This window comes from Hydra vulgaris, chromosome 01 (assembly GCF_038396675.1).
Source record: "Hydra vulgaris chromosome 01, alternate assembly HydraT2T_AEP".
NCBI classification, from domain to species: Eukaryota; Metazoa; Cnidaria; class Hydrozoa; order Anthoathecata; family Hydridae; genus Hydra; species Hydra vulgaris.
In genome coordinates, this window is record NC_088920.1 from 43,567,458 (window position 1) to 43,639,546 (window position 72,089).

The following is a 72,089-nucleotide window of genomic DNA, read 5'->3' on the forward strand; positions in this document are numbered from 1 at the left end:
TTTTTTATTTTATTTTTCAGCGTTTTTTAACATATGACCTTAAATAAGAATTTTAGAAATCCTTATGAAAAAGTCTATTTTGCTTTCTACATCAGTTCAGCACAAAAACACATATTCAAGTCCTTTACAAAAACTTTTTAGGTTGGTTTCTTTGTTAAAAAATCTAATACGTTGTTTGATTAATCAAACATATACAATTAATAATATTTGGTTATTAAATCCTTTATTAAATCCAAACATAGTTTGAATTTAATTATGATATTCTTTTTATTGCTTTAAAAAATGTAACAAATCATACAAAAAATTGAAACCGAAATCGAACGTGTTTTTTTAAAAAAAGTTTATCCATTTTTAATATTGTTGATAAAGTTTAATATTATTAGCCAATAATATTAAAGTTTATCAACAATATTACAAATGGATTAGTTTTTTTATTTAAAAACACATTTGATTTCGGTTTCAATTTTTTCAATGTCAATCCATGGATTTTATTCAAGTTTCATTAAAAAAACTTAAAAAGTTATTAAAAAAGGTTTTAAAATAAATGAATTTATACTAACAAATAATATATTACATAATGGTTTTTGCTTAGATCTAATTCCTAAAGTGCCAATAAATTTTAGTCTCTCAAAATTTTTCAATTAGAATACAATTTCAAAAAATACACGTATACAAAAATTTATATTTTAAATTTATTAGCACTAACAAATTTAAAATATAAATTTTTGTATCAGTATATTTTTTGAAACTATTATATAATAGGCGGAGCAATTGTTTAATGAAAACTAAGTGTTACAACCAATTGTTATGACATCTGATAATCGCTATTTTGTGAAACTTTAAATTACGTTATTAAATATATTTAGTTATTTAGTGTCCACTACATACACACAAAATGCGGAATTTTTTGATGTTAAGAATATGCCACAATAAGACTATGTTCAAACTCCAAACTTAAGTTTATGCTTACGTCAATTATGAAGTTTCCACCGTCCCCAAAATGAGGGTTGTGTAAATTTAACGTGGTCATAACTTTTGAAAGTTAAAAGGTTATAAGACGAAATTTAAGACCTATCGATGAAATTAAATTTAGTATAATTAAGTAAAAAAAATGTTTAGATTTTTTTAAACTTATTGCTTCCATGTTAATGATAGAGGAAGAGAAATTTTCGGGTATTTTTGTTCCCAGGCTACAATCACCGCGATTTTTTTCAAAAATGTTTTCACTTGACATAAGCATAAACATACTTAAACTTAGAGTTAGTGCAATGTTTGTATTAATGCCTGAAAGTGTCAAATCTGAAGCATGAAAAGTAATGCTGCTTACGCCTACATCAAAAATATTGTTCTCATCAATCTAATTTTCTATAAGTTATTGAATTCTTATAAAGTTTTTATTCTATATAAGTATATATTCAAGCTAAGAAAAAAATATTCCATTTTAATACAGAGAAATTTCATTTAAAAAAAGAAAGTAAAGATTAATACAAACAAAGATTATTATCATCGTTATTTAAAACTCTTTTTTTGGGAAAAGTTGTTTTTTTATAAAACCATATTAGTCCTGCTCCAATAAGACCAGCTACTAAAATAATCCCAACAATAACACCAATACTTTGACCTGAAAACCATCCAGACTTTTTATGATGAAAACTTCCAACGTAATCACTGGTAAAGCTAGCATAACCTTTATTTGTTGTTGTAACATGTGTTGGGTCGAATAATGTGTGTGTGCTGTATTGTGATGGCAAAGATACGTCAGCGATTGTTGCTGCAACTAAATAAAAAAAATCACCATGAAGCGTTTAACCTTTTTTAGTATTAAAATACTTTAACACCCTCGACAATCACTTTGAAAAAAACTACCATCAATAAAACAAATGTTACAATAAAAGCAAACCAATAAAAATAGTTCACTTTAACAACAATTAAATATAAAAACTAGTTTCTTTTAATTGTTACTTTCCAAAATACAAAAATCATTATTCATTATAAATTCAATAAAACTACCAGTAACAAAAAATACCATTTTTAATAATTAAAAACTAATATTTTATATCATTTAGAATGTCAAGATAATTGTTGTTAGAATCATAGTTTAAGTAACCTTTAAACAAAAGAAAAGCTTTAGATGTCTTCTTGACGTCTAAAACTTGTGTATAATGGGTTATATATATTTGAAATTCTTTTGTAAAATGGTAGCTTATATTTGAAATTAGTCTCAGTTATCCTTGAACAATGTTTAAAAATTTTAAAGCATTCTTTAACAGCATTCTAACATTTTCAGCGTCATAAGTACATTCCTTGATTTTCAGCACTAGCATTTTCAGTGTTGTAGGCGCATTCTTAAATTTCCAAGTTTTTAATTCTCAACTAATTTTTTTTTGGTTTGAATCTAACTGGTAGTAAATTTTGCAGAGATTTCACCAACAAAATATTAGAGCATTACAGCATAATGATGTCTCTGTTAGTAGATCTGGGTTCATTGTTGGGGCAATTAAAAACCATTTTTTATAACTCCCATTTATCTCTTAGAATGAGATTACTATTTGGTATATCATTTAGAAATTCATTTATAATCCTTCATTCAACCAAGTTCTTACTGAAACTAACATGTAATGACTTAAATTTTTATACTATTAAGTAAAATACCAAATCAAAATTAAAAACCGTTATTAATCCATTGATACTTCATTAATTTATCTTAAGTAATTTTACTTCTGTAGGAACTTATTAAAATTTTTACCAAACCAGAATTTTCTTAGTGACATTTAAAATCCATGGTTTATTATTGGATCTCAATATTTACAAAGACAATAAATGTTATTTTCGTGTGATTTTTTCAAGATCCATTTATTTAATGTTACTAATTTTTTTTCATTTTTCGATTTTTGTGATTAGGTTTGAGAATTCTGTCACAACAAATGCTCTTTTTGTTTAATTTTCTATTCAGCCAGGCAGGGGGCATTAAATTTAATTTTTAGCATTATAAGCTAGAACATGTAAAAACTCATAAAAAGTACATTTTCTCATAATCTATGCAAAATTGTTATGTGTACAAAAATGCTCTGATAGCAAATAACTTTTTTTGTTTTAAATTTTTTGTTTTTGTGACTATATTTATTAATTAATAAATTAGATTAACTTATGGATTCAGATTAAGTAGTGACTTTATTAAACCATTATGTGCAGAGTTATGCAGCTTAGTGCAAAAAATTAAATACAATAACAATATAATCAACTGATAGCTAAAAAAACTGCAACAAGATTTCAATTGACATATAAATTAAATAATTTTGCAAACATATCACTTTCAATAATAATACACATTGATATAAAATATATATACCTCCTGTGGTAGTCACATTTAACAAGATAGACCACTTACTATACCCTGAAAGATTCCTTGAACGCACTCTGAAACTATAAAATGTTCCAGAATTTAAATTATCGAACAAAACATGGATAGGCGGATAGTAAGCTCTCAATTCCTGGAACAAAGTTTTCACATTGTAGTTTATGTTCTCAATTTCGTATGACAAAACTCTCTCTTGTGGTTGATCAATTGCATCAAATTGAATTGTGATAGAGTTTTCACTTTTCTCATTTATTTTTAAGCCCTTTACATCAGGGGGAAGACCTGAAAAATTAAAAAGTAAAACTACAAAAATCGTCATAAGAAAAATCAATCAAAACTTTTAACAATACTGAATATTACTGTGGATTGAAATATGTTTAGAGGGTTTAAAATACACTCAAAATAGTTTAAATTACATAAAGTAATTATCAAAATTACTTTACTCATTATTGGTAATCAACCAGGGTTCAGGCTAAATCTTGCATTTTCATATGATCTTAATTATATAGTCAATATGGTATAGGTTACTAGCAGAGGTTATGAAAACTTTTTGTTATATGGTATAGGTTACTAGCAGAGGTAATGATAACTTTTTGTTATATGGCAATGGTTACTAGCAGAGGTTATGATAACTTTTTGTTATATGGCATAGGTTACTAGCAGAGGTTATGATAACTTTTTGATTTTAACAGTATTTAACTACTTTAAAAGTACATTTATAAATTAAAAAACTTTTAAAAAAATGTTAAAAAATGTTTTAATTTATAAATAATAGGAATATTTAATAATCACAATCAAGAAAACTGTAAAAAAAATTATTAAATAATTAATTATGAAATTTTTATTTTTATTAAACAAGGGCTGACAATATCTTGTATACTTATTGTATGTTTATGATTCTTGCTATAAAAAAAAGGAATTCCTTGTTAAATACGGTTTTATGTTGAATGGATAAAAAAAAAAAGATGAAAAAAGATTATGACTTAAGATTAATTTTTGAGAACAATTAATAACAATTTATTGTTTACAAATTTCTCAAAATATGTCAGAAAATCTTTATTACAACAAATTATCTGACTTACTTTTATCAATCTTGAAATCTGAAAATCTCAATTTGCATTATTTTAAATCATGAAATTAGTAAAACCATGCGCAATTACTAGAAATATATATTACAAAATATTCTACAAAATAAATCTAATAAATTGTCAATGAAATTGTTAATGAAAGAGAAGATTGAGATGATCCTTTTAATATAATGTGTTTATAAGGAGATATGATTAGAACAGGAGGTGGAGCAGAAGCACCATTACTTTTAAAAGTATTATATACAGGGGATCAAGATCAGAGAATTATCTCTACTTATAACACAAAGAGATGCTTGCCTAAAAGTTAAAGGAACACTGTACAGAATATATGTCCATTATATGATATTTTACATCAACTAAAATTCAACTACATACTTAATAATATGAAGTGACTGGAACAAATGAACAAGATGATAACCAGGTAAATTCATGTCATTAGTTTTAAAATAAAGTAGATAATGCTGTGATCTTAGAAAGTGTTTACGAAAAGTTGATGCTAATAAGATTTACTAGGAGTTGGCACATTGTTTTTACATATAGAGCATAAAGAAAAATTTGGAAACATTGCATAGCGGATAACATGAAAGGGTATGCAGTAGATAACATAAAAGTGTATGTAGTGAATAACATGAAAGGGTAAATATTAATAAACGAATGTGCAAAATTGTTGGAGAGGAGACTAAAACTTATTCACTTCCTTTCCAGTAATCACAAAATTTACGACTAAACAACAAGTTCTTTAAAAGATAAAAGACACTACCACTGAAATCGCTGAAATGCCACACCAGACCTAATTTGTAAAAAATACTCTTTAAATTATTTCATTATTAGATTAATGCTCCCATTCAAATCGAATCAAAAATGATAATTTTAAAATTTTTTAACATAATAATACTAAAATTAAAAAAAAAAGTGATTTACTCACGGCAGTCAGCTTCAACTTGCTCGTCACTTCCGTCCACACAATCAATAATGTTGTTACAACAAAGATTTAGCAAAATACACCCAGGAGAATATCTACAAGTAAAATACTGAACAGGACAGGTGTCTAAAAATAGAATTTACCATAAAATGATAAACAAATCCTTCAAATTTTGAAAATATTTAAATCTTTGTCAAAAATACAATTTTTTTTTCAAAAATACCTTTATTAAATGTTTTGTATGCAAAGGAGGAAGATAGAGAAATGTTTGTTTCATCATTTTGGTTATACGCAAATATTGTGCACTGGTACAAGAAATTAGGTATCAATCCACTAAAGCTAATACTAGTTTTCTTTGTTTTAGAAGAAAAGTTTTCACAAGGAATGTTTAAGCTGCAAAGGAGAACACGATAAAACACTTTACTCTTTTTAGCATTTAAAGGTGCTTCCCAATATATTGTTAAATCAGTTGATTCTTTATATTGAACAGGTTTGAAGCTATATTTTTGTACAGGTCCATAAAAATCTACATCTAAAAATATAAAAGCAATATTTTGATTTCTGAGATTTAATAATTGTATTTCTACATCAGTAGTGCTCTAGATAGCACACTTATTTTCAAAAACTATTTAACTTAAATATTTTAAATACAATAGATTTACACAGTTTGTGTAGCCAAGTTACATAAATTAATTTAGTTTACAAACTGTTTTGTGTAAGTTAGTGAGGCTTCTTAGTTTTTAATTTTTTGTTGTATAACCTTACAATAAAGATAAAATATTTTCTTTGATAAACTAAATAATTCTTCTGAATTAACAACATTTTCTATCTCAAATAGATAAACAATTATATTATTTTAAGTCAAAAACTTTTTTCTGCAACTTTGCTCAACAATTAATAAAATATCGATTTATTAATAATAGTATAATTATAGTGGCAAAAATAAACAAAAAGTAAAATATTAGACTAGTTTAAACAAATCTACTGATTACTTAATTTTTTTAAAAAAGATACGGTAAAACAATAAAAGCAAATTCACAAAACAGTTATGATTATTTCTTCGTTATTTTGACAAGATTTTAATTAAATTATTCATAATTTATTCATAATATAAAAAATTCAAGACATTTTTTTTTGATAAAAAACTTTATTATACCTAAGTATATGAATTTCACAACAAATATTTGCATTTTTGAAAAATATTTAAAAGCAAACACAGTGAGCATTTTACTGTTTTTAGAACCTTACAAGAAGTTAGATTGCTTAAGTGAGATTGTAACATTTAATTTTGAAAAAAATATATATTTCTATAAACTTTTACTTTTTAAATCAATTTGATTTAAGTTAATTTTAATTAGTTTGATTTGATCTGTAGATTAGTTTGATGTTAGTTTTGAATTAATATTCTAATATTGATTAAATTAATCAATTGTAATGAATTGTATATTTCCATTAAATTAACAAAGTAACTTATTACCAAAAACAACAAAACTAACAGAGTAAAATTAACTATTTATAGACTCTTTAAAATTCTGTTAACTCAACAGAATCAAAATCTTTATGGGTAATTTTATTTTACAGTTTTCAAAATGTATTAGTTTTATTTAGCTTTTTTGTGCTTCATTATCGTGACAGATTTGTTCCTTTACAAATGCAGTTTTTCAAAGACCTTGCAAAAATAATAAAAAAATTTCCAGTTTCATTTTTATATTAAACCTTAAGTGGCATTTTTATCTAACAGTTTAGGAATAATGTTGCAAAATTTGATTAAAATGGTTCACAAACCATTTTCATTAAACTTTAAAACTACAGCAGCATATAAATTAACAAAGATTAAGGTAAAGAAATTAACAAAATTAACAAAGATTAAGGTAAAGAAATTAACAAAATTAACAAAGATTAAGGTAAAGAAATTAACAAAATTAACAAAGATTAAGGTAAAGAAATGAACAAAATTAACAAAGATTAAGGTAAAGAAATTAACAAAATTAACAAAGATTAAGGTAAAGAAATTAACAAAATTGAAGAATAGCAATAAAATATCTCTTCATTTTCAATCAGAAGAAAATTTATGAAGATCATCATAGCACTATGTATTATGTAGTGAGGAATGTTTCATTTTTGTTTCAAAATAAAATGATACAGAACAAAGTCACTATCTTGAAACTCAAGCGTCTGTTTAAGTAAAAAGCTTTTAATTGAGAACTCTGATGCAAAACAATATGACTGATTTGAATGCAAAACAATATGATTAAATTTTGGAGAAAAATTTGAGCCTTAATAAATTAATTGATTCGGTTGGTAAATTTCTTGGAGTCAAGCGTGATAACTAATAATCTGGACAAAATATTTATAACAATAAAAATATAAATGAATAATTTAATACATTCTATGAATACTTTAATACATTCCTATTTTCTTGCTAATTTAATTCTTTGTATGTATAAGAAAATTTTTTTAAATTTAGTTATAATTAATAATGAAAAAAAGGTGAAGATTTGCTTAGATATTGAAAACGCATTTTTGAATTCAGGTAGCACTGGCACAAAAAGCAGCGGCTCCTTTGAGATACCATAAATTGGTTATGATTTTTCCAAAAAAAGTAGTTATTGTTGATAATGAATTGTACTTTTATTTGAGTAACAACAATTTTTCTGGAAATGCTGACATAAACATTGCATCAAATGATGTAAGGTTGGAAAGAAAAGACAAATTTGTCAAAATTACTTGTTTGGATTTCATTCTCGACAAAAAGAATCTCACAACATTACATTGCTCCATTGGGCCTAGCAGTCAATAAAAATGTATATATTTCAAAGTTTCATGTCAGATTAGATAAACTAGTTGAAAAATATAAAAATATTTCTGGCGGGAACAAGAAGAATAGTTTGATGACTAAAGGTCAAAGGTTAAAGTTGATCAATTGAGTTTTGAGATCTTGATTGGTAATTAGCATATTTTTATTTGAGACTTTAAAATAACACTTGCGCATAAAGTTGCAATACAAAAAAAAGATTAAAAAATACTATACATGTTTGTAAAAAAAATGTTATACATGTTTGCAATACATAGGATTAACCTGTTTTTAATTTTAGTGGTTAGATCACTGTTTTTCTCAATGTGCTAAAATTTATTATTTTTTATCATTAAACACAATTTTATCATTAAAAAAACTCATTAAAAAAAAATCATACTAAAGCAAATAAAATATAATGATCTTTCTTCATCACATTCATGTAAATTTTTATTTAGCAACTGTATGAAATTTATAAGTGTTTGTTTTAGGTATTAACTTTAATCATTTTGACAATTTACTCTAAAATCAAACTTAATCAGTGATTAAGTTTGATTTTAGAGTGAATTGGCAAAACATTTTTGGCTTAGCTTTATTTAATCAATTTTTTTTTTAACATCTTCGTTTCCAAAAAGGCTGCAAACAACCACTATTAGAGTTGGAAGTTACTGGAAGAGAAATGATGAAGATAGTAGAGCAAGATAACAATTGACAGACAACTTAAAAGATTGCAAATTGTATGAATCAGGAAAGCAAGATGAAGGAAGCAAATTCCAAAGAACTGATGTTCGAGAAAAAAACTAGAGAAATAAAAGTTTTTGGAGCATTTAGGAACAGTCACAGAAAAAGAATGAGACTTTTTTTTTTTTTCAGATTATTCACCGCCCCAAGGCCCGATGGGGGCCACTACAGTCGAGGAGGCTACTTATTTTTTTGTGTTTTTTTAATTTTTTTTTTATACTTCCAGGGACGGGGTGGGAATCGAACTCCGAACCTCTCGCTTACAAAGCGAGCGCTCTTACCACTACACCACTACCGCATTTTTGAATTACGAGTAACAAGAGAATGAATTTTAGTAGATGGCACAAGAGATGCTAGCTCTTTAAAGCAGTGCCCAATATAATATTTAAAAAAAAGAGAAGCAACATTACAACGATGTGATAATGGTTAAAGGTTGGCTGCAACAGCAGGTCCAACTATGTTTACAATGCGTTTTTGCACCTTGTCTAAAAGAGAAAGGGCATCATTAGAGGATCCACCCCAGATATGGCAACAGTATTCCATACAAGACCGGATTTGAGATTTATAGAGATAGAGAATAGAATCTGGAGTAAGAAAGTGTTAAACTCGATCAAGAGATGCAACCTTAGCGGATGCTAATTTTGTAACAGATTTGATATGGCTTCCAAGTAAGAGTTAATCCTAGAAAACGAAGGGTAGATGACTCATCATCATTACCATTCATAAATATAGGAAGATTTAAATTATTGTGAAAATGATCTAAACTATTGCAATAACTACCATTGGGTTTCTGATGGATAAAATTAATTTAACTATGTTTAAGTTATTTGAATGAAAAAGTTTGATAAAGGATAATTATCAGCATGGGAATATTAATTATTATTTATTTTAAAATAACATAATAAACTTAATTAAAAAATCTCAATATTGAATTTTTAATAGCCTTAAAAATTTGTATCCATAAACAGTATTTTTGTATTAAACAAAGCATTAATTATATAATAATTTTCTAAAAATTTCGATAACAAATAAACAGTATAGTAAGTTTAAATAGTAGACTATAAAAATCTGAACATAAAAAATTGACTTTTAAGTCTTTAAAAAAACTTTAAAAAAACTAATGAATAATCATCAATAATAATAAAAAAAAACAAGTTAAAAATTAAGAAAAAAAATTTAGACCTGCTTTTTTTGTTTTTCCAAATGTTTTAGTTGACCAAGGACCTGGTCCAACTATATTCTGGGCTCGTGCCCTGAAAAAATATACTTTATTTGATAATAAATCTTTAAAAATAAACACTAATCTAGATACATTTAGTGGTGGGGTATCTCTTTCTAATAATAATAATGTATCTATACATTCAACAGCGTAGGTACTGATTCCTTGAGATGTATCATTAATCACATACAAAACTACAGCTAGAGTACTCTCATCAACAGCTGTTATGGTTGTAATAATAACAGTTGCATTAGGTGAAGCTAAAAAATACAACACAATAAAAAAGTAAAACACAAACAGAAATAAATCAAGTGTGCTACAAACTACTCTTAAGCGCTATAAACAATTGTTAAGCATCAAAATAAAAATATAAAGCATTTTAAAGCAAAGTTTTTTAAAGCAGTTATTGAGTTTTTTTGTTGTTGCCTTTAATTTTATTTATAAATATTTATTTAAAATGAAATAAAATTAAAATTTACAACTTCGTATTGGAATTGAATCCATTTGAGTTCTTTTTTTATTTTGACTTAACAGAAAATGTAATAAATAATAATTAACAAAAAATTTAATAATAATTTAGTATTTAATAAATATAATGACATAAACTTTCTGATACTTAAAAAGTGTTTAAAAAAAAATTTTTTTGTAAGAGGACAGAGAACAACTTCTAAAACTTGACTGACAACTAGATTACTAAATAATAACTAGTTCAGAAATACTATCATTACAAGAAACAACAGAGTATGAAGGAACAGTACAAGGCTTCTTTTCAGAAAGTTACTTTATATTTTTTAGGAGCCAACTTGAAAATGATAAAGAGTTTTTCAAAGAGAAATAATTTATGTGTTTTATATATTCTAAAGAAGACATAAAACACATAAATTATTTCTGGTCTCTCAAGGCTGGAATGCTATTTTTAAACCAGGATCAACTCGCTAGAAACTCAAATTTTTTTATAAAGAAAATTGTTGGTTTAGAATGTGTAGAAGTACATAGAGAAACATATATCCTCTACTATTCATAAAACTACGGAGAAACACAAGTATCGACCAGAAGTTTAACGTCTTATTGATATTGCAACCTAAGACAGCTCATCTTGAAAGACATGACTGAAAATATCAATGCCAGATGATGATTCCCTTATTAATCAGAGGGAATATAGAGTTCAGTCTACATAAAAAAAGAAATGCGATGAAAAAGAAAAAGAATAAGTTAAAACAACATAAAAAAAAAAAAGCTTTGAGAAATAAAGTAATTTCACCAAATATTAAAATTGTAAGATCTAGTACCAAACTCACATTGTAAATTGAAGAAGATCCTAATTTGATTCTAAAATCATAACTGTTAATTGTAAAAACTTTAATTTTAAAACTATGAGTGTAATGATTGTTGATTGTAATAATTTAACATGTGAAAAAAACTTAAACAAGTTGCTCTAAATGTAATTTCTTTAGATCAAACCATCTTTTTTTGAGAGTATACAAAGATATTGATATAACAACAAAAGAAAAAAGTGTACCAGATTCTAGCTTATCAATATTATGCAAAGGCTGGAGTATTAAAAGGTATGGTTATTTACGCTTACTTTATATAATTTACTCTATAAAAATTTTATAAATATAAAATATTTAAGCTAAAAAATGTGTATATTTTTTTCAATCATGAAAACAATTGTCAACTTTGTTATTACTATATCTGATCCTTTTTTGAGAAGAATTGAAACAGATTGGGTATCATTGGGGTATGCTTAAACGCTAATGCAAAACTAATATAGCACATTCAACTTTCAAATTTAACACTAGAATAGCAAAATCAACAATGTATTTAAACTCGTACTTGTAAATGTATTTAAACTCGTACCTAACACCACCTAGTAATAAAACCAATAAATTAGTGCTAATTCTACTCTACTTGTTACCTCGTAACACTCAGTACATTCTCAATACACCTCATCAAAATACTGTAATGCTAGTTTTTGTAAACTCAAATCAATATTTATTTCAATAAAAATTTTCATAATTTTTTTATTAAATTTTTAAATTTAAAAAAATTAAATTAATTTATATTACACACAATTTATATGTAAAGTAGATGTTAAAAATAAAAGAAACATATAGAAAATTGTTGTACAAGGTTTATTTAAATTTGATTTATTTCAATTTTCAAAAACTAAATATATAGTGCAACAAGTTTTTAAATAGCTGTAATGTTTCTGCTACCTATTTATTATATACCTGGTACAATACTATTAATAACTATATGCTACTATTTGCTACCTCATAGCTATGTACTTTCATTTGTAGAGATAACTAATGGTATAGTTAAAATATGTATGCTTAGAAGTTATATATAAATTTAAAAAAGTTACTTGTAAAATTATTCGACAATAATGTTGACTTGTTTGAAGTAATTTCTGAAAACTTAGTTGAAACAGTTGATACATGACTTGAAAGAGTTTCTGAGAATATACCTGGAGCAGTTGTCACATCATTCGAAGTAATATCTGAGAACTTCACTGGAGTAGTTGTTATATTAATTGAAGTGATTTCTGAGAACTTTTTTGAAAAGGTTGTCACATTTGTAGAATTGATTATGCTAATAAAGCCTAAAAAACAATTTTTTTGTAACCCTGTTGAGTAAAATATCTATCACTGAACTAGGACTAGCACATTAGCTTATACACTACACATTCCTCTATAGAGAATAGATCATTTACCTTTGCTCTAACTAATAATGCTTACAAGATTCAACCTTGAAAGAATTAAATTTGCTGCTACAAGATTAGTTCAAAGACAAAAAATATAGAAAGATGAAAGTCAAAAAAATTTTTTATGAAATATTAAATACTTGAATTAGATACTTTTTTAAATAGTGCAATTTAGAATATCAAATGAAAATGGGATTTTATAGGCCCTCTGCCTTGATAATATATCAGACGTTAATCCTATTGAAAACTGCTAGGATTATTTTAAGTCTATCAATAATCTGGAGAAAAATTAGGAGGGCTTGAGTCAAAAAACTACTCATGAACATTTAAGAATGCTTATTTACTTAATGTCTTCCTTTTTAGATTAATGTCTAGAGACTTGACAGTGTCTAGACACTATACCAAGGAAAAAATTGGCAAGCTAACATTTAAAAGTAATTCATTTGTAGGATGACCATATTTTTAAAAGACAAAACTGTGACACGAAACTAGAAATGATAAAAATAGGAAAAATATGGTAAAGGCTATCTTGAATAGTTACTGATAGTGATTGCTGAGGATCCCAAAATGATACTAAAAAGGGTATAATATAAATTTGTTTTCAAACTTTATATCCAGGTAAAACTGATGACAATTTTTTTAATCAGAAGTTAAAAAATGATTATAGGGCCCTGGTGCAGTATACAACCAAAATAATGCGAACAAGACTGTTTTAGCTTAGGAAAAAAAAATATTTCTTGTGTTAAATATGAAATATATATTTCATGACATGACATGACATCAACATGAGAAATATTTTTATGCTATATGATATATATATATATATATATATATATATATATATATATATATATATATATATATATATATATATATATTATATATATATATATATATTTATATATATATATATTATATATATATATATATATATATATATATATATGTATATATATATATATATATATATATATATATATTCTATATATATATATATATATATTGTATATATATATATATTGTATATATATATATATATATATATATATGAAACACAGTAAATAATGTATTGGTTACTAAAAATTAAAAAATCCTTCAATTTTTTTCAAAAACATAATTTGTTAAGAAACAAGGACCATTGACTGTCCCAGTAACCTTTTCCAGGACTGAGCTACTTACCTAAAGCATGCTGAGACAGCTTACTTAAAATTGGAACAATCTCGAAAAACCAGGGCTGTCTGGTCACCCTAATCATTTAGTTTGTATTGGAAAACATTGGGTTTATGTGGCATATGGGATAACTACTAAAAGTACATGCTTAAGAAAGGTTGTGGATCAAATAGCATAGAAACTAGTGGCCTTAATTTAAAAATGCATACTACCCATTTTACACTCAGATAAGTGGCCTTTCCTATATTAAATCAAACAATTTAGATTACTTACACAGGAACAACTACAAATCAGGTTGAGTAGTTTTTTGTGTCAAATGAAATGATTAAATCATGTTACCGGATCACATGGTGGTTTGAAACTAGTCTAGGTTATAGTCTAAGTTAGATGAAGTGTACAGAGAATATTATTAACTTAAAAATAAAAACATTTCTGGAAATCTTTTATTACTCTTGAGCTATATTCATCATGAGGTATCCTCTTTAACCTATGTAGAATAAGGTGATATATAAGAAAAACATTACATATCTATGATAATACACTCATAAGGTATGTAATGGAATATCTTATCTGCCTAGAAAATCATATCCTCCATAAAAAGAAGTAGAAAACGCAGGCATGATTCAATGTTTTAGCATTTGAAAGTGCACTTTAGTTGTTCAAAAAAAAGTAAATATAAACAATGTTTATACTAGGTATAATAGGTATGTTGGACAAGATCTAAGTAAGAAATTACTTTTATATTCTATATTTTATTAATTTTTGTCATATACAATTGTTATACAGTTATAGTACAAGATACAAATTGCTATTACATATTACATTCTGTCAAGTTTTATGCCAGATACAACTGTTTTAAATGGGGGATATGATTTTCTAAGACAAAAATAGATTTTATATGCTATACTTTATAAGTTTTAAATGGGATACAACTGTTATACATGGAGGATAATTATTCTAAAATATTCTAAAATAAAAATCAATTTTATATGCTAGATTTTACTAATTTTTTATATTAGATACAATTGTTATACAAAGTGAATATAACACTTTAAGTTAAAAGTCAATTTTTTATGCAGTATTATACCAACTTTAATGTTAGATAAGAATTTTCTAAACATTTAAACCTATTCCTATATAGATTTAAACATGCAGAAGAGTATATACAACATACAACAAAAGCAACTTATAAAGAAAGTTTTAATGAAAATAAAAAGTTTAATTTAGCCTATGCATACTTTTCTAAGGCAGAAGGAATAATTGTTTGATTAAGTACCATATATACATTCTATGTGCTATATATAAATTTATATATTTAGATATGTCTGCTATTTTAAGAGTTGATTTAAAAATACTTTAAAACTTTGAATTTTAAAAGATGAACTTAAATGAACATTGTTGCTTTATAAATTTCTATGAGAAAAAAAAAATTAAAAACTGGTTTCATTTACAATAAAAATTTTTTAAATACAATAAAAATCAATAATGCAAAATATCTCAATAATGAATTAACAAAGAAAGATAAATAAGAACTAAATATAAAATTAATCATATGGATGTCTTCTAAAGAGTTGCAGTCATGATTTTAACATTCATTTTCGACATAAATCTTAGTAAAATAAAGCATATTATATGTTAGAATAACATATCCCCATATATAGGAGCCTTATCCGACATAAAACTTAATAAAATATAGCATATAAAATCAATTTGTTACTTTTTGCTACAAATGGATTTATGATTCCACTTAGCTAAAATATAGCCAAAATCAGGGTAACTTTGAATATTCAATTTAGCCAAAAATGTTTTTCTTGCTGTCTGGGTAACATTGCAATAATACATAATAAATAATAGATATCTTTTTATTGTAGTAGCCTAACCAAAGTGACTATTGTTAACATACTTTGATATTTTAATTTTTAATATTTATGGCTATATGGATAAGTTTGGTCAATATGCTGTTAATAAACTAATTTTTATTAATAATAACTATTATCTTTATTATAATATTGTCTTTATATTTTTAGCATTCAAAAATATCACGAAAATATTTGAGAATTCATCCTGACACAAGAAAATATTGTATTAAATCCAACTTCTTAGATTCTACTCTTCAAGCGGCATTAGCGAAAACTAAATTAGAACAAACGTTGATTATTGAGGCCTCTAAATTTTTTGAAGCACCCAAAACAACATCATTCTATAAAAAAAAAACAATAAACACTGAAACCAGTGAGACATCATATTGCCCTTAGTATTGAAGAGGAGTATTGTTTTAAAAATCAGTTGCTTTATTTAAGTATCAAAGGAATACTTATTGTATATGATGTTAATGACTTGAAAAGTTTTTTAAAAATCTATCTGGATGATAGCTGAAAAAAAGATACATTAGTTTAAAGATTGCCAACCATGTTAAAAATGGTATAGATTATGGTTATGCTATAAGAGAGTTTATTGCGACTCAACATAATGGACTTGTGACATATGAACAAAACCAAGTTGACTTTGATTTTTCAAGTTGAAAGAGATAATGATGATGTTAAAAAACTTGTGCCTCAGAACAGAGTACTTATGACATCTACTAAAGCCAAAAACCAACTGCTTGTTGAAAATTCATTTTATCTCATCAGGTATGAGGAAACTCTGTTTCCTATCCAAGTAAACCACTGAAATTGCTGATAAATTGTTTAGAAACATTCCAAATGAGGTCTTCTCAATTGATGAGAGTGTGTATATAATAAATGATGACATGTTGGTTTCAGAGAGGGGACATTAATTTTATTCACATTCCAGATATCTGATTTTTTGTAGATCTTAAACAATGTAATTTTTTTTTTTATAGTAAATGTTTATTAGTAGAGAATTATATTATGTCTTAAAAATTTTTTCTTTCATAACCATAAAATTTGATCAACAAGTTTATTTAGTGATTTGCATTATTTTATTGAATAAGTTGTATGTTTATTGTCGAAATATTTTAATTAGATATATTTAAAAATTATATAGAGCGATACAAAGAAATCAAATATTTTTGCGTAATAATATTTACATTTTGCATAATAATATAACAAACATTTTTGCATAAGTTCCGAGAGAGTTCCGATGATCCCTTTTTTCTAGATCTTAATCTATTTTTTTAATTTGCAATTTGCAAATCTGAATGTCAATTTTAATCTTTTTATTCTAAAAAGTTTTTAATCTTTTTAGAATAAAAAGATTAAAATTGAGATTCAGTTTAATAGTATTCAAAGTTACCCTAAATGCAAGTGTAACTTTGAATTCTCGCTTGAACTTTGTTTTCTAAAAAAATAAGTAGAAACTAGAAAAATCGATAAAAATCTAGAAAAAAGGAGATCATCAGAACACTCTTTATGCAAAAATATTTGTTATCTGGTTTGTAAAAATTTTTGTTTAGAGTTAAAACTAGCGCAAAACATTTAATGTTACCCGGAATGACTGTACCTATTATAAACATTATTATTATCATATTTTCTTTTTTATACTCGATAAGAGCTAGATACAGTGCCGTTAAGTTAAGAGTTTTATTTACAATAGTTTAAATAACCTATCTTTCTTCCGCTCCTCGAGTCGTTGTTGTTGTATTTTTTTTTATATTATTATTTTTTTTATTTTTGTAGTTTTTGTTATTTTGTATTTCTCTCTCAGTTTGATCAACTATTATTCAATATCTGATGGCCAGTCTCTGACCGACTTTAATACGGGTAAAGCTACAGTTATGCGGCCTAAAATAATTTAATTTTTTCTCTTGTTACGCTCTTGTCAGAGGGGGCTTTTTAAACATTAGGAATATTAAGTGAAATAATAAAAGAAAAAAGATTGCTGCCCCATGCCAAACCCTTAGTCGATGTAGCAGCACTTCCTTGTAGCAGCAAGCTATAAGATAGTCGATGTAGCAACACCCCCTTGCAGCTACAGGCTATAAGATAGTCGATGTAGCAGCACTCTTTTGCAGCAGCAGGCTATAAGATAGTCGATGTATGTACTGAAGCCAATAAATATTCCTTATGTTTATATTAAAAAGTCACTACTTTGAGCAAGTTTTCACACTTAACTGTAGCTTTACCCAATTTCGTTGTTAGTGCATACGAGTCCATATCTTCTTCAGAGTGGGTAATATCGTCAGCAAACTGAGTTTTATGAGAATTAGAACAAGTTAGAAGATCTCTAATGTAAATATTAAAAAGTTTGGGACTAAGTCCAATTCCCTAAGGAAGTCCACATGACACTGGCTTCAACTGGGTTACCTGATTGATCTGAATGACATTGTTTATATTTACTTTTTTCGGACGGCTTTGGTACACTTTTAAATGTAAAAAACAGTTCTTTTTTAGCAAGTGTATTCAAAAGAGGTAAATGCCGTTTATTGCAGAGCACCATCCAGATAATGCCTTTGTATTTTAGCCTTACCTAACATCGGCGCATTATGCGAAATCCGTCATTTCCTATCTGGAGGCCAAAAAGGTGAACTTTTTCTAAAAAAAAGACAATCCCCCAAATGTCCTAGAATTGCACCCAATCAAAAGTTTCTGGAGCATTCTGAAAGACAAGGTCTATGCAAAGCACTGGCAGGCAAAAAATTTAAATCATCTGCGCAAAAAGATAGAGAAAAGCATCAAAGAAGTCGACATGATCTGATTGACGCAAGATGTACGCAGGTACATCTTGCGCAATAGGTTCAAGTTCTTGTTAATTTTATTCAACGAGATGGCTTAGTTGAAATTAATAAAACTTTTAAAAATAAAGAATGTGATGCTTTAATCGAACTTTTTAAGTTTTTTAAAAATTTTTGAAAAATGAGGAAATAACATCTCTTTAAAACTTGTCCCATTTCCAACTTGCCACCCGTTATTCAGTTACAGGTAAGTTAAGAAAAGTTATTATGTTAAAAACAAAATAACTTCTTTTTTTTTTAATTTTATATTAAAATATATTTTATGTATTTATTTAAGTTATTTGAGGTTATATATTTTTGGTTGGTTATTTAAAAAGATTTTTTTATTTACAATAAACTCTTTTTAACTTTTTTTTGAAGTTATAATATCAACCCGGCCCAACCTCATAGCCAACTTTACTTTGTTTTACAACAAGTCTTTATTATTGCAATTGAAATAGGTTGGTTTACCTTCTTATTGTTTAAAGATTTTGGATTTTCTGTTTATAAAATACACAAAATCATTGGATCACCCAGGAAGTACTGAAACCATTAAAAGACGGGAATTTGTGCAGAACACAACAGAGACTAAATAGAGCACACTATTTAACTATTGCGATGAATGCATCTCCGAAATGGAGATTGCTGTGTCGATGCCGCTCCTGACGCCAAAAGTCACGATGACAACAATGCAACCACTGGACACTCTCAATAACACAGTTTGAATTGCAGATTCTATCAATAGGGATAATACTTTAAAATTTAATATGTTACATGATGCCATGTCAGATACATGATGTCATGGTCATCTGTAACTAATAAACTTGGAGTATGTGATAAAATCAACTCGATAAAAACAACTCGATGGAAATAGCTATGATAGCTATATTGTTTTCAGAAGTTATTATTAACATTGTGAACACTGTATTATAGATCCGATGGGTGTAGCATTACAGCGTCGATACATTTGAGCAAGGCTCATACAATGCATGTGCGTTAACGTTGATAAGAAGATACACATGACATCCCGGTTTGTGTTAAACATATATGCAACTTCAAATATCGTATATGCTCGTGATGCTTGCTTAAATCAGTAACAATGTGTGGTGTCACACGTCACAATGCATGATGTCACATGTCACAATGCATGGTGTCATAATACCTGCATACCGAGTCAGCTTTATCAGACCAAAGTTTCATGCAATAATGCATTGAATAAATAAGTGGCTATGGTACTGCTTTATGTCGTTTAAATACTTTGTTATTTTTTTGTAAAAAAAAATTTCAAACAGCGAAAATAAATAATACTTGTATAATAGTTGTATAAATAAATAAAACTTAGTATAATAGTGGTATAAATTTGTTAAACCCAACTAAAGTAAAAATAATACAAATTTTTAAACCGGGCCGGCTTTTAAGTTTTTTGACCTGGTCGGTTTTTAGGTACAACCTTTTTTCAGAGCTTTACAAGTTTTTAAAAACTTTAGAGATATTTATGATTTAGAAGAACATAACTCTCTGAGCCTCCGTTTTAAAAAAAATTTTAAATCTTATTTTGAATCATCAAAAAGACCATTAAATAACGATTGTGAAGAGTTATAAACAAAAACTGAAAGTTGTTGTATCCGTTAGTTCACGATTAATCGTTAGAATTTTTATCGTATGAATTGGTTCTTAACAAACCGAGGTGCGCCAATTTTAGTTCTACCTTTATAAAAGCCAGTATATATCCTAAATTAGTGCCAAAAAAAAAATTTATCCGTTGGTTTATACAATTTCAAAGATGGTTATTGTTGCGCCCAGGTTTTCCAAATACTCATAAACAGATGTCACTATGATGAAAATAAAAAAATATTTGCATTAATAATTTTGACTGTAATAGCTAAAAACGTTTGCTTTGAATTGTTTGCCCTTTATAATGCTTTATTCTTTTGATTTTTGTCACGCGACTTTCCGACTGACATTTGTGAACTTTGGAAACCGCAAATCGTAGCTTTACCCGGTAAAATGCGACTATAAAAAGTAGCTGATCATGTAACTATTTACTAGCCGTTTTTTAAAGATATAACTATGAGTAGACCATGCCACAACCAATACCCTCAGTCAATATATGTACATTTAGTTTTGTCTATTGTTATAGTCGATCAACTATCTAATAACCGCTTTAGGGATTGCTATTTTATTACGCGTTAGACGAATTAGATTGAGTCATAAATAACCGATTTTTTTATAAACATTTATTTTTTATAATAGGTCTTATAATATAATTTTGGTGATATAAAAAAAAATCAATACTAATCTAAAATATATTCTTCGTTACTTATTACTACTTACTGCCATATCATTTTTAGCATGTCAATTCCCTTCTTATAAAATTTGGCTGGTTTTAACTGAACAAACTTAAAGAAAACCTCATTTAGTCCCTGTTCTATTGAACAGGGACTAAATGAGGTAAAATATTGAACTACAAATGAAATAAAATATTGAACTCTGACCATACTAAACTAAACTTTTTTGAAAAGTTTTGTGTAAATGTGAAAGTTTTGAATAATAATAGTAAATAGTTTCTGAGCTATTCATGTTCTAGTTTAAGAAGTGTTCAAAAAATGCAAAACTGAGAAAAATCAAATTTTAAAATAAAAAAAACTTATAAACTTAAACAATCTCTCATGAAAAAGCATTAAAACTGTCCAGGAACAACTAATACAAATGATCACCTCACCCTCACCCTCAACCTGATGCTTTTTGTCATAATAACCATTTTTCAGTGTTCATAAGGTCTTTCTTATTATTATTATTATTATTAGCTCTTTTACTTGATTTAAACTCAACATTTTTTATACGTTTTTTTTATCGTATTGTTATCGTATTGTGGCACTGAGTGCAGAACAATACGATAAAAAAAAAAACGGTTTTGCCGGTTTGCATTATATTTTGAAAAATTATTTCGAAAATGATTGCTTAACAGTTCTTTTTACAAAATATTCACAAAAGGTAAGAAAGTGTTTCAAAAATTTATGTTTTTTGTAATCATCTTTTTCCCTCTCTTTTTAAAAAGTCATTTGAAGATGCAGTCAAAACAAACAAAGAAAAGATTAACTAGTCCAAGGAGATGATGTTCCAAATATGAAGTCTTGGCAACCGCCTAATTTAAAATCTTAGAATAAATTAATTTCTTCTCTAATTCTTAGATACTCTGTGTGATGACCCTATAGTATATCAGAAACAGAACCGAAAGTAATTTTAAGCTCTATGTTAAAAAAATAATACATGAAAAGCTGTGCTGACCATCAGGTAAGAGAATTCTATCTCTCGTGACAGACTTCTCTCACACGTAATCAGATATTTAAAACAGATGGTTTGTACTGTTTACTGATGCAAAGAGAGTGTCATTGACGATAATGGTGGTTACATTTTTTTTGTTCAGAAATTAAAAAATAATGACCTTTTGTTACAGATAAATGACACAGTACATCGTTGAGGCTCTATACTACATAGTATGCCCAAATGTGTTCTCCTACGGAAAAACGAGGACAATCGCAATCTCTCATTCAACCTAAAAGATGATGCTGTGAAATTATATGTGGTTAAAATAAAATTAGAAGCTAACTATAGCAAAAACACTTCTGATTTACATGTCTAAGTAGTATTCTAGAAAAATTGCAATGCAATTTAATCGTTACTTTGTTATTTAATTTAGATTATAATCTAATGTTTATTAGATTATAACATGTTTCATTAGATTACTAACTGTTTAATGTCAGTAATGTTCTAATGTTTTCGTTAGATGACTTATGTTTACCGGTTGTTTGATGACTGATGCTTTATTTTTACCCATATTAGATGTTATTACATGTTTAACTTAATGTCGCACAACCTCAACACAAATTAAAGTACAAATATTTAAGCGAAAAAAATAAATAAACTGTTTTACTTTTACTATATTGATTGCAAGTTGTAAAACAAATAAAATAAAATTAATAGTTAAAGTTTTACAATATTCAAACTTACGAAAAGGTTTAACCATTAAACATAAGTATGTTTAAATTTCTTCTACATAATTTACACAGCATGTTTTCACTTGGATAAACATTTATCACACACACGCGCGCGCGCACTCACACACATACATTTATGAGCATATATATACATATATATATATATATATATATATATATATATATATATATATATATATATATATATATATATATATATATATATATATATATATATATATATATATATTATATACCAGAGTTGTTAGTCCTTTCCCTCCAAAAATTGAAGCCTTGGGATTTAAATTGTTGGCCTTGACCTTGAAAATTTTGGCCTTGGTCTTAATTGTTTTGGCCTTGTCCTTAAAAAAAAACATATTTTCTTACTGACTTCGTTGAATTCCGCGCATAACCTTGGTCTATTTTTGCAAAATGTGGTTTTATTGTCACAGCACTTGCTACTTACAGTTTTGTTAATAATTGGCCTTAACGTAAAGCAAAAATTGAAGTCTTTGAAAATGTTTGCGTAGGCTTTGGCCTTGAAAGTCCTAATCTTGGCCTTGACCTTAAAACTCTTGGCCTTATCCTTAGCCTTGTAACATTTTGCCATGGTCTTGGGCTTGGCCTTGCAACGTGTGGCCTTGGCCTTGCTACTTTTGGTCTTGTTAACAAATCTGATATATACATACATATATATATATATATATATATATATATATATATATATATATATATATATATATATATATATATATATATATATATATATATATATATATATATATATATATACATTAAATATTTAAATAAAAAAAATACGACTTTTTAATGGGACCATAAATTTCATGTCATTCGGCAATCATTCAGTCATATATTTAAAATCATTAAAATAAAAACCGTTATAAAAAGATACAAAATTGCGTTACAATTTTGTATTTTTTTTAAGTTTGATTTTGGGCTGAATAGAGATGATGGTTGGCCGTGATCAAAAACGCTAGCGGTCCACAAGTGGAAAAAATTAAAATATGTATAACTCAAATATTCAAAAGTAATAGCCTTAATATTTCTATTCAATGCAACATAATAATAGTGAATTATGTTAATATTACATTAAATCTTTGAAATTGCAACTTCAAACTTTACCATAAACATGAAAATTTGTTAAAGTATATCCATTCCAGCTCTAATCACCCATCAAGTATTTTAAAACAGCTGCTTACCTATTGAACCTATTGAACAAAAATTGTCATCAAGTTCTTCCAGCAAAATAATTTTCGAAAACTCTGCTCTTATTTACAAAGAAGCCCTTATAAAGTCTGAACATCGCAACAATACCCAATATCATCCTAATTTAAATTTACAAAAAACTAATCGTAATACAAACAGACGCAAACGAAACATCATATGGTTTAATCCTCCTTTCAGTAAGAGCGTTGTCACCAAATTAGGAAACCTTTTCTTGAATTTAATTGACTTACATTTTCCAGCACACCACAAGCTACAAGAGATTTTTAACAAAAACACCGTCAAAATAAGTTACAGCTGCATGCCAAATATCAGTACTATTATTAAGTCCCACAACCAACACATTTTTCGACACCGGTTAAATAAATTCCCGTTTGGCGTGATAAATGTATTACGCCAAAAATATATATGTATAATGAAATATGTATAATGCGTAATAATTGTTTACATATGAATAAAGAAAATAACTTTATATTATCATGTATAATATTGTATGCTTAAAAAAGTGCTCAAGTACTAGGAATTAGCTAAATGCTAATATTTATAATATAGTTGAAAAAATATTCTCTTGAAGATGAACTGGAGATAAGAAGATATGCGTGGTCAATTCTTTGACGGAGCTGTTAATATGCCTGGTCCTAAATTTGGAGTAGCAACTAAGATAAATTTATTTAACAAAAGGTGTTTATACACGCATTGCTACGACCACGCTTTAAACCTTGACATTGGTGATGTCATCAAAAATATTCCAAGTTTATCATATGCTGTTGGAATATTCCAATATTCTAACAGCAAATGATTTGTAGTATATATATTTGCAAACTTATCAAAAAATTACCAAAAAGAAATTTCAAACTTGATGTAATTAAAGAACAAACGGAAAACAGTTCAAAGTCTATCAAATTTTGTCCAACGAGGTGGACAGTGCGTAGCGATGTTATTGAATCGTTTCTAGAAAACTATCGCAAGATAATGGAACTTTGGAGATGGTCTTTGCAAGAATTGAATGATATCAAAATGAAAGCAAGAATTCGGGCAGTGAGTTTATAGTGTCGACATCTGACTTTATATTTTATTGCTATTTAGGGAAATGCCTCCTGAAACAAACAGACAAGCTAAGTAAGGCACTTCAAGGTCAATGTATTTCGGCTGCGAAATGACAGAATTTACCATGACAAGTTGTTAATGTTCTGGAAAAATCACAAATCAGCGAAATTTACGAACTGTTTTGAGAACGTGTTATAAAATGGAAAACCCAGCTTGGTGTCTCTGACCCTCTCGAGAAAAAGTAAAAAGTTATTTAAAAACAACTCTTAACTGACAAAAAACTTATCATCTCCATGGTTACATATTATCTCCATGGTTCTCCAAAAGAACATTATCAACATTTGTATTTCGAAGTTTTCCATCTTATTATCTGTTAAACAGAGGTTTGATCAAACTGATTATAAAGTATATATTGATCTTCAAGTTGTTCTTCAATAAAAAGGGAAAGTTGGGAAAATCATCTGCAATCAGTTTGTCACTTTATTAGTCAAGACATTACCAAATCTTTAGTTAAAAAAACAAATTGCTCTTCTCCCAAACATTGCAACATCATTAGGTTACGACATCATAAAATTCATTATCACAGATTACGTCTTGTTTTTTAAGAGTTTGGATCACTCTAAAAGAGCTGAGTAAAGCTCTTTTAGAGTGATCCAAACTCTTGAAAAACACAATGAAATCTGTAAAGATTCCAAGTAAATTCTGGTCATGTCAGCTACTAATGCTCTCTTAGTGAAAGATCTTTCTCCGCTTTAAAAAAAGTTAAAATCTACCTTCAATTGACAGCATCAGATTCCTGCCTAAACAAATTGCTAGATCTTCATACTCACGTGGAAGCAGTGGACAAAATTGATTTTGTTGAGATCGCACATGAGTTTATTAATAAATGTCAAACAGGAATGTCGTTACGCTCGCTGAGTTAGAACAATTTTACAAAGCGTTTGTAAATGTTTGTTTTGTTTGTTTGTTTTAAGTATTTATTTTTATTAGATATAAAAAACTTTTAGATATAATAAACAATTTTTTATTAAAAACTTTGAAACCAAGTGGCGAAAATAAATAAAAACATACCAAGTATGAACCATTTAACTGTAAGTGATGCTAGCGTACATTTATACTTCATGTTTTCCTTTTAAAAAAAGTTAAAAACTTAAAATAAAACATTTTCATAAAGTAACAGTCATATTAAACATTTATCATTATAAGTTAGGTTTTTATTTTTTAGTTCAATAATTTATTTTTTCTAAAATGGTATATATTTTTTTTACTTTCACTTACTACAAATAGTTTTAAACAATGCATTGAATTATTTGTTTGTGCAAATAATTTTTAGGGATTCATTTGTTTGGATTAATTAAAAATAATGTTAACATATTTTATACGTTTTAATAAATTCTTACCTAATAATTTAAATAACATTAAATAACTTTAAACACCATAAAGCTAATAAATTATAAACAAAATGCGACAACTTTTATTTCAAAATGCAGCAAACTTGTTATATCTAAGTCACAAAAGAAATTTAATGCAAAACTTAAAAAAACAAAATTTATTCCTTAAAATGATGAAAAAAATATGTATTGCAATTCAAAGTAAATCAAAAATCTCTTGTTATGCAACACTAATTAAGTAACATTTAACTGGCGTAGCTTAAAATACTGCGTAAATATAATTACATGTCATTAAAGACTTTTTAAGAAGACAATAGTTTACGCTAGTTTAGAGTTTTTTAAATAATTGGCAAAGCAATTTGACATTATTTGTTAAAACAAAAACAATTATTGTAGAGGGAGGGATGAATTGAAGGTTTGGTAATTTCGTATCCATAAAATAAATCATTTTATGCTTAAATTCAATCAAATAATTTATGATATAAACAACAGTTCCAGCTTCAATTAAAATATTTACTACCAAATTAATAGTTACTGAAAAAATATGTTCAATCAAAAACTTCTTTTATCACTATGATCAGTTGAAACTTGGACAATTTTATTGTATTTTCTCAAAATTTACATCATTTATTATAACAATTTTTTTTTGACGATGTTTAACTATTTAGCTTTTTTTCCACAAAAAACGCTTCAATTATAAAACATGCTAACAGTTTAATTTTTCGTTAAAGAAACTCCGATCAAACCCAAAATTTTACTTTTACTTCGTCACTTTTTTTGTATCTTTAATCAACAAACTTCGGAAATTTTTTAACATTATTTGCATATTTGACTTTTTTCCTCGATATTCTCTTCACCATTGCCCATGAGCAATAGTAAAGACCATACTGGGCCCAGTAAGATTCGATGACTCGCCGCTCAGGACAGTTTAGTGGATTAGCATCCTTTGGAACAACATTGGCTAATGTATGTTTTTTTAAATATCATTACTTTTTTGGAGTTAAAGATTGATGCGAGATCTGGCCAAAATAAAGTTGGTCATTTATGTTTTTTAATAATATATTGAAATCATTTTTCCAAGCATTCATTCTTATGTAGATCTGATGCCACTGCTGCAAATAGCCAGCCATAAAGGAACTTGGGAGAAAATCTTTTATAGCTCTAATGTATTTAAATTTGTCAGAAACTTCGAAACGTTTTGACTGATAATAATATTTATAACCTTGAAGCGTCAAGTGATGTTTTTTACAAAATGTTTCATTGTCTTCTAAAATGCACAACATTTTTCCCATCATTAATTTAAGCAAATTTTTAGTTTTATGACAACTCAGTTAATTTTAGAACTTTACTAGCTTTTGAAATTATTGAATACGAGGGGGCACGAGGGATATTCTATATAAAATTTCAAATATATTTTCGAATTTCAGGTTCCAAAAATTAGTCAAATGTAAACAACACTACATCGACGCACGAAAAACTATTTATGCTTTATTTGAAGAAAAAGTCATGCGAATTTATTAAGTGGTTCTTGGGAAAACTCAATTTAAATGGTCCAAATTTTAACCGATTATAGTGATATAGTGAACAAAACTGCTGCAAATAGAACTTTTTGTGGATATTTACACACAACAACGTGCATTGTGGGGTGTAAGAGGGAGTCATGTGGCGGAGTAAACCTCCAAAAAATGAATTTTACTCATTGAAAATCATTGAATTGGCCGATCGAACTAATGAGGTTATTATTAGTCTACATTTAGGAACTTGTCCACAAGGTCTCTGCACTCTATCCAGGTATTATCAAATAGCTAGTGTTTGCTTAGACTATAATCATTTTACCAGTTTCTTTATGAAAAAGGAATTTATACTCTTTTTAACAATTACTTTTTCAAAAAACTTTTGAACAAAAAAAAAGCCAGCTACCTTAACTTACAACATGGAATTCTATTGCTAACCAATCAAAAAATGGTTTCTGGTTTGTCAACCGTTACAGCAACTGAAAAATAATTTCCCTGGCCAATGAGTACAAATGTACGCAAAATCTTCCAAAGAAAGAAATTCGAGCAGCATTTTGTTTTTAGCAAAGTCTAGCCAACGAAAAAAATAAATTGAAAAATACTTTTTGTCTACATTAACAGCAAACGTATTGTCAACTATCATATAATCACATTGTCCGGTCAAATCTATTGCGGTAGAGTTTTGATAAAAAATTAAATTAAATATTTAAATCCAAGTTGCATAACAATTTTCAAAATATTAGAAGTAACTGAGTATGTTATCACGTGGATGAATAGATTTTTTAGGTTGAATTTGAAAAGACAAAAGAAAGTTAGTAGATTAAAATTTCGCAAATTATTATTTTAAAAATTATTATATAAAATTTATTATATAAAATTATTATATAAAAATTATTATTAACAATATTACTCCATAGGTGAAATAGTTTTGTAGCGATAAAGTAGTCTTCTCGACTATGGTCGCACTTTTGGTATTGAGAGGTAAATAAAATAAAAATAGATGAGGTCCAAAATAAGCAATGCAAAATTAATTAAGTTTTGTGTGACAAAATGGCTCATTTAAATTAAGTTTTAAATTTCGTATTTGTTGTTAGATTTAGTTTGAATGCTTGTTAAAAACGGTACTGGATAACGGGTGTTTAATAAAAATCCGTAAAAATTTTTAAGATAGGTTAAAAATAGTTACACCCATAAATTTGCAAAGTTTTTGGCAAACTCATAGGTGAAAAGAACTAGCAGGCAAAAAACCTGAAACAAATTTGTATTAGGATAAATTCCTTCATCAAGAAGTTTGTCAAAAACCTCGTAAAAGATCTAACGAAGTAAACTCGTCCTCGAATCGAAAAAATTTGAAATAATTGACTGATAGAAGACGTTTAATATTGAAACTATTAAAGGAATAAATACTCTAAATAAACTTTTGTTTAATTTCTTAAAAACTTATAGAATAGTAGTAATTTATAATTTTCATGGACTTTTATTGAACAATCGTTAGATTATAGTTTTAGACTGATGTTGTTACTCTGGCCCAAAACTAATACCTTTACGATAAAGTTAGTATCTTTATAAATAACTTTTATTCTATGAGCTATAATTTTAACTTTTATGACGGGATTGAATGTTTAATCATATTAGATATTGAGTTGGGTTTATAATTCCAAATTGCGATCTGGTATTTCAAATTTTCATTTTTCTTAATCATTTGTATAGTTTTTCAGAAAATTCATTGCTCGTAAGTTTCATTCTTTCGTATTCATCTTATAAATATAATGAAAAAAATAATAGTTTTTACGTGATATGTCATTAAAGGTATATATATATATATATATATATATATATATATATATATATATATATATATATATATATATATATATATATATATATATATATATATATATATATATATATATATATATATATATTATATATATATATATATATATATATATATATATATATATATATATATATATATATATATACAGTGGGCGGCCAAATTATTAGTTACATTTGCAAAAATCATAATGTTAATCATTATAAGCTCTTTTACATATTCTTATGTTAAACTTTTATATAAATATTAGTGCTACTAGATTAAATATTAGTGCTACTAGATTAAATATTAGTGCTACTAGCTTAAATGTTTTTCTTTAAAAAGTAAAACACTTATTTAAACACTATTACTTTAAGCATTTATTTAAGAAAAATCGTAATATAAAATGTTTTTTAGTATTTGTTTGGGGCCCTTTTTGCAACAATTACTGCGTGTATCCTTCTTGGATAAACTTTGGATGCAATTCTTTACATTTTTTTTTTAATTCTTGATCATAATACCAGGCATTATTTAGTGCCTCTTTGAGATTCTTTTTCTTGGTTATAGTTTCATGCCCAATTTTATGCTTTAAAAGTTCCCAGGCGTTCTCTATTGGATTTAAGTCGGTAGAATTGCCAGGCCATGGTAAAACAGTAACATCTTTTAACTTTAAATATCTTGACACTGATTTAGCTTTATGGCATGGAGCAGAATCATGCATAAAAGAGACATTTAGATGGATCAGGAAACCAATTATGTAACTGAGGAATTAATTAGGTAGCTAATACTTTTTTACATTTATCCTGGTTCATCATCCCTTCAACTATATAAGGAAGGCCACTGCCCTTACCACTTACAACTGATCACACCATACTTTTAGAGGGTGTTTTACCGTCTCCATAACACAGTCCGGGTTATATATTTTTTCTTTCCTTTGTCTAACAAAAGAAGACTTATCTATTAATACTTTAAATTAGGACTCATCTAAGAAACGCACCTGAAAACAAATAAAAATAATAATATAAATACTGATATAAATGTTTTAATCAGTGATCCTGTTGCAATAAATAACTAAATAAATATTTCTTTACATTTTCCCAATCTTCAGCAGACATATGTAGATGTTGTTTTGCCCAAGTGAGACGTTTTAATTTCATAGCTGGCGTAAGTTTAGGTTTTCTCGCAGGTCTGTAGCTTTTAAACCGCAGTTCTGCTATTCGACGCCTTGTAGTTCTGTAAGAAATCTTGATACCGGCTTCTTGGATGATTTTAGTAACTGTTTTTGTACTTTTTCTTCGGATTTTAACACAAATGTTACGAATTGCCCGTTCATCTGTCGGGGTAGTGATGCGTGGTCTATCACATTTTCCACTTCTGGGATTTTGTACAGGTATTTTTTATCAAGTCTACTTTTAATTCTGCTTACTGTCATCACAGAAACTTTAACTAAATTTGCAATTTTTCTTTGTGAGTGATTTGAATGTTTTAACAAAGCAGATATTGCTGAAATGTTTTCGTTTGATATATCTTTAGCTTTTCCCGTTTTTAGGCACCAAAGTTCGAATATTTTTAGTTAAAATTACTAACTAACCACCCCCATGCTGAACCTGATTTTAGTTTGATGAAATGACATAGGGTTGTTTCATACCTTTTTAGAAATTTTAGAACTATGCTGTTCAAGGAAAGTTAGTGTGAAAAATTATAAAACTAATCTTTAAAAAATATTTGGGTTTATACAGGGGGCTAAATAGGTCCTGGACTTGGGCGCCCCTCTGACCGATCTTAAGATCCACTACAGGGGTGCATGCAATGGTTATACATTTTGTCAGTAAATATGAGTAATCGTTATATGCCCTCCTTAGATGAGTTTTAAAAACAGTCTAAGAGAGGCCAATGCCGAGGACTTTCTTCTTCTTAAAATTAAAAGGAAAAAATAACATTACTTTCAAAAAATATTTATTAAACACAAAATAAATGTTTTCCATTGAAACTAACCACTGCTTTTTTTAAATACTTTGCGTACTTTTGATGGTTATCAGGCACTTTGAAACGTTCCCATGTTTCCTTTAGAAATGAGTAGTAAACAGTTTCCCTTGCTTATTTATTAAAGAAACCCAGTCCAATGTCCTTATCTTGACAAAAAGGACCTACATGTTGAAATATGATGTGTAACTTCACAGTAACTGTCATTTAGTAATCTTCCACCAATTTTGAATAATGATTCTTAAACAACCTGATGTCTTTTTCATATGTATAAAACAAGAGTGAGCAAGGCTATCCAGAAGTCTGAATGCTTCAGCCAATGGTTTCAACAGGACTGGAAACAAATTATAGTACTTTACCCAGTTTTTAAATATTTTTCGGCAACCTTTACCATTATATGACCCATTTCTTATTGATTTTGAAATATTTAAATCACTTTCAATCTTTTTTAATAGTATTGGTTTCGGCTAACTTGTTTATTGTTTTAAAGATATGGTTCATTTCCCTATCCATCAAATGAAGTTCTGGAGGCGAAAGATGATTAACAACTAGGTCATTATCATCTCCAATTAAAAGAACTTCATCAATACAGTTAAAATATTCTTTTGCTCTAATTTTCTTTGATCTGCTCGATTTGTATAATTTACTGCTTTATCTTAGTGACCCAAGTGTTCGTAGCTCAGTGTAATCATTTTTAAAAACCTCTGTTCTATTCCACGTACAATTATAACACGGATGAGTTGCCATGGAACATACCACACATGACTTGACAGAGTTTGATATCTGACACACAAGAAAAGCATATTTTATTCAAACTTTTTTTGTTAAGCATAACTTTTACATTATGATTTGTCTCTAGTACATCTGGCACCAGTGCTATAATAAATAATGCTTTCACAGATCCTTCCTTAAAATTTGATGATTTAATTTCTCCATATTTTATCCTTTTGTTTTTAAATGTTTCACTAGGATACACATTTAAACAAACCTAATTAATTTATAACAAATTAAACTTGTTAAATTTTCAATTAGAAACAAAAGTGGCACATTATTACTTTAAAAAATCCTCGACCTACATCGATGGAAATTTTTATGGACTGGTTTTGAGGATAGGCTCCTTTTTTATCTATTATTTTCCACAGAAACTCATTGACATCAGTTGTTCTGATAAATGGGATTAGTTTAGACAAACTTTTTTCCTCTAGAGATTTAATATTAAAAAGTTCAAAATCCTCAACAAAGCAATCATCAAGTTGCGGGTCAATATGTTTTAGCTCTTCTGCTAACCCTGATTGTACAATTTTTCTGTTTTGTGTTTTGAATTGTAATTCTTTTTCTAGCTTTAGAATTTTTGTGTTACTTAATTTAAAAGTTGATTGTATGTCAATCATACTGTTTATAGACAGTTATTGTATATTACTAGTATCGTCAATGTTTTTTTAAGTGTAAAACTAACTTTTTTACCACCTGCGGCAAGTACTGCATTACCTTTTTTTTTGTCTATTTTGTCTTTTATTACAGAATAAGCTATTTGCTCAATTGTCTTGACATCATTTGCAAGCTTCTGCGTTACATTACATTTAAGTACAGCTAAAGAATATTTGTGGCTTATTCCTTTACTAATAATTGAAAAGCAAGTTTGACAAGATAGTCTATTTACTCGAGGCTGTGCGTTACATTTTTGAATTTTTTAGGTCTTCCTTGAGTAGATCCGATTATACATATTTTGCATTTACATACAAAAACAATTCTAGTTTGAACTGGTATTTCCAGTTTGTTCCACTTTACATGTAAAGAAGCCTTTCTTCTTCCTATACTGCAGACTCTTTTATTTTTCTTATACTGCTTTTGCAAGATTCGCAAATAGCTTTAGGGTAGAATGAATTTTTAATGTTGTATTTAAAATTCACTAAACTTCTAACCCACGGTACATTAATATTGTTAGGTTTATTTGTTTTTTTGGCACAGTATAAAAACACTTTTCTCCTGTTTTTCTCATGAGTAGAGGTCGGTTTAAATAAACTCATTCTATCTAGAAAAATAAAATAATTTAAAAACACAGAGAAAACACACTTTATATTTTGCATGAAATATACAGGTTCCTTATTAAATGCCACTTAACATTATTTGCAAGCTTTGTTAATTATACTTCAGTTTTAAAAATTAAAACAAATAAAATGAAAATATATATTTTATTTATATATATTTTATATATTTTTATATATTTATTAAAATGATTGAACATTTCATTTTTAAATTTGCTAAAAAAAAAGTTACATATTTTAGGTAATAAAGTTATTATACGATAAAATTTTAAACAAAATTACTTAACTATTCGCTTACATATTATTTTCAATGTTGAAAATTATTGGCCAGTATCTTGTCCCTATTATAGAAACCTAAAAAGAAGTTAATGATTTTACAATTGACCTGGCAGAGTATAAAGAAAGTTTTATCGAAAAATTATCTAGGTTTTGTAAATTTACTTTAATATTTTATGTGAAAATATGGCTTAAATGCACAAGCGCAATTGATGCCCCATTTAATGACTTGGAATTTTACAAAGAAATGCTTGTTTATAAAAAAATTGACGATAATGTTGCTGTTGCTGCCCTCGAAATATTTAATCGGCATCTTTGGTATTTAATCGAAAAAATGTCCCCTCTTTCATTATTTTCTGATAAGGTATCTGATCATGATAAAACTAAAATTGCTAAAAAAATTCTAAAAAATATAAAATAAAACTGTGAACATAATATAGGCTTTCCACAATTTTCTCTTCTGAAGCAGAGTACTTGTTTGACTGATTTAATTGGACCAAAATCAAGCAACATTTTAGATTTGTTCGGATATTCAAACAAGGATGGTGGTTGGTTGGCAAAATCCCCAAAGTTTTGGAAAGCTAACTCAAATTTTAAACACATGTTTGAGCATATCAAACCACTTAAATATGTTAACGATACAGCAGAAAGAGCTGTTAAGCTAATTCAAGACTATGCAACGTCAATTACAAAAGATGAAGAGCAGAAAGATTTTCTTTTACGTACAATAGAACTCCAGCAAAAAGTTTATCCTCACATAAATAAACAAGCAATTCAAAAACTTAATTTTTGAAAATATGCTTTAAAAAATCTCTTTTTTATTATATCTTTAAAATATTGTTATTTTGTTGTTATAATTTTAAAAAAATGAGATTTTGAATTTCTTAGTACTTATTCCCATTGTGCTTTAATATTATTTATTTATCCCAACCATTTCTTTGCTTCTTTATTTAATAATTGAGTATTTATCAAGTTTTTTGTTTTAATTAAAAATTATAATTTATAAAGTTCCATATTTAGGCAGAAAAAAATCATGACCATATAAAATTATGACCATATAAAATTTGCAACCCCCTCAAATTGAGGGGATTGCAAATTTTATATGGTCATAATTTTCTGCCTGCTCCCGTCACATCTTAACAAAAAAATAAATATTGTAAATTATTTATTATGGAGATGACGAAATATATATCAATCAATATATATATATATATATATATATATATATATATATATATATATATATATATATATATATATATATATATATATATATAATTAAAAAAGTTGTTTTTTCATCTTACTTTTTTAATTATTTATTGATCTATTTTGTGATTATTTCACTTTATATTGATCACTCTCAAATCGAAAAAATTGATTATTATTACATAATCAAAACAACAATATATATATATATATATATATATATATATATATATATATATATATATATATATATATATATATATATGAATATATATATATATATATATATATATATATATATATATGCATATATATATACATATATATATGTATATATATATATGTATATATATATATATATATATATGTATATATATATATATATATATATATATGTATATATATATATATATATATATACATATATATATATATATATATATATATATATATATATATATATATATATATATATATATATATATATATATATATATATATATATACACTTTTGTCGGACACTCTTGAATTTTGTAAAAATGGTAACTGATTGAAATTGAGGACACTCTTGAATTTTGTAAAAATGGTAACTGATCTAAGGATTTCATTAATCAATGCACACAATATTAAAAACAAAACACAGTAATAATACAGTTAAGTAAAGTCAATATATAAAAAAACATCTATTAGTAGTCTATTGAATAGCCTTTGACCCTGATAACAGCTTTAAGCTTTAAGCTTCGACATTTGCTTGACTTTGTGAGTGATCAGTCATTGACAATGCTAATTTTTCAAAAAAAATTAAGTGATATTTCATGATTTCAAACTCTAATAATTCTGGCCTTGAGTTCAGTGGTATTCCTAAAAGTGTGTATCCAAACCTTCCTTTTTAATACTGACCAAATATAGGAGCCCAATCCAAAGTCTGCCAACCTTTACCCTCAATAATGTCTTAAACCACCTTAGCCCTTTGGCAGCGTGCGCCATCATCTTGAAGCCAAAACTCCTGATTAGTCCCAAAAAGAAGTATGGCTGACCTACTGATTTGACCCTCTAACATTTCAAGTACCACCTTGCATTGCAAGTCTCATAAGGCTCCAGAAAACAAATACATCCAGCCCTTCTAGCTGAAAATGCTCCCCACATCATTACAGCAGCAAGATTCTTTACAGTGGGCATCATAAATTTAAACCTTTTCCCAGTTTTTCTCCTCAACCTAATTTTCCCACTGTCATTCCTAATGCAGATTCTGGTCTCGTCTGTGAATAACACGTTTCTCCAAAAGTCTGCATCCTTCCCCATGAACTTCTTTGCAAAAGCCAGTCGTAGCTTCCGGTGTCTGTCAGTCAGCAGGGGCTTTCTGGGGGCCATACGTGACACGAATCATATACTGATTAAATTCTCACGGATAGTTGAGGCTCCTGCATTGATTCCCCTGCTCCAAAGTGCCTGTTGTAAGCATTTGCTTGACTTTGTGAGTGATCTTCGTACCGTTAACTCCAACTCACAAATCTTATTTTAACAAGATAAGTTTTCTCCCACAGTTTCTATTGGAGGAATTCAATGAGCCATCTTCTTTGTATTTCTGAAACAGAAATCAAAGCAAAATCATAGTTGAACACTTGCACTCTGCTAGTATCTACCAAAGTTTTTAAAATGTCATAATGTTTCCCCACCCCCCCCCCCCTCCAAAATTTTCACGTATACGTACCTTTACAATTGATCCAACAGCACCATGAGAAATCCCCAATATTGATGATATCTGTCTGTATGAGCACCCCATACCATGCTGCTTCACAACTGCTAATTTTAAATCATTAGATATATCTTCCTACATCTAGGAGGCATAATAATCTACTAATAATCGAAAAATTTCTAAAAACAATAAAAATGTAATGTTAAACAACAACAATAACAATAAAAAACCATAAGAATACTCAACAAAACCAAACAGCACATACGGACCAAATGTAATTTCACTTATTACAAAAAAAGAACAGAAAAATTTCTGTAATATGCATTGTAAAATAACACACGTAGCCGCTAATCTCATTTATGGTTTTTACACAAACTTTACTATAGATAACACTAAAAAAATATTTTATGTCACAACAAAAAATTTTCTCACAAATTTTTAAAAAACTAAGGTAACAGTATACATAATGCAAGAAGACGTAACGTGATTGGTTTGGTTGAGTTTATTTTGGCAAGGTATCTGAAAGAAAATCGCAAAGATCTTGTCGTCAGAACCTTAAATAAGCATTTAACAACGATTAGATAAAAAATAATTAACTTTTACAAAATTGTAAGCTAAATAATCTGTGTTTGAAGAAAGATCAAGAGGATCTTCTTATTAGAATTTTATACTATAGGAAACCAACATATAAATTAAAAAGTAAAAAGTATAAGAACAATAAATAAAATAAGTAGGAATAAACTTCTATAAACGTAAACATGTATGTAAACAATAAAAAAAGTAGACCAAAATATATTTTTAACTTTTACTACTAATAATAACTAAAATATATTATCTATTGAAAGAATGAGGTTTCTTAGTTTTTTTTTAAAAGGACAAAAAGTAATAGATACTTTGAAATTGGCGCTCGATAGGTAATACAAAAATGATTAAAGTTTGTTTGACAAAAAGGTTCATTTAAAAAGTAATTATTTCTCAAAGCATATTTACTGATTGGTTAAAAAGAGAAAAAATCTTTGAAGACAGCTAGCGATAAGTTTGCTTCATCTCAAGTAGGCTGGCTATGGTTTTTGCAATAAAATTTTCCATTGGCTCAAGAACTTTCTTCACTGTAGAAAACAACGTTGCAACTTACTTTTTTCTGTTCTTCCCCAAGCAATATTGGCATAATTTAAATAAATATGCATAAATGAGTAATAAGGTTGGATTTAAAGACTTTCTTATCGAGATAGATTTGTGATTTATATAGGATCCCCATGTTTTTAAAAATTTTTGTGCTTATATAATCAATTTGGTGATTCCAAGTAACGTTTTCATCAAGATAAACGCCAAAAAATTTTGTAACAAAATCTCTATTTATTTCCTTTTGATCGATAAAGATTTGAGGTAATTTTGATGGAAGAAATCGCTTTTTTGTAATCGAATTAAATAAAACTCATTTTGTTTTATTAGTATTCAAGGTTAACTTATTACACTTGAACCAGTTAGATATATGTCTGAGCTCTTCGTTCACTGTTATAAAAAGTTCAGCGATATCATAGTTAGAAAGGAATAAGTTTGTGTCATCTGCATACATAATGCTCGTTAGTTTTGAAGCTTTATTTAAGTCATTTATATAAAATAAAAAAACGAAAGGTCCAAGAATTGAACCTTGTGGGACTCCACAGGTTATATTAAGAAAAGTGGGTTAATAATCATTGTTAAATGGTACAAATTGTTTTCAGTTAGATGGATAATTTTTAAACCATTTTAAAATTTTATTAATTATTCCGTAGTATATGAGTTTATAAATCAAAATATGGTGATTGACTGTATCAAAACTTTTTGATAGGTCAATAAAAATTCCTAGTGTATTGTGGTTTTTCGAATGATTTTGAGATTTCACGAACAAATTGGATATTTGCATGTTCAGTTGAGTTATCTTTCTTAAAACCAAATTGATTAACGTAAAGTAAATTATTATTATGAAAATATTTGTATATTCTGTTGAACATAATTTTTTTTAGATTTTTCGAAAATGTGAAGAGAACAGAGATGGGGCGATAATATATATATATATATATATATATATATATATATATATATATATATATATATATATATATATATATATATATATATATATTTATATATATATATATATATATATATATATATATATATATATATATATATATATATATATATATATGTATACATATATACACACACATATATATATATATATACACATATATATATATACACATATATATATATATATATATATATATATTTATACATATATATATATATATATATACATACATATATATATATATATATATATATATATATATATATATATATATAAATATATGTATATATATATATATATATATATATATATATATATATATATATATATATATATATATATATATATATATATATATATATATATATATTCTACAATAGAAGTTTAACTTCTATGAGCCAAGTATCTAACGACAACCGGCTATAGTAGACCAACTCAGAGGAGAACGAGTCCATTTGTCTTAATTGTTTTTAAACTCGTTGACCGAATTAGAGGCAATTATTGAAGCAGGCAAAACATTCCATGTTGGCACTACTCGATTTTTGAAGAAATTATGTCTTTGACTGTTTTCGGTAACTTCTCGTTCAATTTTATGCTTTGCGCTACGAAGACTACCTGCAAGACCATCACATGTGAAAGAAGTTGCTCGTCTACATTCTTGATGCCAGTTGAATTTTGTGAAGTTTTTATAAACTTTAAAAAATTGAATTAGATCATCTCTTAATTTAAGTTCAGCTAATAAGCTGAGACCAAGATTTACCTGACCTTATTTGTAGTTCATGTTGTGCAATTGCGCAATTGGAACAAGTTTAGTTGCCCTACTTTAAACTGATTCTAACTTTTTAATGCCCTTTTGTAAGAAAGGGCTCCAAACTGGTGCACAGTACTTAATATCGGCCGCACATACGCTGTATAATGCTTGATGAACATACTTGGATTCCATTTTTTAAAAGATCTTTTGAGTATCCCAAGTACAGAGTTTGCTTTAAGAGTAGCTTGACTAATCTGTTCTGACCATTTGAGTTTATTATTAACAAGGATACCCAATGTTCTTTCAACAGATACAACTTTAAGAGGAATGCGACTACCATTTGCTTCTAACATTGATAGGAAAATGTCAAGTTCTGAGGAACCACCGTGAAACTTTAGAACTTTGCATTTATTTATACTGAACTCCATGCGCCAAAATCTTGACCAATCACCTAAAATATCAATTTCCTCCAGAACGTACGCCAAATCTATAACTGACTTTATTTTTGCAACCAGTTGGCTATCATTAGTAAAAAGTTTGCAAGTATTTTTAACTAGCTCTAGCATATCATTTATAATTAGCAAAAAAACTAGAGATCTTATGACCGATCCTTGAGGAACACCACTCAGAACATCCATCCATTCAGAGAAGAAGTTGCCAAAAACAACACGTTGTTTTCTACAGTCAAGAAAGTTCTTGAGCCAATCGAGAATTTTATTGCGAAAACCATAACCAGCCAACTTGAGAAAAACATGCGACACACAATCAAAAGCTTTATCAAAGTCTAGCAAAAAAAACAATGCTGCACAATCATCACTTAAAGCTTCAGTAACTATATGCGACACTTCAAGAAGATTTGTAATGCACGATCTATATCTGAAAAAGCCATGTTGATGCCAAGATAACAAATTATGTTTTACTAGGTGTTCAATCATGGTATCACGAATTATTCTTTCCATTATTTCTCCAACTGCAGAAGTGATGAAAATAGGCCTGTAATTTCTAGGATCAGTTCGCTGACCTTTTTTGAATATGTATGTTATATTAGCGAGTTTCCACCCAGATGGCACTTGGCCAGAATCAAAGGACTTAATAAATATTAGAGAAAGAGGCACACTGAACTCTTTAGAACAAGTTTTGAGCACTCGAGGGTGAATTCCATCATTACCGGCGGCTTTTGAAATGTTAAGTACAGATAAATGTTTTTCGATTTTACAACAATTAAACAAAGAGCTTGAAGCTATAGAACAAACAGCTTCGGTTCTTCGAGGAAAAATAGGGGATTGAGAGTGAGTTATAGGTGATGAAAACGCTTTAATATATATATATATATATATATATATATATATATATATATATATATATATATATATATATATATATATATATATATATATATATATATATATATATATATATATATATATATATATATACTACTGTGATCAAAAAGTAAGGTGAAATTTTAATTTAAACTTCCGGCCTTATTCGAATCATCCAATCTTTTTTATTTTTAAGTTGGTAGGAATGTCAAACTCAAAATTATTTTTTTTTGTTTACGCTTGTTTCTGAAGTACCAAAAGTGCATTCGGCGATTTTCACGATGTTTAATTTTGTTGAGCAAAGAAGTGCTATTAAATTTTGTTTGCGGAATGATATTTCTGCTGCTGAAACGTATCGAATGTTGCAAAAGGCCTTCGGTGAAGAGACTATGTCTCAAAAAAATGTTTACAAGTGGTACAAAGACTTCAAAGAAGGCCGAGAACGTGTTGATGACTTGGAACGCTCCGGACGACCATCGACTTCGATTGATGATCGCCACATCAACAAAATCAAAGAAATGGTGCTTGCAAATCGTCGGTTAACCATTCGAGACCTTGTTGACATGGTTGGAATATCATTTGGGTTGGTGCAAGCAATTTTGAAGGATCATTTGGGCCTCAGAAGACTCAAATCACGTTTGGTGCCAAAATTTCTCAATTTCTTTGAAAAAGAGCGTCGCGTTAAAACGTGTGAAGCAATGCTTTCTGACTATCAAGACGTCTACAAACAAATTATTACTGGCGATGAGACTTGGGTCTACGCATACGACCCTGAAACAACCGACCAATCGAGTGAATACCGTGAAAAAGGCGAGCCGAGACCGAAGCTACCACGTCAAAGTCGCTCAAAAATCAAGGTCGTGTTGACTGTTTTCTTTGATTATTGTGGTGTCGTGCACTACGAATTCCTTCCAACTGGCCAAACTGTCATCAAGCAATATTATTTAAGCGTTATGCGACGTTTGCGTGAAGCTATTCGCAAAAAGAGACCGGAATTATGGGCCAATAACTCTTGGATTTTGCACCACGATAATGCGCCTTCGCACACAGCACTGGTTCTTCGTGAGTTTTTCGCCAAAAACTCTACCCATGTTGCTCCACAACCACCGTATTCACCCGACTTAGCACCGTGTGACTTCTGGCTGTTCCCAAAGCACAAGAGACCACTCCGGGGAAATCGTTTTGAGAGTTGTTGAAAGAGATCCAACGTGAATCGGCACGCGCATTGAAGGCTATCCCTACCGAGGACTTTTCGGCATGCTTCGAAGACTGGAAAAAACGTTGGCAAAAGTGCATTGGGGCCGGGGGGGGGATTATTTTGAGGGGGACGATACAGATTTGGAAGAATAAGTAAAGATTTTTCATTTTATAAAAAAATTCACCTTACTTTTTGATCACAGTAGTATATATATATATATATATATATATATATATATATATATATATATATATATATATATATATATATATATATATATATATATATATATATATTATATATATATATATATATATATATATATATATATATATATATATATATATATAAGCGGTAGTGGTGTAGTGGTAGAGCGCTCGCTTCATAAGCAAGAGGTTCCGAATTCGATCCCCACCACGTCCCTGGTAGTACTGCGCTCAACTTGTTTCTCCGCGCAGCGGCCTTGTTCGTCAAGTTTCGTGTTTCGGAGTTATAGAGTTGAGAGAGGGTTATAACCACAATTAAGTAGCCTCCTCGTCTGTAGCCTTCTGGGCCTTGGGGAGGTGAATTAACAAAAAAAAAAAAAAAAACTCAAAATGTGAAATTTGCTTAGTTTTTGTGTTTGAGGTTGAGGCTTTAGCATTCGGAACTAAAATGCAAATAAAAAAAAATTTTTAATTTTAAATTCTATTTTTTTAAATTATTTATAAGCTATTTTTTAAGAAGAAAATAGAATTTAATTGTAGTTGAATTAGATGAAACCAGACGTACTCTGTAAGCCCATGAACAGGCACGTCATCTAGCAATACTATCTCGTGCTCGATTACACAGAAGATGATGATCTGTGTTAATTTTATTGGTAACTGATCAAGTTTTGCATTGAAGAAGTCAACGCTAATAGCACTGACAACTGCAAACTGAAAAATTTCACACTGAGCGAATAACCTTTGCTATTCGTTTTCTCCTCTATGAAAGAGAAACTAATCATTTGCAAATCAAAAAACGATTGTTATGTGCTGAAGCTTTCAAGAAGAAGAAAGGAGTTGATATTGCCAAGTTTATCAGTAATGTAATTGCAAGGCTAGATGTGGATATTTGAAAAGTTTACGGTCATTGATACGGTAACGGATTCAGTATGTCAGGTGCATACAAGGAAGCTCTACTAATCATGCAATTCTTCATCTCATTCAGATTATTTTTCAAGATTTTGACAAAAATAAGTTCACTTTAGGTGTTTTCATAGATCTTAGTAAGGCGTTTGACACTGTTGATCATAGTATTTTAATTAAAAAATTAGAAAACTACGGAGTCAAAAATATAAACATAGCTTGGTTTAAAAGCTACTTATCTAATAGAAAACAATATATTTCATTCGGGAATGAAAAAACTAACAATATGTCAATTACTTGCTGGCGTTCCTCAAGGATCTATATTAGAACCACTTTTATTTTTAATCTATATTAATGATTTAAGCAAAGCTTCTAATATTCTAAATTCTATTTTATTTGCTGATGACACAAGTTTATTTTATTCTCACAGTGATATAACAACATTATTTAAAACGGTCAACATTGAACTTCTAAAACTAACCGAATGTTTAAATATGAATAAACTTACAATTAATTTAACTAAAACTAATTATACTATTTTTCATCGCCTCCATAAAAAATATAAAATCCCTTTTGCACTTCCAAAACTTTTTATTAGAAAATAAATCGTAAAAAGAGAATGTTCAATGAAATTTCTAGGTGTAATTCTAGATAAAAACATAAATTGAAAAGACCACATACACATGATTGAAAATAAAATTTCTGAAAATATCGGATTACTCTATAAAGCAAAACCATACTTAGATCAATCATGTTTGAAATACATATATTACTCATTTATTCATTCCTATCTGAATTATGCAAACATTGCCTGGTGCAGCACCAATAAGACAAAGACAAAAAAGCTATTTAGCAAACAAAAACATGCAATTAGATTATTATCAAATGCACACCGCATCTCACATTCTGGACCATTGTTCAACAATCTAGAAATATCAAACTTGTACCAAATAAATATATATCATTTGCTAAATTTTATGTATAAAACTAATAATAATACAATACCAAATATCTTCAAACCATTATTTAATAAAATTCAACACAAATACATGACTAAATATTCAAGTAACAACTTTGTACAACCCAAAACTATATATGAGTCAACCAAGTTCTCAATAACTATTAGAGGACCTAATGTATAAAATAAGATAATTAGTAATGATATTAAAACACTTACAACTCTTGAACAGTTTAAACAAAAGCTAAAACTATTACTTTTAAATAATGAAAAAACAGAAATTTTTTTTTAAATCTATCTATAAAAATTTTTATATTTGAAAATTATCTATTAGTACATGCTTTGTTTGTCTGAAAAGGTCTAAAGTCTTTAATTATATACATTATATACAATTATATTATGAAAAAGTATGTATGTGTATGTGTGTGTGTGTGTGTATATGTGTATGGGTGTGTATATGTGTGTATGTGTGTGTATATGTATATATGTGTGTGTGTGTATGTGTATATATACATATATGTATATGTGTATATATATATATATATATATATATATATATATATATATATATATATATATATATATATGTATATATAGTGTCTTCTGATTATAAATTAACCTTTATGTTTTCATTTTTATAATAAAACACAGAACTTGTAAATATTTGTACGGCTAAATAAAAGAAAAAAAAAAAAAAAAAAAAAAAGCTCAAGCTTTAATGAAGCAAAATTATTCAGAAGCTCTGTACGTTCTCTGTAGCGCTCATAGTCTGAACTTGGCTGGTGTGCACGCAGTTGAATCAGCCATTGAGATCAAAGTATTCTTTAAAATTGTCGAATCTTTGTCTTTATTTTTTAATTCTGCCTTTTTTATTAGATCTGGACTATAATTTTCTCCCCCCTCCCCTTGTATTCAGAACTCGAGAGTACGCCTCCACCACGTTTTTCTACAGACCGATCTTTTCTAAATGATGTATAACCCTTCAAATATCGGATTCTCACTGAAGCAATAGGAATTTTACTGCATAGACTTTCTTTGACCAGATAAGTTAGATGGAGATAGATTGACCAGATAGAGATAGATTCTTCTTTGACCAGATAGGGCTATCTTGCTATCGCAACTAAACTACATGCCAAATAGTCAAGACAAATGTCGGCATCTTAAACATGCCATGGAAAATCTAGATCTGACCAAGCGTCTTAAGATAATCAAGGTAAAACCATTCAAATTAAAAAAAACAACAACATAAAAAGTCTAATTAATGTTAATTTTTAAAATTGTAAAAAATGAAAAGTGTGAAATATTTATAGGGTTAAGTATAATAAAAAGAAAAATCAAATCATTGTTACACTTTGATTTGTTTATGTAACTAAACTTGATGCTGTATATATATATATATATATATATATATATATATATATATATATATATATATATATATATATATATATATATATATATATATATATATATATATATATACATATATACAGTATCGGACAAAACGAGTGCAACCAAATAATGCTAGTTTAGGTTCTTTATATAAAAGTGCTGCATTTTTTCAATTTAGAGAAATAACTATGTAACAGTTTAGAGATAAAGCTCTTCAAGTTTTATTCATCACAAAGTTCATTGTTTGTACACGAAAATTAATAAATTAATCAAAAGTATTAAAAAAAGTTGATTTCTTTCCGGACAAAACAAGTGCAACTCGACAAAATGTTGACCAAGCTGTATTTCGGTATCAATATTTTGTGGCGAATCCTTTGTTGTCGATCACAGCCTTGCATCTTCGAGGCATAGATTCGATCAGGTTACCAATGAAACTTTGCGTAATCGCTGCCCAGGCCTTTTGGATTTGTTCAAACAGTTGATCCTTAGTACGAACACCTTCACGATTAATTCTACGGTTGACGATCTCCCACAGGTTCTCGATAGGGTTGAGATCCGGAGATTGAGGCGGCCAATCCATCACCGATAGGTGGTTGTCTTGAAACTACTGATCCGAAACACACTGCTTGACTACTTTTGTAGCGTGTTTCGGATCGTTGTCTTGCAGAAAAACCCATTTTATTGGCATATTCCATTCAGCATGAGGTATCATAACATCTTTCAGGATATTTTTATACATAAAACGGTCCATTATTTCATCGTTTCGATGTATTGGACGTAGACCGTTAGCAGAAAAATACCCCCAGACCATTACATTGCCTCCACCATGCTTGACGGTCTTATGGCAGTAACGTAAATCGAGGCGTTTTCCGGCCGGTCGACGTACACGGCAAATGCCATCGTTCCCAATGATGTTGAACTTCGATTCATCACTGAACAGGACAATTCGCCATTTCTGCACATTCCAGTCAATATGAGATGTAGCAAACAGGAGTCTTTTCTTCTAGTTTTTTAGTGAAATCAGCGGTTTCTTTGCAGGGCGTCGAGAAAACAATCCGGCTTCAACAGCTCATCGTCTGATTGTTTGGTCCGATACAGGCAGCTCTAATTGCTTTTGTATCTCGACTGATGATATCCAGGGATCCTTCTTGACGGATCTGACGATCATAGAATACTCTCTAGAAGTGGTGGAACGCGGTCTTCCACCTTTGTTATCTGCTGCCAACTTCCCCGTAGAACGATATTTGGAACATAGTCTTGACCCGGTCCATTTTTTCACGCAATATTTATCACAAATACTTTTTTGTGACATTCCCCTTACGTAATCGCCAATTTTCTTTCTTAGTTCCAATTTTCCAATTTATTTCTTGAAGTCATAAAAATAATTTAAAAAAATAATCACGCTTCTCAAGGCTTACCGCGTTACATTTACCTTGTGATGATACAATAATGCTCTGTGGAACACAACGTCTTCGTTGGACTGTATTGATGTAATGAAACACTTGTTGTATTTCACTTTTTCTATTGATGTTCTTCGATAAAACACTTTGATAAAACTCACTTCGATAAACTGTTTTGATAATACTGACTGATTGACTTCCATATACTGACTGAATTACATGTCGATTTGCATGTCTCTTATATAGTAAAATGAACCTGTGTGAACCTGTTCTGGAAGATTCTAGATGCTTCTTTTCGATGCTTCTGGAAGCTTCTGGATGCGTCTGGATGCTTCTGAATGTTTCTGGATGTTTCTTGATGCTACTGGATGCTTCCAGATGCTTCTTCTGGAAACTTCTGGAAGCTTCTGCATGCTTCTGGAAACTTCTAAAAACTTCTGGATACTTCCTTTAATTATTAAAAAACTTCCGTGACGTTGACACGGACCAGACTTAAGAAAATGAAACAAACCAAAAAAGTTGCACTTGTTTTGTCCGCTGCAAAGCGGCACTTATCAACGAAATTTTGCCTGTGTGCTGTCACCTGTCAGCTGATTGTTCATATCATGGCATGCCATGACTCCAGACTCCTGAACTGTTTGCTGTGGTAGTATAGTTCGTATCGTTTTTAAGACCTGTAAAATTAGGAACACTTTTTAGCATTGTTCGATGTTGGTTGCAAATGTTTTGTCCAATACTGTATATATATATATATATATATATATATATATATATATATATATATATATATATATATATATATATATATATATATATATATATATATATATATATGTATATATATATATATATATATATATATATATATATATATATATATATATATATATATATATATATATATATATCACGGTTTGTAGATTTGGGGTCCTAATATCAATGAAATACCCTATGAAAATTCTTTTAGTTGATAATAGTACATGTCTATGGGTGTTCATATTGAGGTGTTTTGAAATCCCTCATTAACATCCAAATGGAAATTTGTATCTTTAAGTATTTATAAACTAAATGATCTAAATTCGGACTTTGTCAGTGCTAATTTTATACGGTTAATATGCTCTGTGAAAAAAATTAATAAAATAAGAAATGTTGCCAATCAAATATCTAAGTTTTCTTATTTTTTTCCGGAAGAGGCAGTTGTACAAAACAAAGAAAATTGTAAACAAGGTTTTTGTTAACATATTTGTTAAGTTTGAAGATGCCAACGTTTGCAAAGACCCATGAAGAATGCATAAAATCTGTTTGTGTCATTTGCATGAATAAAAGGTGTCCAAGAGCAGACCGAAAACTACAAATCAAAAATCCTTCAACTAATCCAGAAAGATCTCAATTTCAATGATGAGAGAGTGCCTTTGGGATCTTGTATCTCATGCCGATCTCAGGTTGGAAAGCTTTGTGATAGGAAAACAACCGTTGTGCCAAAACTTTACCACTTTGAGACAACTTTAATCAAACCTGCAACTCTTTTTTTTAATGTTTGTGAGTGTTAACTCTGCCAAGTTGACAAGCTCAAGGGAAAAAAAAGCATCCATTTATCAAATTCCAAGACTCATAGCCCAAACCCCCATAGCAGGCTTCTCAAAGTGCTGAAAAACGTTGCACAAAAGGCTTGTCAATTATTGGATGTGGGCTTTCTCACAGCTGCACTGTCGGAAATCGCCATAAAAATCTGAGGAAAATTGCAGCTTCAGATCTCGTAGGAGCAGAGCAAGTTGCATCAGTAGTGTTGGCTTCTAAAAGTGTCTCTCCAAATGGAACCATCAGGCTTAGTCAACCAAGTGGAAAGATGTTGTCTATGAGAAGAGGTATACTGTGCTGATTTGATATTGTAAATTTAATTTAAAAAAACGTTTGAACTTGTTTGAATCAAATATTTTAATAGGGCTAAATAGGGAGAGGCAAAATTAAAGTAAATTAAAAATACTCCTTCAATATTTTTAATTGATTCTAATTTAATTTACTTAAAAAATATTTTTATTACATTTTGATCTAAATTAAATTATCAAATCTTTATCTAGTTTAATCACTTGGTTGATTTTGAACTTTCTATTTTTTTTGTTTAGGTCCATCATCAGCTCAGTAATTCTTTAAAAAATCTCTTACAACGGAAAATATGGTTTAAATACAGCAGAATACTGGACTGTCCAACAATGGAATGCGAAAACTTGGCTCAGCCCTGAATCAAATTAGTCCCGTAAGATTGGTGGTGTTCAAGCTGGCCAAAAGCTTCATGATCAGTTTATTGTTAGCAGCATATCTCTGGCAGAAAATAAGCAATCATGCCAGGTGGTTCATTGCCAAAGTCTCAGCAGTTTCAGTTGGAATTGATGGAGGAGGCTCCTTTCTAAAAGTAAGCTAAAAGGGCTCCTAACTACTCTTTGTCCACAAGTTACGTCTTGCTTACGTCTCCCATCCCCCCACTCTCCGCCCCTGTCACAACATTGAAGCTCCTTAGACATTACATTCAAATTTTTTATTTAGAAATAAATAAACAGGGACAGGTTTATATCAAGGTCTAAGTGGGCGGAAAAGAGCAACAAAAAAAAAAAAAACTATTATGTGTTCCTTCTCCCAGCGTTTATTATAAGAAGTTTTAAAGTAAGAAACGTTAACATAAAACCTAGATTTTTATATGAATAGTTATTTTTACCTTTTATTAAAAAATATTGAAGTAAAATGACCATATAAAGAATTAGTATAGAAATGTTCATTTATCATGACCCGTACTTTAGCTACCCAGCTAAAACAACTTACGTTGGTCCAACGTATATAAACACATCGGTAACGTCGGCTGTTTTCTCCGATGCAAATACAACGTTGATCAAATGTTAGCTTTATTATATTTATATTAGTTAAAACTTAATAGCAACGTGATTAAAAATTTGTTAGCAAAATTAGATTTGTCCAACTTATGTAAAAGCATTTTAAAAGTTGGTTGTTTTTCCGATCTAAACCCAACGTCGACTTAGTGTATACGGATCAACGTATATTCAATGTATATGGATCAACGTTGACTAAATGTGTATAACCCCACATTGATTCGATGTAAAATAAAAAATCAAATAAATTTAATTCCGATAAAATTTAAACATAACGTTGTGCAAACGTAAAATATAAAGTTGAATAAACTTAAAATAAAACATTTTGCAAATGTAATATATAACGCTGTGCCAACGTAAAATATAACGTTGAGTCGACGGAAAAAGAATTATTATTAATCAAATACTCTCGAGTGACCTTTTGCACTTAGCTTTTACGTCACCAATACCCAACGATTGAATTATCAAATATATTAAAAAAATTGTTGAGAATTTTCTCTGAAGCAGCAGCTCAATTAAAACAAACCAAAACGTTTATAAACTTTTTGGTTTGATGAGGCTTAAACATTATAGATGTAGGCGAAAAACTAAAATCCATCCAGCTAACTTGGGTCGCAAAAATATTTAATCACCCCCTAACAGGTACACGGAAAGACGCTGCGACGCATATTTTCAATAGTTATAGAATACTAATCAAGGAGAAAACATTTTTATCACAACATTTTTATGACGGCAACCTCCTCAAAGGAATGGTCCCTCATCTTTCAAAACATATTCAAAAGAAATAATAACAACAAAGCAAACGAAATAAAATATAAAGCCATTCAAACTATAAAGCCTTTGTCCCCAGTGTATGAAAGATAGATAAACTCTCTGATATATAGTTGCGAAAAAGTACAACCTTAATTAAATACAAAAATATCTTTGCTAAATAAGATTTACCTTAGCAGTAAACCTTTTAGAAACACTTTTATCTTTTTAGTTTTATTGAAAACGCGCCAAAATTTTATATTGGTACTTTATTGCTTGACGAGCTTTTTTATTATGTCATTCTATACCAATGAGATAAAAGTATAAGCGCAAGAAGAAGCCTTTTAAAAGCATTTAAAATTAAAAAAATACTTCAGATCGAACACGAATAATTGCGAAAGAAAACAATTAACTAAACTCTTTTTTAAATGAAACTAAAGAAATAAGAGATAATGGAAACATAAAACTAGAAAATCAGTTAAATCAATTTTTGAATTACATCAAAAAACCTTATACTTTTTGAAAGACCCAAACTATTTTTTTTTTAAATTTTCGCTTTTGCTTTTTACATAATCTTACTTTTCTCAACTCGCTTATTCTTGCTGTGCTCAGTTTCTCGACTTGAAAAGCATAGAAAAAACTTCGTAAATATTTCCATGTAATTATTGTCAGGCAGTCCACAAGGCAATTAGTTGGTGGACTACTGAAATATAAACACAATACCACCTATATGGATGAAACGTATATGTACAAGTTTATATACGTATATATATAAGTATATATACGTAATGTGTATATAGATAGGGTAGATTAGGGTAATATGAGCATCTTAAACAAAAATTGGAATATTTTCAAAAATTATTATGCTGGATCCAAAATTTTTGCGAATAAACAATTTTTAGGGATCCCTACTCATGATCCACTAAGATATTTGGGCGCCCGAAAAAGTAGCAAAAGTGCTCATATTACCCAGATCTCTTGGTTATATGAGCACTTTAAATTAGCTCAAAAAAATAACATTAAGTAGGTGAAAAAAAATACCAGCCTGACAATTAGAACTAATTATTAGAATATAATAATTCGTTATTAACAAAACTTATCATTAAATAATCAAATTTTTAGCCACTTTTTGTTTGAAATAAATACTATTATGTTTTCCGCAACAACAACAACAACAATAAAAAACTTATTAACTCAAACCTTTAAACGATAAAAACTCAAACTTGTTTGAGTTTTTATCGTTTATAGGTTTAAGTTAATAAGTTTTTTAAACGATAAAAACTCAACGATAAAAAACGATAAAAACTCAAACTGGTTTGACAAGGTTCTAACTGATCCGTGAGTAGTTTAGAGTAGATCGATGTCAAAAATTATTATGTTCCTACCATAAAAATTTATCAGTATCAATCGATAATATTTTTCACCCATGATAACATAAGCCTTTATTTTCAATATTTGTAACTAAAAAATGCTTCCCTCTTCAATGAAAAATAAATACTCCCAAAATGCAGTTAGAACCTTGTCATAGTCAAATAGTCATATCTTCGCTAAACAAGGTTCTAACTGCGGTTATAACAGTAGTTAGAAACATTAAAGTTATACTATAGTAAATTATGCAAGTTTAAATCTGTTGTTTAACATTCAAAACTCTGGAAGTTGATTGGCTATTGCCAGAATTTTTTCTGTGAGGTTTTTTGATTAAATTTGACATTAGCACAAGTCATAGGTTCATGGATAGATAATTTTGGCACAGCAATTTTAGAAAATGGGGCGAACTTGTAGTTAAACAACTTTGCTGTTAAACAAGAAGATCTTTAAGTCTTGTGGATTGATTTGAATAACGTATTAATACTGATAGGGATTTTTTCCGTTAATTGGTTTTAGGGTCCTTATCAATTCAAGTGGACTATAAAAGCCAGCTATCCTTGTGAATTTTTCAGTTTAATTATGCGCATGATCCACTTTCTAGACACATTAATGACGAAAGAGTAAGTATTTTGTAGTAACATAAATATTTGTAGTAACATAAATAACTAGGAAGTAATATTTTGTAATGTAACACACTATTTGATATTATACTGTTCCGATTTTAGGTACGCTGCAATCAGACCAAATAACTAAGTTGCTCATGTCAATTATACTCTGCCACAACATTCAATATCTTGCAAAAGGTACTAGGAAAGTGCTTTCCGGTATGGTCCACTATTGGTTCAGCTCATAATACTCAGTATTGTTGTTTGGTTGTTGAATAATATGCTGCCAAGTTAATCACACTTTGCTTTTTCTCTTAAAAAATAGTTTCAGTTCTAACATTACTATCTTAATTTACAGTACTTTTAAAATTCTTTTTAAAACATTTTAAAATCTTTTTTATTTATAACTCAGTCTGCATTTATTTATAACACAGTCTACAATAAATATATATAAGAACACAAAGTTTAGAACTATTTAATTGTAAAACATTTATTGTTTTTAAAACATTTTTTTAATTTCTATTTTTTTACTAAATAGATAAATATTATAATGTTTATACAATTAACTTAAATAGCAATAATTTTTTTTTTGAGAAGATAACAGGTAATTAAAATTATAGGGGTTTCTTATTCTATATGAGACATATAGAATAAGAAACCCCTTCTTAGTTCTAATTCTATATGAGACATAGGCACAAATAATACCTTTTTTAAAGTTGAATTAACTTTTTTTTTTTTTTTCCAAGACCAAATTAACATCTATGAATTTTTCCAAATAATAATATTTTTCTTTGGCCTTCTTTTTTTAAAAGACTTGAGTAAATGAGCCACGACAACGTGGGGCCAAGGGGCCATTCTATCCCCCCCCCCTTATTTTTTGATGACTTTTTATTGTTTGTTTACATAGAGTAGTTTTAAGTATTACTTTTTTTGGTAGTATTTGGTATGTTTTGTTAGTCCTTTGCCATGTTGATTGTGTGAAGGCAACTTTTCCACAATTCAAAGTTTATTTTCTGTTAAAGTAACTATGATTATAAATAGCAGCAGTGCCGGCTTTAGTGGGTGGATTGGGTAGCAGCACTTTTGGATGGGTTTTGGGGTTCTGTACTTTTTCAACAACAAACTACATACTCGATGTATAATAGGCAGTGGTAATCCGGGAAATTTTTATAATAATCCGTTTTTTCACTGAACCCCTCAAGTAATAATACTAATTCAGTAGTACAGGAAAAACAGGTTGTTATCTAACGCTCAATACAAATGATAAAAACGATACAAATGTTTTATTATTTAAGGAACATTTATTTAAAGTTTATGATAAAAACTTCCCAAAAAGAGCAGAGATCCAGGGTTCGACGCCGGCTCCAGCCTAATAAGTGGCATTGGTAAGGAAGGAGGCGTGAATTTCTAGTTAAATGACCTCCCGCGGTGCTCCTTGATGAGACCGTAAGGACCTCTGGGAGCACCTAAGTAACCTAAAATAAAAAAAAAATAACATTTAAAAAAAACAAAAGTTTAGGAATAATCATGGGCAACAAAAGGTCTTTAAAAATCCTCAAAAATTATCTAATACCTTAAAACCAAAAAAATATCAAGTTATTTGAAAATGAAAGGTAATACCTTAAACTCATTTGTGTCACTACTCCGTGTTTTTTTTGTTTTCGACACTATTCCTTAAATTTCTTTGTGACATTATTCCTTTTTCTATTTTCGGCACTATTCATTAAATTCATTTGCGACATTATTCCTTATTCTGTTATTCAACAATCAATCATGCGACAACTTGCGACACTATTCCTTTTTCATATTTTCGACAATCAAATTTGCGACAATAAAAATTTTGCGACACTTTTCCGCCACACCCAATTAGCGCTTTTGTGACTTTTTATTTTACATCAACGTCAAACTAGAACACTATGCATTGATATTGAGACCAATGTTTTTATATGATTTTTGATGAACATGAAAATTTCTATCAAAATATATTTAACTGAGAAAAATTTTGAATAGTCTGAAATTAGAGTTTACCCTAACCTGTTAGTTGGAGCCTTGCCATACTAAATATTAGTTAACTAAACCTGCAGATAGAACTTTGACACATTGGTTGTTCGCCTAATTTACGCTAGATTGCCGCAAATTTAAGTTTATTTTGTTTGTCATGATACAAATAGTCTAATAAAGTCATAATCTCAATTTTTGAAAAAATGTCAGTTGGAGCATTTCAAACCAACGCGACGATTCGTCGTAGGGACTTAACAAAATTTCTGCAACACTAATGGAAAAACAATAAAACAATCTTGCAAGGTACAAATTGTCGTACGAAAATTTCAAATATATGGAAACCTTAACGTTTGTTCTTGTATTATAACACTTCTATAATAAGACTTACATTTTCAATATAAATTTAGTGCCGTACTTTTGACTTATATTGTAATATTGGCACTTTTAGTATGAAAATAGTATTGTACTTTTGACTAATGTAGTAAAATTTGTACATTTAGTATAAAATTACAGTTGTACTTCTGGCTATACTTTAAATTATTATCATAAAAAAACAATGTTATAACATAAAATAGCATGACAAAAAGCAATAACTAGTTTTGTAATATTACCACTAAACGAAGTTGTTCTTGCCTTTTTTTTTGTTGCATTCGATTACTTTTCCTTATCTGTAAGCTAATGATCAATAAAGAAAATTTCAAATCACAAAAGTTTACTTAATTAAAACCATATTTCTACATAAAGCATACTAAAACAAAATAGCAGAACAGCAGGCCCGTGGCAAACGGGTGGGCAGCAGGGCCATTAGCCCCCCCCCCCCAATAATTTTTTAAATAAACAATTTTGAAGAAATTGTTGGAAAAAATGACTAAAAAAAAAAAGAGGTCCTTAAAATTATTTCGGGGTAGTACTGCCCCCCCCCCTCCCAAATAATTTTTGTTCTTACGGCCCTAAATAGTAATAAAACAACTGAAGTAAAATATGAATAAATATAACTATTTTATATAACAATATAACTGCATAACCCAAAGTTTTAAGATCTAAATTTCTAAGTAACATAGACACTACATATAAAAATTGAACATATTCAATTTTAATCAATGAGGATACATAAGTGAAAAAGTAAAGCTCTTTAAAAACTCAAAAACAAATTAATTCATTTCGTTAGGATAAAGAACTAAAATATATTAAATAAGGTCGTTGAAATTAAAAGAAAACTCTGTTTTATTGTAAAGAATACTATTATTTAATACGACAAATAATCATAAAATTGTACTTGTACAACAATAAAAAAAACCATGGTGATCTACGGTTCTATCTAAAATAGACAAAATCAACAATGTTTTCGCCTATTCTGTGAAACCACTGTTTACACAGATTACGTCGCGCCATTTATGTATTTTTTTTTCAATTTTCTACGAGATTATATTACAACTGCAAAACAGTTCAATAAAAATTTCTTTTTATTGAACTGTTTTGGTTGAGGTCGAATGCAATGTAGCATAAGTGTCCTCAGAAAATGTTACATTGTCTAGTTTTGTTTTCATACTTACAATATGATATATAAACACAGTGAAAAAGACATCATAATCCTCAGCTTTTGACTGCTGTTGGTAATACACAAGCAGTTAACTTGTCATGTGTGCATTTCATGATGGCATATATCTGCTGTACTGTGTGACTTGCAACTTTATCATGAAAAAAGCTGTTCATCAAAAAATCCTTACCAAATTTACAAACATATGTTGAAATTGCTACCCAGTGATTACAACCCTTAAACAAAACGCGAACAAAAGATTTAATCATGTGCGTACTAAAAGCAAGATTTTGTCCAAGCACGGTGTCTTGAAGGCCACTTACTTCTTTGAATTTCATCATATTTTGAAATATATTTATATCTGAAAATATATCTGAAAAGTTTTACCAAGATTAATTTTACTTATGCAGTTGCTTTCTGCTTTTCAGTTGCATTTTTCTTATCACTGAAAATGATAATGTTGTTATCTGAAAACTCTAACAAGTTTTTCTAGTCCATCAAGTCAATATTTATAACAGTATCTAAATTACTTTTTTCACTGGTTTCAACATTACTTCAATTTTAGAAGTTTCCAAGAATTTTTCTTTTTCTCACAACACGTTTAAATTGCCTACACTTTTTTTTAGATGCTTAGCATATAAAAAATATCATAAGCTACCATGATAGCTAACGATATTTAATGCTTTTCGTTTTAGATGTTTTTTAAATTTTATTAGGTAGTAGCGGTAAGCAACTTTCTTTAGGTACAGCACTTTTTTTTTAGGTGCAGCACTTTTTACACTTGTGATGAGGTTGTTTAACTCCTTACATGTATTTTCAAAAAGATCAGTATCATGTTCAATTAAAAAACCTAGACTTCGTAAGTCACTAAAAAGCAGGGTTTTCAAAATCCCAGGTTTTTGAAATTCAAAAACCTGGGATTGCACCAAAAACTTAACCCAACTGGGTTTTCTTGTGGGTTTTTGAGTTTTTTGCTAAAGTTTGGTTTAAGTCTTAAGAAAAAAAATTTGGTTCATATGTAGTTAATTAAAAATGGTTTTTTGTTATTTAAAAGCATGTTGTCTTATGCAATAGCTTAATTAACAATCAGAATGCATTTTTTTCTAATATAAAGCTATTTTGAAACAGAGTTATCATTTTAAAATTTTAGCTATATTTAAAATATAAGGCAGAAGGTTCTTCAACATGTTAAAGTATCATTCAGAGAAAGAAATAAGACTAGCGGAATGAAATGACCATATTAAGTGATCAACCAAATAGAGTAATATGTAATTATTGCGAAAGAGTGTACAATTAAAAAATAGATTGATTTAAGATTCATTTGTATAAATGCTGAAAGAAAAATAAAAGGAAGCTCTAATGGGTGAAGTATTTAGCAATAAATCAGTTTTAGAATCGAGGCCATCCACATCTGTAGCATTAAATAAGTCTAACCAGTCAGAAGGTATAAGCTAAAATACTTGTACAGATTTACAGACATTTAAGATCACGCGCACAAATTCTGATGACTAAATTTTTAGATGATTTTGTTTTAAATTTTTAAGCTTGATTATTACTGCTCCAAGTAAAATAAAATTTTCGTTTATGACGTCGCTAAACTCCTTCTATTATCAGTAGAACAATTGTTGATCAAATCTTGAGTGTTAATGGAAATTAATTTATGAATGAAAAAATTATAAATAAAAAAAGTTTGAAATTAAAACTCCATTGAGTTAGATTTTTGGGTGGGCTTTTGTGTTTGGGTTTTTGGCTACCAGCTCTGGACTAAACTGCATATTCAATGTTGTTCAGCGGATGCAGTTGGCCCTAGAGCATATTTAATGTTGTAGCATCAACTAACGTAAAATATAGTCAGACCTTAAAAACAGACATGTTGGGAAGCTATGCCAAACATCTTAGCACAAGAATTAAAAAAGAGCTAAATTTAATACTTTTTTCTAAACATCTTAACAATATACTTTTTAAAAGATTTTAAAAATTATTATCTTCATCATTTTTTTCCAAGATTCCAAAGTTTAATAGCAGTGGGTACGTATGGAAGTAACTTTCTACCACGGATCCTGCGAAAAAAGCGTCGAAGTGGCCGTGCATCGTTAACTTCTTCTGTATAATGACATAAAAATTACATCCATACTTTTAAAAGACTTTAGTTCATTATATTTGAATTGATTAAAACAAAAACAAAAAATTATTACCCTGAACGTTATCGTCAAACTCGTTAACGTCTTCCTCAAGATCTTTTAAAATTTCGTTTTCCACTTCATTTTTTATTTCTTCTTTAACATCTTCATAATCTTAATGTAGTTTTTTAATTTAATTACTTAAATTGTTTAAATTAAGTTTTTATTTAAGTATTTTTTTTTTTATTAGTTCATTTTTTGCAAACATTTGAGAAAAGAACATTTGAAAATTAAAAAGATTTTTACATTGAAAATTATAAAACAAAGTTGCATATTTAATGGTCTACTCACAAATGACCCTTAATCTTTACTTACTTTTGGAGTATGTTATCGCAATTAATGCAAGAAACAAAACTGCAAACGCTGACCTCATATTGCCAATTACTTTAGAAAAAGCAAGAATCTGCTTTTATACTGGAAAATTTGAAATACCGCGTGATATTATTCTTCACAGTTGATTTATTGTGTATTTAATAACATAAATATAGGCAACGCTTGAAGATAAAATTAGACAACTTGCTAAGTTAAAAAAACGGTTTTATTAAAGAATATTTAAACAATTTTTAAAATTAAACAATCCTTAATTTATTGATTATAATATTTTTGTAGAAAAATAAAGGTAAACTATTAAATAATTATTTTATTTTATTTTTCTATTAAATTTTTTTGCCATAAATAACAAGTTAAGCAACAACAAATATTCTCATATTTACCCCCCGCTTTTTTCTCAATTTTAATCACCAGTTCTAAGAAAGAAAAAAAAAATTATTGTTCTCCATTACATTCTTTATACAAATATACGTAAAATAAGAGAAAACAGTACCAATGAAGATTTATTTATAATAATATAGTACGTGGAAACTCAAAGGTGAGATCATGTTACCAAGAACCGCTAATACTAAAGAGTAAATTAGTCTAATTTCGGCCAATATTGAAAAAGTTCAATTTGTTTTTGATGGAAAACATGTTTTTTTATAAAAAAAAATTTAATAGATAAAAGACTTTGTCTTAATATAATATGTAAAAAAAAGTTTTATATAATATTCATTTTTTTAAATTAATTTTTCAAAAAATATTTTTGACCGGATTTATATTTTTTTCAACTAAAGTCAGTCACCATTATTTTTTTTCTTCATTGCATTTTAAAACACTTCGTTAATATTTCATAAAATTTACAAGCTAAAATATAATAATATAAACAATTGCAAGTAAAGACTTTTAATATATATATATATATATATATATATATATATATATATATATATATATATATATATATATATATATATATATATATATAAAAGTACGCAGAAACTCGTAGAAGTCCGTGTGGTCTTTTCGTCGAGAACTGCTGTAAAAAGACGTTGTTGCATATTTACATGTTAAATATATATATATATATATATATATATATATATATATATATATATATATAGTATATATATATGTATATATATATATATATATATATATATATATATATATATATATATATATATATATATATATATATATATATATATAGTATATATATATGTATATATATATATATATATATATATATATATATATATATATATATATATATATATATAGTATATATATATGTATATATATATATATATATATATATATATATATATATATATATATATATATATATAAAAGTACGCAGAAACTCGTAGAAGTCCGTGTGGTCTTTTCGTCGAGAACTGCTGTAAAAAGACGTTGTTGCATATTTACATATTAAATATATATATATATATATATATATATATATATATATATATATATATATATATATAGTATATATATATGTATATATATATATATATATATATATATATATATATATATATATATATATATATATATATATAGTATATATATATGTATATATATATATATATATATATATATATATATATATATATATATATATATATATATATATATATATATATATATATATATATATATATATATATATATATAAAAGTACGCAAGTCCGTGTGGTCTTTTCGTCGAGAACTGCTGTAAAAAGACGTTGTTGCATATTTACATGTTAAATATTTCACGTAATAAATAAAAAAAGTTAGTGTTTTGCAATAAAAAAAGAAAAACAAGATTTAAATAAAAGAATCTAAATCCGAATTGTTACCCTCCAGAATTGTGGAAAATGGAATTGAGTATACAGATAAAGAAACTATCTCCGAGAAATTTAATAAGTTTTTTTTAAATATCGGTCCTAACCTGGCATCCAAGATAAACAACTCGAACAATTCGTTTAATAACTATTTTACTGACCATACTAGTTCATTTTCTGAGAGTGACCTAAAATTGGAGGAATTTGAAGAAGCAAAAAAATCAATCAGAAAGAACAAAGGGCATCGATGACATTTCCAGCAATGTATTATATGATATTTTATCCATTGTAGCAGATCCTTTATTTAATGTTTTCAAGTCATCAATTAGAACTGGAGTTGTTCCGAACAAATTAAAAATTGCGAAGATTTTACCTGTATTTAAAACTGGAGACACGGCATTGCTAACCAATTATAGACCTATCTCAATTCTTCCAGTGTTTTCCAAACTCCTGGAAAGAATAATGTACAACAGACTTTATAAATATTTAGCAGACAATAAAATTCTAAGTGAATGTCAATACGGCTTTCAAACTAATCATTCTACGGAACACGCAACCTTAGACCTAATGGACAACATTAGCTCGTCATTTGATGAAGGAAAATTTGTATTGGGAGTTTTTATCGATCTTACAAAAGCTTTTGATAATGTCAACCATAAAATTCTGCTCGAAAAAATGAGAAAATACGGTATAAAAAATCAAACTAATAAATGGTTCACTAATTATTTAAATAACAGGCAACAATGTGTTATTATAGACGGTATCACTAATACGGAGTTATTAAAAATCAAATGCGGTGTCCCCCAGGGATCTATTCTTGCACCTTTATTATTCCTTATCTACATTAACGATCTTCCTAAAGCCTCTACAAATCTCAATTGTATTATGTTTGCAGATGATACCAATCTGTTCTATTCATCTACCTCTATCAATGACCTCTTTGATAAAGTAAACTTTGAACTTCAAAATCTTAAAACATGGTTCAGTGCTAACAAGTTATCATTAAACGCGCAAAAAACTAAATATATTTTATTTCACTCAAAGAAACAGAAGAACAAACTACCATCAATTCTACCGACACTAAGTATTGACTACAAAAAAATTGAAAGAACCCAAACAATTAAATTTCTTGGTGTGATTATTGACGAAAATGTTTTATGGACAGCTTATATAAATGCCATCAACACTAAAATATCTAAAAGTATTGGTATACTTTTTAAAGCTAGACCATTTTTATCGCAAAAAAACCTAAAACTTCTTTACTTTTCCTTTATACATAGTTATCTCACATATGCCAACATAGCCTGACAGATAAAATAACAGCAATTTAGGCTTGCAGGTTGTAAATAATTGAATTACAATTTTTTATTTTGTTATTTAGGTGCCCAAAGAAGACACAGAGTCACAGAGCACCGCGGAAGTGCATTTAACAAGTTCACGCCTCTTTCTTTACCGTGACGCGAAAATATGTCCACAGCTCGTTTCGAACTTCCATCTCCTGCTTCTAAAGCAAGCGCTCTAACCACTGCGCCACGGTCGAACGTATCAATAAATCACATCAAGAAAAAAATATTTAAATAAAAAACAAAAAAATTTACAATAAATTTCTTAAAGATGATACAGACAGACAATATAATAGCAATATAAGCTTGCAGATTGTAAATAATTGAAGTCATACAACCTATCATTAAAAATCATACACTGTAAAAAAACTCCGTAGTATTAATCCGACTTTTTCCATTGTTATGTTACGGAAAAAATCCGTTTTCAATAAATTACGGTCTTTTACCTATAATTTTAGGTCTTGGATATAGTTACGGCACCGGATTCCAAAGTAAAATATCTATTCTTCCAAAATGCATGCGCAGTATTCATACGCATGTTTGCTAATCAAATTTTTCAGCAAAAATAATAAAATAAGATTACTTTTGCATTTTTTTATACGAAGTCATTTAATACGAACTTTATTTGTACGCGCGTACAAATAAAGTTAATATTATACTATTTTTATTTCGACGTGAAAAATATTTATATATTTTAATTATTTGTCCACATATAGATTGAAGTAGTGCAGTGGGTGTTAAAATCTCCTATTATTAAGGCGCAGCTGGCTTATTAAGGCGCACCTGGCTTATCAAGGCGCAGCTGGCAGGGTTGCGATTTCGCGTCCTTATTGGGAAGATTTTTGATTTTTAATTTTAATTGTTGTATTCTTAAGTAGTTTTATGTTTTTTAAATATAATATAAGAATATTATTGCGTCAATTTTTTACTTTGTTAGTATACAAAAGGTACACCTTATGAGTTAAAACAAAAGTTGAAATAATTCAATAGAAAATTTTTGTCATTATAGAAAAAAAACTTATTATATATATATGGTATAATATAAGGTAATAACCGGGGGAGGGAGGCTTATAATGAGCTTGGGGTGGGTGAGAAAATTTTCCGAAAATTAATAAACGTCTCCTTCTGTATATTAAGAAGATAAATGTAAAAGAATAAAAGTTTGAAGATTTACTTGACTTTGACCTAAAAAATAAAACTTAGTTTGTAACATACAAGTTTAATTTTTTAATTTATCTTAAAAGATAGACCTTCAATAGTTTATTAAAAATCTTTTTATAATTGTTTAGGCAAAAGACTTTAGAAGAGAAAGATCATTAAGTATTTTTCTGTTATGTTACTACTGTTATATTTGTCATTAGGATTTATTTTATATGCACATTTCGAATTTCGAAGCTTTCTACTTTTTACTATTTTGAATACTTTTGTTTTGTTTCTTTTTTTTTAAATTCGAACTAAAACTCGAACTAAAATTTGAACTAAGCATAAATTGTATCATGATTAATTTGATTAGTACATTGTTATTAATAAATCTGAGGTATATATTGAATTATAAAATCCAACATTTAGGATTAGTATATAGTTATTATTAAATCTGAAGTATATAGTTATTATTAAATCCAACATTTAGGATTAGTATAGCAATTTAACAATATTTTTGGTAATTGACCAACCTCTTGACCAGCCTTTCTTAAAAAATACACAAGTATTTTCATTTTTTTTTCCTTTCAACAACTTTATGGATAAAATGAAAGAAATTAGTAAAACATTTTTTAAAATTAAAACAGTCTATATATGATATATTTTATACTAATTATTATATTTTGATTGTTGATATTTTTTTAAAGTATAATATTTTTTTAACTTTAGTCTCAATATTTCTTCAAATTTTCAACTCGAATGTTTTTCGATGGACCAGCTGTTAATTGAAAATTGTTTACATACAATAATGTCATTGCTGAAACCTGCATGCAAAGGAAAGCGCATTGCTTATTCTACCTACCCAATACCAAACTAACAATCCCAATATTGGATGACAGCATAAACAACGTAACTCCTAACTCTATACATGGATACATTTTATTGGGTAAGTTACTTTGTTTTTGCTTGATGAAACATTAACTATACCTTGATAGGTTGTTAAAGATGTTTGCAAAAAGTACTTTTTGCTTGAGAAAAGTCATTTTCCTTGGTAATGACTTTAGACAAAAACTGCCTGTTGTGAAAAGTATTTGTAAGTGTATTAAATATTTTTTACAGTGGCAACAAGTGCAAAAGTTTCATTAACTAAAAACATGAGCATACATGATGAAAAAGAAGAGTTTTCCTAAAGGGTGTTAAAGCTTTGTATTGGAGAAGTACTCTATTTAGAAGAAAGATCCTTTTAAAGAATCCATTAAAATACGAAATCAATGCATTATTAAAGAAAATGATTCTATTATTAAAAAGATATTTGGAGAGGCTGAACAATATGATTAAACTTGTGATTTTAATTTCTGCTAATCACAATTGCAATAATTATATTGGTTTCTAGGTTTTGACTGATGTTTCTGGTGACTATTTGTTTCTCGAACTCAGGAATTTTTTTTGTAAGAATTGTTTTAGTTTTAATAATAATCTCTACATATTTTATTAAGTTTTTATAGTAACTAATAGTCTTATTAAATGACTTAAATTCTTCTTTTTTTAGATAATTTTGACATTAATTTATTAGATTGTCTACTGTAAAAGCATGATTTTAATTTAATTTATTTATATACGATTTGAAATTGACTGAATTAATCTTAGTCTGCAGTTAGAACCAGAATTCTACATAATTGAAGTTAAAAAAAATTTGTTTACTGATATCATTACAAAATCAGTTTAATGGTGTTTTTTTTTTAATTTGTTTATTTTTATTATGTTGTTTTGTTAACAAAGTTACCTTTGTTATGCTTATAATAAACTATATAATGAACAGAGATAAATAGATTCTTTATAAATAAGTCTTTATTTTAGTTTTCAGATAATATAATGAGTTAAATTGTTATTATTGGTTTATTTACTAAAAACCCGTATCAAGTGTTGCTTTCAGCTACTACTTAATAATAGCGTATTTACCTTCTTTGCAAAATCTTTCAACATCTTCCCTTTGCTTTTTTTCTATTTTCCAGTGTTTCCTTCGCATCATCTTTGTTAATTAAAAATTTTTATTTTTATTTTAAAAGTTTAATAGATTTATCTTTCTTTATTTTCCTGACACGACGAGCTATTTCAATGATTATGTCCTCCAAGATTCCCAGCATTTTTATGAATGTATCTGTAAATTGGTTAGCACAATCATTCCAATTATCATTAGGCAGCTCAGCTAATCCATCAGTCTTTAAATTATTTTGAACAATTTTCCAAATAAGTAGTTTTTTTTAAATTGCTATTTACATAAGCCATCAAATTGTTTAAATGTGATAATTTATTTAAAAAGATTTCTTCCTGAAAGTCGATACTTTCCTTTATATCATTTTTTTCTTCTTTTTATAAATGATATTGAGTTTTTGTTATTAACAACAGTTGTCCACTAAAGATGACAGGGGAGAGTAGTGTATAGGAGACCCCTTAACGGAACAAAATGGCCCCTTTAACGAAAGGTAACATAGTTAATTAGTTGCACACAAGCAAACTTTATAAACGATGTTTTTTAGTAAATTATATCCACGCTCTGCCATTTTATACCTAAAAACTAATGGTGTAAAACGTTAAAACAAAACTATTTAATAATAAGATACTAGGTTCCCGTTTTCTTTAAAAAGACCCTAGGGGCCAGTCTCACCTAACTAACAATAATAGTAACTGTGACAACTGATTTGTTTACAAGGTCATTTCTTTCTCTCAATTAAAGGAGAGACATTGGCAATTGTATATACTGTTTTAGTTGAGTTTATTCAGATTGTTAATTTTTAATATGATTAGTAAAAAAAATATATTGTCTATCCTTTTTATAAAAACTTTTTGTCAAAATAGCAGTAAATCTTCCGGAGATCTTTTGAAGAGTTGAGATTTAGTGTTGGAAGTTAATTAACAACTGGGTTTACAGTTTCTGAAGTCAGAAACTTAAATGAGCTTTTTAATAGTTTGGAATCCAACTTGCTTCTTTTCGCGAATAGCAAGCACTTTTAATGATCAATTTAGCACTCCAGTAATGCCAGTTTCATCAACATTAAACTTCTTTTTCTGCAATGATTGCAATAAACCAAAACATCTTCCCACACTGGCTTGATTAAAGACATTTGCTTGATAATTAAGTCAATCAAATTTAACTACACTACAACTTTTCTTTTAAGTTCTAAGTAAGTTATTGAGGTGAATCAAGAAAACCTAACGGTATTCTAGGTGCACCTTAGTAACTTACTTAGAACTTAGAAGAAAAACTTACTTATCTTCACAGAGCACTACGGAAGTTCATTTAACTTAGAAGTTTACATTTCTTACCAATGTTGCTTATTTGGCTAGAGCCGGGATCAATCATCTTAAAATTCATTAATGTGAAGTTTGAAATGTGATTGTTGCATATTGAAACTTTGCATTAAGATATTTTATAAAAACTTTACAACAGATATAAAAAAAAGTGGCCTAGTGTACATTGGACGTCCTAAGATGTCTAACAGACGTTCAATGGACGTCCGTTCGAAGTCAGTTGGACGTCTTAGGACGTCCAATGCCCACTGGGTGAGTTGTGAAATACCAGATCGCAATATTGAAAGGATAATGCAGCTCATTGACTATAAATTATTTGACCATTAGTTTTTTAAAATAAAAGATTCATTTATTCTAATTACAACTTCCAAAACGGTAGAGAAATGAGACGAGATTTATTTGGAATACTATGCGCATTGTTTACAGGAATAAACCGCTCAAAGATCCTAATATTTTGATTATTTCAAGCACCCCATCAATTTATAATGCCCTAAACAGAGCTAATTTCATTACGATTTTAGTTCAAATAACAAAAGTTTTTAATAATTTTATTTTGGAGTCTTAATAAAAAACAATTAAAAAATAAATTTTTTTAATAAGGTTTATTAAATAACGGGGGGTTAAAAAGATGAATTTATGAAATCTTTTCATTCATTATAAATAATTTCTATTTGCTGAAATTTTATTTTTATGGCAAACTTTTCTAAGTAAAAACTTATTTTGATGTTTACACAAAAATTGATGAAATGAAGATTGTCTAACTTTAAACACGGTTTAAAGCCGTTTCACAAATAAGCAAGTTGCCTAATTTTGTCGTTGAACGTCACATATACTTTTGTCATTAAGTACATAATGTGCCATCAACTGTGAAGAATAATATCACAAGAATTTTGAAATTTTTCCATCAGGCAAAAATCAGGTTTTTGTTCTTGCTCAAGTAATTTGCAACATGAGGTCAACGTTTGCTGTTTTGTTTCTTGCATTAATTGCGTTAACATACTCCAAAAGTAAGTAAAGGTTAAGAATACTCTAAACTACTTTGTGTTTTCAAGTGAGTGAGGCCATTAAAAATACAACTTTGTTTTTAATTTTCAATGTAAAAAACTCTTTTTAGTTTTACACTTTTATAAATTGTTTGCAAAAAAATGAATAAATGAAAAAATGTGTTTTTTTCATTATAAGTAACGCAAATAGCGATGTATTTAGATTATCAAGATGTTAAAGAAGAAATAAAAAATGAAGTTGAAAACGAAATTTTAAGAGATCTTGGGGAAGACGATGACGAGTTAGATGATAACGCTCAGGGTAACCACTTTTCAACTTTAATTACCCAAAAAAACGTTAAATGAAGTCTTTTTAAAAATGTATGCATTAAATGTGCTTATATCTAGAAGCAGTTAACGATGCGAGGCCATTGCGACGATTTTTTCGCAAGTTCCGCGGTAGGAAGATTCTTCCGTACATGCCTTCTCTTATAAATATTTGGAAAGCTGGAAAAAAATAATAAAGTTGATCTATTTTCAAAACTTTAAAACAAACTTTATGCAGATTTTATAATTAAAACGTTGTATTTGAAATTTTTTTAGTGTAACCCAAAGCAAAAAACTTTACTGAAATTGTTAAATGTGTTAAGTGTCAGTTCTTGGTCCACTCCTTTTCTTTATTTATTTAAATGATTTGAAAAATGCGACAACAAAGCTTAACTCGATTTACTGGCGATATTTCTTCCTTTTAAATAGTGACAGGCAACTTTTTTTAGAAAAAAAAATTTGAATTGAGGAAATTCAATGAATGATTACAAATAAGTAAAATCTCTGTCAAAGTGGATAAAGCAAAATATACTTTTTCTATAAAGTATCGCAAGAAGAAAACCTTTCTTTAATTTACTGGATCTGATTTAAAAAAATAAACTAATGGTAAAAAATGAGTTTATATAAAGTTTTAGGAATTCTTATTGATAAATATAATTTATGTGGGTAAGCCCAACATAAATTATATTTCATAAAGAATTAAAAAAAAATTAGTTTGACATAATTTCACAGTATTGACATAATTGGTTTGACATAATTTCACAGTCTGAAAATAAATATTTATTTAATTCTTTGCTCTCTTTTTTTTATTTTACATAGTAAATAAATTACTTCTAAAAAAAAGATCATTCGTCATAACGTTTTACAAGAGTGTGTATATTATATACACCTTTTTATGTAAAAATGTAACAAAATAAAGTACATAGTTACAAATAAAAATACCTTTCACATTCGATTGAAAGAAAGAAATTTTCTCTTTATATTAGAAAATAGGAAAAGATATATCAAAGTTGGACAAATAAATTTTATTTTAAAGGTATGGTGCACGATATGTAATACAAAACTGATTAATCTTGGTTCGACAAAAGAATTCATATAAAAAATTATTGTTTTTAAGTGTATATTTATTTATAGGTTTTACACAAAAGAGATCTTTAAAAAAGTATAAAGATAAGTAATTTTTCCTCATTTATATAAAGCATAAGACATTAAAACATTCAGCAAATATATATTGAGAATTTTCATTTCAACAAGAAATGGTTTGGAATGAGTGTATCCGCAAAATTAATTAAATGGATCGCATTTTTCTGACGGCGATATAGATGTTTTCTGTGCATTGCACAGAAAACATCTATATCGCCGTCAGAAAAATGCACAGTGTGCAATGCAATATATAATTTTTTTCTGTTATAAACTTTTTTATGTCGCTATGTAATATAAGTATAAATTTAAAAACAATGAAAAAATGAGAAATACAGTTGAGTTAGACTTTATCTTACATAAATATGTTCTGGCTTTATTTTTCGGCTTTAAAATTCCGATACTTTTAGAAATTTTTGCATTGATCAGCCAAATTAATCCAATACTTTCTGATTTCTAGTTTTTGCGTAAGAGGAAAATAATCTATAATGGTAATTACTTCATAGAAAAACAAGCAACAGTAGTGTTATATCAACTTTTTTTTCAAATTTAAAATAAATCTACAATTAACGTCATAAAAAATAACAGTCATAACGTCATAAAAACAGTCATAACGTCATAAAAAATAACGTCATAAAAAATAACAGAAAAATCTGTTGATTAATTCGCTCAACGTGGTTTGTTGGGGGCCAACAAATTTACTATCTTATACCTTTACCTCAGATTGTTTTAGAAACATGCAACAAATCTTCTCCTCCAAAGTCTAAGACACTTACAAACTTTTCAATCCTATTTTGAATAAACCCACAATCTTATTTTGAATAAAGCCACAATCCTACTTTGATATGAAGTGGAAGTAAAACTTCGTTGGAATCTACTGAAGGCTGCTTGAGAGCATTCAACATTCCAGGCTATAACTCTACGAGTGGGGGTCAATGAACTTTATTGTAATGATTCTTATTAGCCCTGCTATCGCATAAATTAAAGGAAGTACTTTGAGTATCTTTCTTGCGAGCTAAACAAGAAAGCAAGCATTTTGAAATTACCACAAACATGCCACCACAAACATGCCACCAAAAATCGCCACTTGAATTCAGAATAATTAATTTTGTCAAGTAGTTCTTTTGATTTTATCATAGTCTTCTTTATTCTGTATCGAGTGTGCAATAGGTAAAAGCGGGTATTTCTTTCCATTCTGGAGCAACACTGCTTTGAAAATCAGTTTTGACCTACCTATAAACAGTTGCAACATTTGCAGGATCATTCTAAAATAAACCAGTCACACTTTTGCAATAAAATAGGTCACTTCACAAGATATAGTAAAGTTTCTAATGTCGTTTCCGGTACACATTTGTTATGGCGTCTTTGCCTAGTAAACTCCATTCCATCTACTATGATGTTTGAAATTCTGAATTATTAAGACTTAAATCTCTGATTAATTCATCTGACTCACTCTGATTTAGAAAGTGAGACTGAAAAGTTGCTATTGGTACAAAACCTCCTCCCTGTCCTAGCTACTATTACTTGCTGACTTTTGAGGTGAAATATTCCATCTTCCATTGCAAAATATTAAAATATATATATATATAGCAATTTCAACATAGACATAAATAACAGTAGCGTTAATAACTTCATGACTAAGTTTTTAATGCTACTATCGTGATGATGTTTTTAACACTACTTTTTAATGAAGTTCATAAAAAACTGCATATATATTAACTTCATGTTTAATTAAATTAAATATAAGACTTTTGGAGAGCATGATGAGAAATAAACTTAAATTTTGTGGTGGTTATGGTACTGGTAGGCTATCAACATGAGAGGCAGGTGCTGTATATGAAGGTATGTCTGAATATTGAAGAGGTTGTCTCTCTTAAGCTTTTCTGTTATTTGTAATATCAATCGTATAAAAGTAACAGTCATTTTGATGGTTCTTTGGCTCTCTATACTCTGGGAACAGCAAAAAACATTCGCTTTTACCTTGTAATCATTCTGCATGAGTAGGCAATTTTTACATTAGGGTCGACAGGTTTGTTCTGATCATCCGTTGCTTTGCATACAATATCAGTGATCTTGATCCTATGTAATAGCTATTTTTTGCTAATATAATATCCATATACATAACAAAACATATCTAGAAAAAATCTAGGAGCCATTATGAGAAAAGCAGAACTTATCCAGTCAACAAAATACGTATATAAATGCATATTAGATACGTATTTAAAGTAGCTTAAGATGTTTTTAAAACAAATTCATTTGGTCTTAAACGTTAACTCTAAATATTTATTTGTTAACAGACATGCAAACATTTTTTATATGTTTTATGAAAGATTTTACAACCTGGAAACGTAAAACCTCATCTTTAAAGTACCGAATAATGATTTATTTTTCTGTCTACAATATACCAACTATTGTCTGTCTTTTAACAAGACAGACAATAGTTGTTCTTTCTTGTTACAAGACAGACAATACTTTCCCTTCCTAATCCAAGCTAAGGCTGCGATAATAGCAAACTAACAACCTTCTTTAAAATTTTTTGTGAGGCACTGACGATGTATGAGCGCTCAGTTGCCGGATGGCGTCTAAAACTTTATAACTTTAAAAAAGTCAATGATACAAAAAAATACTTCCACATTTTTGGAATTTGCAGAAAAAATTAATTAATAAACATTACAAAACTTTCAGTCAGAGATATAGTATAAGTTTTTTTTATCTAGAATAGGGATGCTTTTCAACGAGGTAGTAAAATTGTTAGTCTCCATTTTTACACGGAATGTTAAAACTCAATTAAGAGTGCTCAAAAAATGTTAATAAAAAGCCTAATGTCACATTTAACCTCTCTGAAAATTTATTCAAGTTTTTCAAAAAACCTTATGACTAAATATTATATATTAATATTAACTTAAATCATCCTAAATTCTAAAATCAATCCTAATTTCAATTAATAACAGGAAACTCTGATGAAAATGTGAAAAACTCTTCTCTAAACATGTTTACAAAGATGCTCTTAAAAAAAGTGGATTTCAAAATTTTATATTATTAACTTAATCATTTTAAAATATTAACTTAAACCATTCATCCTAAATTCTAAAACCAATCCTAATTTCAATTAATAACAGGAAACTCTCATGAAAATGTGATTAAATCTTCTTTAAACATAAAATTTGATCTAAAACAAAAATGCAAAAAAGCGAAACAGAAGTAGTGAGGAAGGAAAGTGGTTAGATAACCACTTTCCTTCCTCTAATAAATTATAAAACAGTTAGAAAGCATTTTGATAAAACAA

General features: G+C 28.1%; 3 protein-coding genes across 5 annotated transcripts; 1 reads left to right on the top strand and 2 right to left on the bottom strand.

Moving 5' to 3' along the window:
* Window positions 1-1,425: 1,425 nt before the first annotated feature.
* Window positions 1,426-26,571, bottom strand: LOC136075359 (uncharacterized). 3 transcript variants are annotated; one of them, XM_065788268.1, is made up of 8 exons: window positions 26,362-26,571; window positions 26,033-26,090; window positions 12,491-12,727; window positions 10,086-10,382; window positions 5,592-5,900; window positions 5,372-5,494; window positions 3,350-3,640; window positions 1,426-1,777 (listed from the first exon to the last, which is right to left on the bottom strand). In XM_065788268.1, exons 2-8 carry the CDS (start codon window positions 26,082-26,084, stop codon window positions 1,482-1,484), a joined length of 1,605 nt encoding a protein of 534 aa, XP_065644340.1. In that variant the 5' UTR covers window positions 26,085-26,090; window positions 26,362-26,571; the 3' UTR covers window positions 1,426-1,481. The 3 variants fall into 3 exon arrangements, with proteins under 3 accessions (XP_065644340.1, XP_065644341.1, XP_065644342.1); XM_065788269.1 differs by having other exon boundaries at window positions 1,427-1,777; window positions 12,593-12,727; window positions 26,362-26,542; XM_065788270.1 differs by lacking the exon at window positions 12,491-12,727 and having other exon boundaries at window positions 1,428-1,777; window positions 26,362-26,499.
* Window positions 26,572-58,154: 31,583 nt separating this feature from the next.
* On the bottom strand, window positions 58,155-58,889 carry LOC136074882 (uncharacterized). Its single transcript, XM_065787107.1, has 3 exons — window positions 58,731-58,889; window positions 58,431-58,529; window positions 58,155-58,338 (listed from the first exon to the last, which is right to left on the bottom strand). Exons 1-3 carry the CDS (start codon window positions 58,786-58,788, stop codon window positions 58,226-58,228), a joined length of 270 nt encoding a protein of 89 aa, XP_065643179.1. The 5' UTR covers window positions 58,789-58,889; the 3' UTR covers window positions 58,155-58,225.
* Window positions 58,890-67,200: 8,311 nt separating this feature from the next.
* On the top strand, window positions 67,201-67,977 carry LOC124810178 (uncharacterized). Its single transcript, XM_065787108.1, has 3 exons — window positions 67,201-67,360; window positions 67,560-67,658; window positions 67,745-67,977. The coding sequence occupies exons 1-3, from the start codon at window positions 67,303-67,305 to the stop codon at window positions 67,855-67,857; spliced, it is 270 nt and encodes an 89-aa protein (XP_065643180.1). The 5' UTR covers window positions 67,201-67,302; the 3' UTR covers window positions 67,858-67,977.
* The last annotated feature ends 4,112 nt before the right edge of the window (window positions 67,978-72,089 follow it).

Coding starts and splice junctions, on each gene's coding strand:
- LOC136075359 (XM_065788268.1), bottom strand. CDS start 26,084: ATGAAGTATAAATGTACGCTAGCATCACTTACAGTTAAATGGTTCATA. Junction 12,728..26,032: donor AGTTAAATGGTTCATACTTG/GTATGTTTTTAT, acceptor ATTGTTTTTTAG/GCTTTATTAGCATAATCAAT. Junction 10,383..12,490: donor ATTGTCGAATAATTTTACAA/GTAACTTTTTTA, acceptor TGTATTTTTTAG/CTTCACCTAATGCAACTGTT.
- LOC136074882 (XM_065787107.1), bottom strand. CDS start 58,788: ATGAGGTCAGCGTTTGCAGTTTTGTTTCTTGCATTAATTGCGATAACA. Junction 58,530..58,730: donor TGCGATAACATACTCCAAAA/GTAAGTAAAGAT, acceptor AACTACATTAAG/ATTATGAAGATGTTAAAGAA. Junction 58,339..58,430: donor GTTTGACGATAACGTTCAGG/GTAATAATTTTT, acceptor GTCATTATACAG/AAGAAGTTAACGATGCACGG.
- LOC124810178 (XM_065787108.1), top strand. CDS start 67,303: ATGAGGTCAACGTTTGCTGTTTTGTTTCTTGCATTAATTGCGTTAACA. Junction 67,361..67,559: donor TGCGTTAACATACTCCAAAA/GTAAGTAAAGGT, acceptor CGATGTATTTAG/ATTATCAAGATGTTAAAGAA. Junction 67,659..67,744: donor GTTAGATGATAACGCTCAGG/GTAACCACTTTT, acceptor GCTTATATCTAG/AAGCAGTTAACGATGCGAGG.